The sequence below is a fragment of the Xiphophorus maculatus genome, chromosome 15 (genome assembly GCF_002775205.1).
Source record: "Xiphophorus maculatus strain JP 163 A chromosome 15, X_maculatus-5.0-male, whole genome shotgun sequence".
NCBI classification, from domain to species: Eukaryota; Metazoa; Chordata; class Actinopteri; order Cyprinodontiformes; family Poeciliidae; genus Xiphophorus; species Xiphophorus maculatus.
This window is the reverse complement of record NC_036457.1, coordinates 21,457,767-21,529,855: the sequence shown is the minus strand read 5'-3', so window position 1 is coordinate 21,529,855 and position 72,089 is coordinate 21,457,767. Positions and strand designations below refer to the sequence as shown.

General features: G+C 40.5%; 1 protein-coding gene across 1 annotated transcript; it reads left to right on the top strand.

Annotated features, from left to right (window-relative positions):
- Positions 1 to 27,292: 27,292 nt before the first annotated feature.
- LOC102229787 (patched domain-containing protein 1) lies at positions 27,293 to 66,187 on the top strand. Its single transcript, XM_005809781.3, has 3 exons — positions 27,293 to 28,351; positions 36,570 to 37,065; positions 63,178 to 66,187. The coding sequence occupies exons 1-3, from the start codon at positions 27,752 to 27,754 to the stop codon at positions 64,845 to 64,847; spliced, it is 2,766 nt and encodes a 921-aa protein (XP_005809838.2). The 5' UTR covers positions 27,293 to 27,751; the 3' UTR covers positions 64,848 to 66,187.
- The last annotated feature ends 5,902 nt before the right edge of the window (positions 66,188 to 72,089 follow it).

Below are 72,089 nucleotides of genomic sequence, written 5' to 3'. Positions count from 1 at the left end.
TATTATTTTCAACAACTGCCCTTTTACTTTATAGGGGTTCTTTTCACCTATTCCTCAACGAGATCAAAGGCAACATACATGACATGATGTGGACATCAACATCTGTAACTGTGTTTCCATTACAAATGTACGCAAATGTTGTCATTATTCCACTAATGTTGAAAAAACACAGTTGCGGTTTTTCCATGAAACAGGAAACTCAATCATAATCACACGTATATAAGTTTTACACCATTAGTCACTAAAAAACATGTCATACCATCATCCTCCAATTGACCAGTTACATGGTCAATGGAAATGTAGCTACTGCTGTTGGTTTCCTGCAAATAGTTCACTTCTCCATGCAGACCGGTGGGTCGAGTAATCCCTGGTGAAAGGACACACTCCAGTCTTCATCAGGCACAACCATAAGGATTCAAGTTTGTTGAAGTTCGAGTCTCCAATGAAAACTTCTAGGAAACCAGAAGTAAGCAACCATTGCCTGATTATGCAAGACTTCCAGTTACTCAAAAGGAGAGGACGGTCTGTAAAAACAGACAATCTAGGATGAGTTTCTCTCTCTATCTTCTCTAACCGTTTGCTTGGCATTTCCAGATTGTGAGCAGTGTTCAAAATTTCAGTTAACCACCTCTAGAAAACACATAATGTTAGATTAGTTACCTCAATGGAAAGGCCATAAAAAATGCCACGGAATTTTGAATCCTACTTTACAATATACACAATAAAAAAGACAAACAAGTAAGTGACAGATGTGCAAAGCAGATAAAAAAATCGTTTGCAACCCAGTTTGTTCACTCTCTCCATCAGTCATCTTTCTTCATCGTCTCCTTTCCTCGTCTTGATTTCAATCACACTTCACATACAACAATTTGGTGCAGTACCGCCACCAATCAGTAGGGAGCGACCACCGTCTCGGACCATGAATGTTGCTTTTTTACGCGTGTGCAGGATGACGCTTGTAAATTTGTGATTTGTACTTGCATTGTTGCTGAGATGTAACTCAGGAGTGGTTTTCACTGAGATGTGGTGAAGACAACCTGCTGAAGTTCAAAGCCAACACCGACGTTTAAGGGAGTCAGAATGCTGCCTGGTTGTTGGCGTCAGTCTCACCGTATCATGAGAACGGTACGAAAAGAGAAACAATCCAGTGAGTGGTAATTGTGTTCCTTGTTCATTTCGACGGTCAACTACCCATTACAGCCGAGGTACGCTGAAGACTGAGCTTTCTTTGCCTCAAATTTGGTTATGGGCAAAACGACGATAAAGGGGGAGAATATTATGATCTACTGTTAGATATGTTCAAAGATCGATCGGAAGGAAATGGCCTAACTGTGGAACCTTTCTCCTTGCAGAATGAATGAAATGAAACAAGCAGAGAAAGCAAACCAAGTGAAGAACAAAAGGATGAGGAAAAATGAGACGTGTGGGTAATTCCAAGGCTTAATGGCTATTCCCACAGCTCATTGGTCAGAAAGAACACCTCAGCAACCTTGACAAAACCCATGAGATATCCATACATCATCCATATACCAGGTACTTTACAACCCGCCTCCACAGAGATCATCAGCTTACAGCCATTGGATCTTTTTCCTGAAGGCCTTTTTTTATGGTTTGGTCATTGTGCCAGTCAGACAAAGCTGAGGTCATAACATCTAGCCACATAGCAGGCGTACTGTAAACGTTAAAAGATCGGCAACATTACATCCAAACAGCATGTAGCAACAGTGACCCACAGTTATGATCTGCAACTTTGTTTTTAGCCAAACTGACATGCATCGTGAAGCTAATATTCAGGTATAATAATCTGCAAATCCTTTTTTGTTTTGGCTGCATAGGTATTGGATATAAAATGTTTAATATCCACACATGGTTTACTGCCGTGCCACCCCCAGTCTGACCTTGATATGATGAGAATTTCCTTCATGGGACGCAGAGCTCGCCCATCAGTCATGGTTTGCTTAGCCAGGCTGTCTGGTGCTATCAGGTTGTAGAGCAGAGCAGATGCTGCTCTCTCCGAGCGGGGATGGGTTTTTACAGACGCTGTTTCCTCAAGTCTTCCCTCTGTACGTCTGACTGCAGGACAAACACCAACTGCTGTTTGTTTGGATTATATATTCATAAAGGGCAGCGTGGTTTATGATGGGTTTTACCTAGAACAGCTAAGGCCATGTATGATTAAATGAATGATAACATGTCCTCTATCAGCCAACCCAAGATACAAAAATCTTCTTCAGAATGCAAGTTCAAATGATATGTTTGGATTATTATTATTTTCAATATTGGTCAATATTTGCTTGTGTAGATACATTTTGAAGGCATCAAAGAAAATTCCCTGTTTTCTGCATTGGTTTGAGGTCAACCGGTTAGGTACAATCGATCGGTTAGGTATCGATTGTACCTAACCGATGCAGGATAGGTACAATCTAAGGCAGAGTATTAGGGTTATTGCGAATAGAAAAGAAAAGAAGAGTCAATTTCTGCCAACTACTTGGACATTTCTGAGTTTGAAAATTCAAGAAATGGCTAGAAAAACCCAGAAGGTTTGAGATTAGTCTCAAAAATCCTTTGGAGGAAGCTTGGAAACTTCTGAGTTTCAAAAAGTTAAAAAGTTCCAACCTTTGAAACTGATAACAATCAAAAATAAAAAAGTCAACTTTTGAAACTCCGACATTTCAGTTTTTCTCCAAATTTGATTTTTCTTTTCTGCCGTATTTTTGACTTTTAAAAATCAAAAACTTCCAATGTTTTTCTAGAAGATTCCATAGATTAGTCTCAGTATTTCTGAGTTTTTTGGTGGAAATTTACTCTTCTATTTTTTTATATATATCTACAATGGCCATCACTTTGTCCTTTGTGACAAAGAGCTCACAAACAGGCCATGTACTGTAGATGAGTTTGTAAATTAGATTAATAATCTTATTCCAGTTTCTTTAAGGTTTTGTTTGTTTTGACCCGTTTTATTTTGGTACGATCTAATGAAGTGCAGTGCGGTGAAAACCAGTCAGATTTTTGTTGCTCAAGATGGTTCTGAGAAACTAAAGATGCTGAACAATAAAAATCACCAAAAGATTTTTTCTAACCCTTTGTGAGCATTGACTACAGTAGGTAACACTTTTCATTACAAAAAACAGACAAACAAAACAAAGCTAGATACAAAACTTATGTTTTCTCATTTTCTAATCAGATTTCTACATTCATTTGAATTTTGGAGTAAACAGAACCTACAACCATCCAGCAACTTTTCAATTAAATCTTAGACGTTTAGTTTGATAATAATTAGATACAAATAAGACACATTATATATATATATATATATATATATATATATATATATATATATATATATATATATATATATATATATATATAAAGACACTGGGGCTGAAATGTTTGAATGCAAAATTTCTCATGATGAAGCGTAATTTCATGGCTGACAACAAAGAGACAATCTGACAGTTTGTGGAATATTTTAAACAATAATTTAAAAAAAAAAAACGATTAAAAAAACATGTTTTTGAAATTCAGTGGTAGTTATTCTCTCTTCTGTATTTTGGATTCAAGACATTTTTACATATTATAAGAGAAGAGGAGAACTCTACCAGTGATGCTATCACTTCTCTTGAATCAATACTAATGAATTATTGAGTGAAAACAGGCTCATGGCGATATTTTAGTTTTGTCTTATTTCAACTTGACGGAGACATTTGCACTACAAAATCGACAAAAAAAAAAAAAAATACCTGGTAAGATCTTGTGTTTCTGCAGTGAATGTGGATTGATCTTTTTTTAATTTAAGTTCTACTTCTAACCATCTGCATATGAAATACTTTCTTTGGAAACAGTCACAGGCTTAATATTATGAAGTCAAAAATACCCACTGGGGGAAAAATTGATCTTCTGCTTGAAAATGGATCACTTAACTGATAGGAAAAGAAAATGAACAAGAAACACACACACACACACACACACCCTGTGCTCACCATCAAAGTATCGCACAATAAACACACATTGAACATAACCACATTAGCCGCTGCTTTGTAGTGGGAAACTATCGTACATTACACAGAGTGGAAGAAGCATTTTAAACACAGCTTAGACAATTTATTTAATTAGAAGGAAAGCAGAAAACGTCTCCCTAACATAAATACTTTTCATGTGGTTTTCTCAAGATGATGAGAAAAAATATCTCATTATCACAAAGAAACCCATGTTGTTGTTTCTTTCTTACATTATTTGCTCTGGAAGAAAACGTTTGCCACCACTAGATTATATGCATATGAGATATAACATAAACAGCACCATTCAGAGATGCAATGAGTTTATAGCAGATGTTCCACCATGTCTGTAGTTCTGACGTTCTGCCATCACTGTGGTTCTAAAGAGCAGCTCAGAGAGGCAGACTAAATCCTATGTCTATTTTGAGTCTGTTTGTATCAGTTAGACTTTTGTTTTGAGTTAAATTTGGCTCGTTTTTTGTTAATTATGTCGCCACAGTTACTCGAAATGCCAGCAAAAGTAATATCTCCCCCCACAGGATTGAGCCGCACGTTTTGATATACGTATATATTGTGAGGGGGCCACGCAGCGGTACGAGCCGCATTAACGGTAGTATCGGGCAGGCCCCAATAAAAAAAAACTACAGAAAGAGCCAAGAAATTAAGGAAATCGAAGATTGTGATAATAGTGTGTTGGCAAATACATAGATGACTAAATGAAAAACTAACTAAATAAATAAATAGATAAATAAATACATGAATAATTAGATAAATATAATAAATAAAAAATTATCTAAAAATTGGAACAAAAGTCATAAAGGAAAATTCTGAAGAAATTTAAACAAGGCCTGCCAAAGTGTGCCAGTCGGTTGGCACACTTCGTGGGCATTCTGATGCTACAAATTAGCATCAATGCTAAAGTAAGCTACAATGTACTCAATAGCATGTGGAGATTGACAAACATGTTGAGTAACATGGACTTATACCATTCAGTATGTTGAAATTAGTGTACAAGTTAAAATGAGCCAAATTGCTAACATTAGCCAAAATGCTGTCAGTAGCATGTGGAGCATCACTCCATTCAGTGTATTAAGCATGGCTAATAAATAAGAAAAATAGCTAAAAGCTTCTTTTAGGGAAAAGGCTAATGCTAATGGGGGCAGTGAAATGCAAAGGTTTGTGCTGAAGTTAATTTACTGTCTTGCGCAGCAGGGCAGTGCAATAACCTGAGAGAAAAAAGATAGTAAAGGCTAATACTAGTTAGCACTACCCTGAGAGGAATATTTAGGCTTTTATTTTGAAATTCCGTTACAAAACTTAACGCGGTGTCACTGTTGCTCCCCGTGATTAAGCTCATAATTACAATCCTCTGTACTGAATAGCTCTCTGATAGCAGACGGTGTCCATAAACAAGTTTACTAAATATTGTACAATAATTGAAAACAGAGATGTAACTTCTATCATGAATATAGATTAGCCAAAAACCCTCCAAATTACAATGAAATACTTCTACTTCTGGTGGGCGACGGAAGTAACACCCTTAATCGTTTCCCTAGTAAGCCTCCCAGGAATAAGGTTGATAGAATGTTCAATTCCAATGGTATCAATGACATCAGCGGTTATGACGACACTCTATGATACCACAAAGGAATCTCTCTCTTGAATGTAGCTCGCAGGCAGCGTTTTCTCAGACCTGTTCCACAGTTCTATCGCGACAGATCACTCTTCAGAGCACGTTCGAAATTAATTGAAACAAGCGGGATATCGATTCCAGATATTACACGCCTTTCAGAGAAGCAAGAATTTACCACAATATAGACATGAAGCAACAACAGATTGTTTGTGAACATGAAGCTTTTCCAGCTGAGCTTTCATGGGTCGACATTATGGACCTGAACATCCAAGTCGACTACGACGCAGTCATTTCTTTTGAAGATGACAGCGACAGCCCCATTAAGCCGGAAGATGAATCAGCAGAGATCCAGGGGGAATCAGGTCCTTCTAGCAACTTTGAGAGTCCAACATCATTGGAAGTCAAGCAGGAAACAACTCCCTCTGCTGGCTTCGAGATTACCCCCTCAGTGGAAGTCGTGGAGGAAACTAGCCAACACATCATTGATCTGACAAAGCAGGTAGACGATCTTAAAAAAGAGTTGCAGAGTAAGATTTTTGATCTCCATGAGGAAAGAGACCGAAGGATTGCATATCAGGCTGAAGTCAAATCACAGCAGGAGGAGATTGAGAAACTGCAAAAAATGGTAGTAAAAGAACATCACCTGCGAGTCAAATGTGAACATGAAAGAAACGTGCCAGAGATTAAAGCTGTATCAAAGGTTTCTTGCTCTTCCAAAGTTACAGCCGACAAGAGCATTCTTCAACAGTTGGACTACTTCAAGAGGGAGGCTGAAAAATACGCCTCCCGCAATAAAGGTCTGATAGAAGTCATGGTAGAAGAATACAGAGTGAGACTTAAATATGAGGACCAGCTCAAAAGTCACACAGAGCAAGCTTCAAAATTCAAAGAACAGGAGGAAACGGTGAAATCTCTGCAGGGTCAGGTTGTAGACCTGAAGGTGAAGTTAAAACTTGCTCTGGAAAACAACCGTCCTAGAGTCTCCACCCAACCAGAGGTCCCCCTGCAAATAGAAGGCTCCCTACGACCAGAGGAGTCCAAGGAAAGACAGACCTCCCATCAATCAGTGAGGTACGAGGAAAGACAGACCTCCAATCAATCAGGGAGGTCTAACGAAATACAGACCTCCAATCAACCAGGGGTCTCCATGCATAGCGTGGCTCGGCCTTTGCACCGACCCACACCCAGGTTGCAATCAGAGGAGTCCACGCAAAGCCAAACCTCCACACAAACATGGAGGTCTGAGGAAAGACAGACATCCATGCGACCAACCTCCACTGGTTGCATGAAGGGGCTTCATGTTGGCGTTGGCGTGAAGGCCAATCTATGCCCGGCGCGGCCTTTACGCCGACCCACACCCAGGTGGCACTAACCTAGGTCACTATCCAAACCCAGGTTTTGCTAACACTCGGCATTATTACTTGATTAATTGATCTCTCTAAATTGTCCTAAGGTGTGAATGTGTGTGTGCAAGGATAAGTGTGTTAGATGATGGATGAATATTTGTTAAAAGTGTCTGACAGTAGAATATGAAACAGAGAATCTGCGAAAATGCATCTAGCTCTGCTACTGTCCAGAAACAACCAATCAGAACCAAAAGGCAAACCTTTGGTTCTGATTGGTTTCTAATGCGTTGAATGTGTCTCAGCACATTCAACGCATTAGACTACTAGTACACTGCAGCTACACAATTGGCAGAAAAACACCCTAATATTATATCATCATTGTTTATACTGATTTAGAAAACAAAATGCTGTACAGGTTTGTCAAAACTATTTCGACCCATATTAGAACTTTGCATTGATTTCCTTCAGTTTAGTAGCTGTGATTTTGCCTAATCCACACATTTTCCCTAACCCCAAACAATATTAGTCTATTCCTAACCCTAACCCTATCTAAAACTTAATTAGCATCTTACCTCTAAATGTTACCCCTGACCCAAAACAATGAGTCCATCATATTAGGACCAGGTTTTGGTCCTAATATGATAGAACTAATGCAGTGTTTCTCAATTCTGGTCCTCAGGCCCCCTGCCCTTCATGTTTTAGGTGTTCCCCTTCTGCCACACACCTGGATTGAATCTGTGGGTGATTAACATGCTACTGCAGTACTTGATGACTGCAGAAGAGGTCATGCTGTTCTGGAACAGCTGTTCTGAAACAGAGACACATCTTAAATATGCAGAGCAGAGGGGCTTGAGGACTGGAATTGAGGAGCACTAACCTAATATGACACTGGACATATAATGGTGCGTTCACACCAAATGCGTTTTGAGCATCAGGCGCAGCTGGTTTGCATTCAAAGTCTATGTGGAGGCGCGTCGAGGGCCGTTGCATCGCGCTTCAAGCCTCTAGCGCGGCACGATTTGAACCGTTTGGAGCGTTTGACAAATCAAGCGCATCCAACGCTTCACATAGACTTTGAATATAAACCAGACTCACCTGACGCTCAAAACGTGTTTGATGTTAATGCATCAGTAGAATGTTCAGTTCCACTGGTAACAATGACATCAGCAGTGATGACATCACTCTTTGATGCATCAAATGAATCTCTCTCTTGAGTGTAGCACACAGGCTGTTTTTCAGACCTGTTCCTGTTTCAGAGTTATAAGTTATAAGTTATGAATCTTCTCCAGGAGTATTGTTAAAATGATTTGAAGGCTCAGAATCAGCCCAGTACAGGTTCACATTCTCAGGTTAGAGAGACTCACCTGGTATAAAGTTAATTTTTTGGTACTGGAATCACACCGAAGATAAATTAGTTTAATCAAAGTATGTCATGAATATGTGTTCATGTACTCCATCTTAAGTCCAGAGCACACTAGATTTTTGTTGCTTTTGCCACCACTTGATGATATGCATACAAGATATAACATAAACAGCACCATTCAGAGATGCAATGAGTTTATAGTAGCTGTTCCACCATGTCTGTAGTTCTGACGTTCTGCCATCACTGTGGTTCTAAAGAGCAGCTCAGAGATGCAGACTAAATTCTGTCTATTTTGAGTCTAACTGACTGTTTTGTGTCAGTTAGACTTTTGTTTTGAGTTAAATTTAGCTCGTTTTTTGTTAATTATGTCGCCACAGTTACTCGAAATGCCAACAAAAGTAATAGCTCCCCTCATGGGATTGAGCCGCACGTTTTGATATATATATATATTGTGAGGGGGCCACGCAGCGGTACGAGCCGCATTAACGGTAGTAGGAAGCGGCAGTTATTTTGAGGTGTAGAACAATAGGGGCCTGCCATGCAATGCATAGGGATTATATCCCTATGCATTGCTATGGGCAGGCCCCAACAAGTAACAGACAGGAATGTGAAACACAAAAAAGGGGAATATGAAAGTTTTTTTTAAGAAGGAAAAGGATGAGGAAACTTTAAACAGTTAAAGTTTCATGGAAAGAAAAATAATGATGAAAGGAGATAATGAAAACTGCTAGCTCATAGTTTGCAGGATAATAAACTGAGTAGTAGGTTTGGTAAGTAGGCATGTGTGGTGATTTAGAAATAAGGAGAAAGGCAAGGAGTAAGTGAGTCAAAGTAAGAGAATGGAAAAATGATTTGAAAAAATATAAAATGAAAATGATCGCTGTGTCTCGGCGGGGAGAAATCCCCTCTGTGGGCCGGCCTTTCTGCCGGCCATCACTTGGCTCGGGTGCATTATCATTTCAGACACACTTGCATTAGAGTTGTGACTCCTCATTAGCAGCAGTAATATCCAGCTGGCCCTCTTGATGCCTACCAATGAGCCTCTGGACAAACAAAAAGGTGCTGCAGCTTTCAGCAGTGGAGGACGGACAGCAAGGGGTCACACCAGGGGCAAAAAGAAAAACAACAAAACGAGGCAATAATTAGAATAAGCAATGGTCACATGAAAATGTTTATGACTTTTATAATGAGTAATTATGGCTGGGATTTTTTTCACTCATTAGATCTTAATAAGATTAGCTTGTATTTAAGTGGCTGAATTGCCTGACAGTCAAACAGAAGGAAATCACGCAGGACAGGCGGTCACTGCTGATGCTACAGTCACTGCAGGTGCAGCATAAAAAAAAAAAAAAAAGTGGACAGAAATACATCCAAAGTGAAACATTCCTCCTCTGGGATTCATTTTGCCTCGTTTATGTTCTGCATTAGTAAAAAGGGCTAAACTTCAGAACCAGACTGGTTTTGTTCCTAACCTGAGACACCATGTGCGATTCACCAAAAGTGTCTTCAGCCTCGTCCACTTTGTGGACGTAATGAGATTAGGGCTCCGGCATCAGTGTTGAGTCATCCTCATGAATATTCCGGCTTCATGGTTGTCTGTGTGTTTGTGCTGATAGAGGCAGTTATAGTCCACTTCCCTGCCAATGTCAAGGTTGTCAGTTCTGGACCAGCCTGATGTACAAACTGACACGGTAACTAAGGAGAGGGGGGCAGATTTCATGTGGGTGCAACAATATTATGTTTTATTGTACAACACTATTATTCAGCACATCCAGAGGTTCTGACTAGGGATGCAAGTTATTGATTGGAGTCAATCTAAATACTGATTTATCTTATCGACTTATTGACTTATGATTAATTGGTAAGCGTCCATTTTCTTAAAAACCTGAGCTTCCTCTTCTGCCAGGGGTGTCAACCATTGTTTCATAACATAAAGGGCTACATTTTTCATAATACACTGAATAAAAATAAAGACATTTATTTTTGTACGATACAAAACACTTGGGTTTTGGATAGAAAAATAAAAGATGAAAAGAACAAAATGTGTGGAATGTAAAATACACAAAGTGTATTTTACAACCCACACTGAACTCCTTTATTTTTGTATGAGTTTATATTCCAGGTCAGTTTTGGGGGAAAATTGTTTATAAAACTGATGTTAAAGCAACTCCTGTAGAATCGATGTGTGTCGTGTTGTGACAAAGATAGTGAACACATGAAACCAAAAGGACTTAAATGTCAGAGATGAACTGTGTTTTATGTTCGGGGTTCTCATCGCAGGACTTTATGTTTCACTAAAATTGCCTAATTTCTTTCTTCTTTTTTGAAATTATTGACCTTGGTTTTATTTTCCAGACAGATTACCAGTTGCACAACAAAAAATAGGCACAAAACTGAATTTCTTGCTTGTTATTATTTCTTTATGTTTAGACCCATATAAAACACCTTCTAAATGCCAACATACAGGGCAAGTGACTTAAAGGCTAGCTTACCAAAACCTAATGCTAGATGGATAAATGTGAAATAAAGCTTAATATTCATATGTTCCCAGCAAACTGTTGGATTTAATGTGCAAATGAAGATTAAGAACTTCAGATAAGTTGAAGTGAACCATTGCAGAGTTATAAAGCTGTCTTGAAATGAGGCGATCAGGCAGATGTCGCGTGTTCAGCCATGTTAGAATTTTGTCAAAACATGATCCTGGAATACTGAAGTGAAACTGAAATCACAACATTTTCTCATTTTATTCGTCCCACTAGTTTCCATCTGCAGTTTATATGTACATGTGAGACTGGGGATCATAATGTTTATTTAGAATTGGTTTGTTTATTGTTGGCCTGATTAAATACATTTGCAGTAAAACGACTCGCATATCTGCAGACCCCACACATTCTGGACACAATTCTCTGGTTGGTGCTACTTATTGTTAGAAGCTGTCCCCACAGAGACAGTTTGCCCCCCAGGCTGTCTCTCTGATGGACATAATGAACATTTTACAGCCAGAGGGCACTAAGATACTCTACTGGGGAAAATAAAACATCCAGCAAAAGTAACCAGAGACATCTGGACATTTTAGAAACCACAAAACCCCCAAAGCTTTTAGGAAAGCCAGAGACTGGCAGCATCACATCCAAGTCTGTGTTCAATCGATGGATGTGTCTTCTCCTCTTTTTCCTCAAGAGGATCAGGATGGCAGCAGAGAGTCAATAATATCAGAAACACGTCAATGACAGCAGCAGCACGGCCTGAGTGACCATGATGGATAGGAATTCCAACCAATCAATTTATCCTGAGAGATTTCCGATAAGCTTGGCCCCGACCAAACCACAGGGTCCACAAGCTAATGTGAACAGACAGACAGATACTGTATTGATCCTTTGAGGGAAAATGTTCAGCCAGTTAGGCCAATTTAGACTCAGTCAAATGACTCTAAAGTTGCTGTTACGTTTCTGTTTTTGATAAACTGGTTGGCATAAACACTGTGGGTTTTAGTGTCAAAAAAAGGGAAAACAGTCAAACATCCAAGTCCCATTGTAGCCCTAAAGTGTGTGTGGGCGTGTGGACGTGTGCCCAGGTGTGATTGTTAAAGTAAATTCATGATAAAAGTAGTTTCTAATCTCTCACTATGTCATCAAGGGACTTGATATAAAACAACTAAAATAAATAGAAGTAACTACTAGAGATAGCAGGGCTCCTGCTGCCTTTCCTCAACTAAAATAGTTTTGTGCGAAGTATCACCTTTGATTCCAGTGTTAAACAAAGTTAAAGTTAGATGTTAGAAGCCAGTAGGTGAAAGAGTGCAACATTGTATTGTTTGCTGCAGGAACGTTACTGTTAGCCGTTGATGACTGAGCCCCTCTCAGGTGGGAAGCCCTGAGAAAAAATAGCCAACTCTTTCGGCTGCTGGCCGATTGGATAATGATTGCTTTCCTATTGCCGTTTGATCTGCCTCAGATTAGGTGGAGCGCACCATTAATGCTGTGGACTCAATCTGATTTATTTCCCAGCAGCCAGTGTCCTTGCAAACATCTGTCAGCCCTGCCAGGGACGGATTGGCTGCCAGAGAAAACGCATCACAGGATGATGAGGTCCTCGGAGAATCGTGGCGAAATGACACCGGCTGAACAGCGTGGAGAAGGGGCGACTTGGAACTGGAAGGTGCCAAGTTTAATCCCGTCTGAAATAAGCGAAAATGAATGAGGGCTCCTTTCTTCTGCTGTTTACACTGCAGCATGAAATTCATCTCCAGCTGCTTCGGTAGCCCTAATTCTTGGCACAAGGACCGAGATATTTCAAGGATGCCACAGATGCGGAGCTTTAGAACCTGTTTCTGACACCAAATCCTTTTTAGAGGCTTAATTTAGTTTAATTTTTTTTTTAAACATTATGGATGATGAAGTCGACTGTAACACTAGAGAAGCTGCCAAAAACACTTGAAGCATAATTTTGAAGTGATTTTAAATTAGCAAAAGCGTTTTGTTGAGAGAAAACTACCAGTAGATAGATTAACCTGGGTGACAGTCTGCTCAGGAGTTAGCTCTGGACATCTACTGTAGCTCAATATAGCAAACTGGGATTTTCAGCTACTTCCATTCACTTCTGCTAAGCTACCTGTCTGGCTCTATAATATAATAACACATAATATTACTAATATATTCTTGTGACACTGAGATGAAAGTCGCATTGCAAGTAGATTAGAATATCCAGAATGCTTCTAAGTCCCTGTGTATGATGCCTGTTTGTTAGGTCTCCATGGTACTGCTCTCAGTAAAGCATGATCTCCTCACTTCCTTCAAGGACAAATCAGCATGTAAAGCTACACCTCACACTCAAGCTGGAGTCTGGGCAACCAAAATCAGTTTGACCAAAAGAGTTTTTACGTAGAGATACTTTATGGTTCTTACGAGACTCACCTTAAGTTACGAAACCTCCAGATCTGAGATGCCAGTGAGCGACCTTTCACACATTTAAAAATGAATGGTATATTACAATATTTAATAAAGTTGTCAAAGTTTAAAGACAAACAGTTCCACAAATTAAATATAACTTAGCATTAGCATAACTAGTGATTTTTAAAACGGCCAAAAACTACCTTCCTCATTCACACATGACTAAGGCCGGCTCTGCAGCATGCCCAAAGGCACGGATCAGAAAGGAAGATCTGAATATATATAAGAAAAAAAGTTTGTATTTTAGTAACTTGGAAAAACAAATTATCTCTGTATCATGCTGCAATCCAGGCACCTCTGTAGTGAAACTCATGTTGACACCATATGTTGTCTTCTGTGCAGCTGCTTGGAAGCGAGCGAACACCCACCAACCGTCAAAGCAGCAATTTTTGGATATTTTCCCAGCTACAGTGTCACGATCGATTAGCGGAGATGTGAATGCTTGTCGCACCCTGTCAAAGTGCTGCTGACATGTTGACAGCTTCGCTAGCAGCACCAAAAACAATATCATCACATCCCCGTTCCACCCGATCACTAATTCCCCGGATTGGCTCTTTCTGTAATCACAGCATGGTTGGAAGGTGAATTGTCATTTAAGCACTTATTGAATTTCCCTGGTTCCTGCTTATCTGTGCCTGACACTCTCCATCTTCCCCTAATCTAACATAGCCCCTGGTGTTTAGTTATTATTGAACAGGTGCGACATCTAATGTCTCAACATTTCGACCCTTAATTCAATTCAACACAGGTTTATCTCTGAATACACATACAACTTCTGCACATTTATTACATTAAGAGCCAGTTGTACCAACATGAATGAATGAAAAAAAAAATCATCAAATATAAGGCAAATGGTGAAGTTGCGGAGAGGCTGAAAGTGGAGTTAGATTATAGAGCAGGATCCCAAACTCTGAACATCTAACAGAGGAAACAGACCTAGAAATGGTCCACCGACAGCAACCGGCCATGGAAGGAGAGAATTCATCAGAGGAGAAGACAAGAAGTTCATCGTAACTTTGGAGGAGAAAATCTGTTGACTGAGCAGCTGTGAGATTTAATTCCAGCACATTTTAGCAACAAGGCGAGTACTTTACATCATAAAAACATGTTTGAAAATGTTTTTATAAAAACATCATACAATTGGGAAACCAGTAACCAACATTACATTTTGTCAAGTGCCACCATCAAAATAGTTGTCCTCCCCACAGAGGATTTTCATTTTCCAACATGATGATGACCCCTAGAATGCCCCCAGAGCCTCTATGGCATGATTTAATTTGAAGCATATTCATATTTTAGAATGACCCAGTCAAAGTTAAGACCCATATCTAATTAAAATATTTACAAATTCCATCCAATTCTGTTCTCTTCACAATTATTCTCTACTTGTTGCTGGCCTATGCTGAAAACTAGGGCCGGGACTTTAAGCATTGATTTCAATTAATTAATTACACGCAATGTATGTGATAAGACGCAATTACTTAATTATGTAAAAAATTTACATAATATTTTTTTTTTATATAAAAGTCCTGAGTCAGAACCTTTGTATTTGCTTGTTTCCCGTACGCCCGTAAATGTGACGCACAGGGGGCGGGGGGATGGGGGGAGGGGGATTTCTGCTTCAAAAAACGATCTAATTGGTTGCTGGAAAAGACAGCTGTTTTGTTCAAGTTGTGCTAAATGGAGTTAGCCTATCAGTGAAGCTATTCAAGCCCAAAATAGCACCTGAATGCTAAAGATGTTGCAGCAGCGCCGACGTCGCCAATGCTAACATTATCATCCACATCTTTAAGAATCATTTTTTTCAAATAAGTTCCAGGAATAATCTGGAGTTAGAGAAATGTTTACAACAGTACTTTAAACCAATTTGAGGGAGTAATAAACTGAAAAAACAGATTAAAAACAATATATAGGTCTTTGTTTTGAGCACATATTGCTTTTTATTCAACAATTTAGCAGTGAAAAGGGTATTTGAATTGAAGTGTTGATCAGCATGTGGTTTTGCTGTAAAAAACCTAACATCAGACCAAAAATAACTGAGAAGCATCCAAGGCAATGTGTGTGGAGACTCTCTGCAGTCTGCTGTAGAGGAGTTCAGTGGTGCTAATCAGTCGCTGCCCACACTGTTCTCTGGTTCTCGCTCAGAGCTGACCTCCTGGCTGCTTGGCAGCAACCAAACACCACCATGAAAACACTTTCTGCCCCCTAAACCAAGCCATTTGTTGTACTTGCTGTCGGTTGACATGTGTTAAGAACTGTTCCACCGTGTTTTAGGATTTGTCTGACTTTTTTTTAAACCTTCAGTTCATTCCTTAGCTTTCAGCTTTCAGATTCCTTGTAGAGCTAGTATTTGAGACATATTTTTATTCAGGGTTTAGTTATGTTTCTCTACATATCTCAGTTCATGTCGATTCTGGAAAGCATTTTTTTGTGTGTTAATTTCTTTTCCTTGTTGCTTCTGTGTTCTAACCTTTCGGTCATTTCTCCTGTTGGGTTGTCTCCGGTTTGTTTTCATTTCTGTTTCCTTGTTTCCCACGTTGCCTGTATGTTCTATCAGATATTACTCCGATTTCCTCCATTTTTTTCTTTGTTAATTTTTAACGTTCGTCAGTGTGGCACTCTTCATTTTTTTAACCTGAACAGCCATGAACCATTGGCTTCCATGGAGGTGTTTTTGTGGTGGCAGTTGAAGCCCAACACGTTTACTTTCACAACGGCTTTTGCTATAACACTTCTGTGTAATTATGTGTAAGTATAGATACTTAAAAAGAAAAACTACTAGAAATTGCATCAGCTTCATTTTGAATGCAATGGACACAAAGATGGAAACGACGGAGAGAATTGGCAGGGAAAAACTTGAAAGTAAAGAAAGATGGAGAGAATACATGACAACACGCTAGCAGTCTGCTAATACACCTGCAGAAAGAGAGGAAAAAAACAGAATCAAGAAGCTAAACAACATAAATATTGGATGTAACGACTGAAAACTATACAAGTTAATAATACAAGACCTAGTCCAACTGAAAAACACCTGAATCCAAACACCTGTGTGTGTGTGTGTGTGTGTGGGTGTGTGTGTGTGTGTGTGTGTGGGCGTGTGTGTGTGTGTGTGTGTGTGTTTTAGTGTTAGCTTGTCCAGGATGCTGCTGCTCTGGATTAAGATGGTTCAGAATTGACTGATGGCTGTAACTATAAAAAACAAGTTTTTTTGCAGAGACAAAATGTCCGAGAGAAAACAGCAACACAGTCATCTTCAAAGCAACGCTCTCGTTTCCATTTTATGGAAAAGGAAGGCCTAAAACGGAAAAGGTTTTGTTGGATTTAACGTTGGACAGTAAAAAATAAGCTTGCTTTTTTTTCCTCCTTACAGGGTCTGGAAACCTCTGATTTAATTTCTGCCAGTGACTGCTGCCAAAGCTGACTCGACCCAAATGAAGAGGCCAGAATGTCAGGAACACGGCACTGTTTCAGTGGAACAGGGAGGAAGTCATAGTGGAACTGCAACTACAAAACTACAAGTCAGGGATAACTAACTTAAAGGTGACCTCATTCCAGAGCTTTACCTCCGATTCCTTATTTTTCCTCTTCATTCCCAGATGCCGCCCGCCCCACTTTGAACTGATGAAGAGCATCATTAGTGAAATAAGACATGATTAGTTCCCCATCCAGTTCTTTCATCAAAGCTGCCTTCACCCACTTTGCTTCAGTTTCATGTTCACTCTAATAAAAAATAAAGCTTCTGACTATTTCAACAGCTGTGCCTCGGCGCCGCCTCGCAATTAAGACGGCGTCGGCTGAGCATGCGGAGCAGGAAGACGTCAGAAAAACTCAGCCAAAGACCCGAAACCACGCAAAGGCTGAAGGAGACGCTGCGCTAACGTGGCGGCTGGTTTACGGGAGAGTTATTGATCTCGCAGCTGGCGGCAAACGGAAGAGCAAAGTCACTCTGATACAATGCCGACAAAAACTTTAAACTGCTTCTATTTATAGCTGAGCCTCATCTCAAACAAATGTGTTTGACGAAACAAAAATGTTTTCTTTTTTCCAGGCGTTTGAGGAGTTTCCTGCATGTTCAGCCTGTTTGAAACTCCAGAAGTTTGATGATGAGCCTGAAGCATGAAGCGGTCCTGAGGACTGCAGCAGTCGTTCAGACATATACAAGTTTTCTTTTCATTGTCAAGATGTTTAGCACGTTTCACCAGATGTTGTATCTTTCATGGAATAGGTGGAAATGCAGCTTTGAATGAAGAAAAGCTGCCCCTTCAAATGGATGTAGAAATTAGCACTGATCACATTTAGTTGGCGAGGTTAACCTTATCTGTGGAAGAGGATTAGGGCCACAATGAAAAAAGAATTCTGACTTTAATCTTCTGGGATTAAAAGTCAGTATTTTTACTGTGAAAGCAGTAAAAATTAAAAAAAATTAAGAATAAAAAACAATCACAGTTGATCCATGAGTTATTAAGGGGAAAATACATTTTGAACATTGGACTAGATTGGTTTGAAAACTCTTGTTCCTAGAATGCAGCAGAAAATACATGAAGAGAATATAATGGGACACGTTTTACGTGTTTACACTTGGAAAGCTTTAAGTTTTCCTTCCAATGTTTCCATCATCTGCATTACGTTTCATCAAAGACAAACTACTGAAATACCTCCAGATCTCCCGTATAGTTTTTTGTGCTTTGTAGTTTCCATAAGACACTTTTGAACTAAATATTAACTAAATAATGAACAGTATGGCTGCATTTTAGTCAAAGCCACCCAGCTCTATGACCCAGACTGATGAAAACCATGAAAAGTGTGCAGCTGTGGAAGATTAGAGGGAGCGTTCCTAAAGTCATTTATTTAGACAGCCATAATTTGTTTCAGTCATTTTTAGCATAATGTGTTGAGCAATTAGGGGAAGGACTTTTGATTTTAGCTTTTCATTAGCTTTTTAATTGTGCATGTGTTTGATAGGTGAGTGCGTGCGCATGCGTAGGCGTGTAAATGTGTGTGTGCTGGGCTCAGGTAAGTTGTTAAAGAGGAACAATAACCTCCAAAAAAAGGTTCTTACCGTCTTCTGATTTGAAACCAAGAGGCGTTACAGAAGGACATAGATTGTTTCTCACTGTTAAGCTAAGTTCTTCTTGTTTTTAGCTCATTAAAGTATTATTTTTTTTATATCAGAATAATCAAAAATTTTGAAGTCTACCTCAGTTTCTTAGCTAGTATAATTGCTATAACTTGGGTTAAAAACTACAGTAGTTTGTTGGATGTTTGGCCCGTTTCTCCTGATAGAACTGAGTCCAGTTTGAAGGTCACATGGTTCACAGACACATTTTCCGGAAACACAGCAATTAAAAAAAAGATTTTTTGCTAAAAAAAGTTTTGCACTAGGATAGGTGTTTTTTCGATTGTATGTAAATAGATGTTTCTCTAACCTGCAATGGGAACATTTGCTCTTTCTCAATGCACCAATATCACTGTTCTGTTAATGTCAATAAAACACAAGTTTGCAATTGAGCTGTTCCAACTAGGTAAGAAATGAATATAAAATCACACAAATAATCTTATTTATGCGATAAGTCATTAAAAATTACGGCAGCGGATGAAAACAGTTACATGAGAACCACCTCGTTCTATTTGAACAACTTTTTATCGAAAATGCGAGGGTTTTTTTATGTTGACGTATTTCCATTAAGCAAATTTCTTTTCTTAATTTCAATTTGCACAATTTTCTGATTAACGGAAACGCAGTTACTGACAACATAGAGCACCACTAGGACACCACAAGGCAATACTGTCCATCAAAGGACAGAATAAATAAAAGCAAATGATCAGATGGAGAAAACCTGTAGAAGACCGATGGGAGGCATGAGGAAGATGGAGGACGGTTGCGCTGAAAAATCCCCTTCAGCTTGGAGGGCCATATATATCCAGAAACGCTGCGTTTGCATGGTGGTGAGACAGCCTTGACGAGCGCCCGGTGATTAATGAGGCTCAGACAGAACTGGCCCCCCGTCGTTTAACGAGAGACGATATATTTCTGAGGAAAGTGCTTTCCTGTATTTTCCAACTCTAGCTCACTTTCCACGCTGTGTTCTGGTCAGCGATTGAAAGGAATCCCAAAGGTTCAGACATAGAAAGCCAAACGGCTCAAACAACTGGAGCTGTATTTCTTCTTCTGCCCTCCCAGCCTGTCCACTCACCGTCCTCTTGATGGGGATTCACGCATGGCAGCTCAAACCTTACAAGGCCAGACACATATACTCATGTTTGCATGACTATCTTTGTGGGGACTTTCCATTGACTTCCATACGTTTCTACAACCTAAACCTTACATACCTAACCCTAACCTGTAACGTTAAAAGCAAAATCATCCAGAGCCCAAAATGCAGACAAAACAAGAGGACGGTTCACCAAAAGTTTTATTACAAAAATAATGATGTAGAAGGGTGTGGTCACACTGGTGGGTCAGGGATGGGGGATCCACAGGGGTCAAGAGTCCAGCCAGGGGAGGGTTGGGTGAGTGGACAATGGGAGATCCGGGGGGCGGAGGGGGGAGAGCTCAGGGGACAAACAGAAGACAGGGACAAAATTCACCAATCAGAGGCTGAGTCGTGAAACAGTCCGGGGTCACGCATGGGAGGGTCTCAGGCAATGAAAATCCAGTAACCAGAAGGCAGGAAGCAGGGTCAGAAACAGGCAGGGTTCATCAACAGGACTTCCAACAGCAGAAGGATTAGGCAAAGATCTGTGGTCAAAAAACAGGCAGGATCAGAAAACGCTTTGGAACATGAGACAAGACGTGACAGCTGTGACAGCGGCAACAGACGATCTCTCACTGAGCTGGTGAGGGTAATGAGTAATCAGCACAGTTAAGGTAGAGATGAAGGGCTGGAATCATGACATAACCCTATCTGAAACTCAATTCACACCTCAGTCCTAAATGTAACCCCAGAACCAAAAACAGTGTTTCCCTTTGTGGGGACCAGGCGTCGGTCCCCACAAAAAGCAGTGGGTCCCCACAACATAGTATGTGTCAGGAAAATGGTACCCACAAGGTATTACAAACAAACGCATGCGAACACACCCCTGCACACGCACACACACTGCAGGAAAATGGGACAAGAATAGGAGAGAGTTTTATATCAGATCTTTAGCATCTTGTTAAACATACACAGAGAAATAAGAGAGTTTAATTAAAACACTAGTTTGTTTCGAGCTTTCTCCATCTCTTGTCAATAACTGCGTTTTGACATTTTGAAAATAAATTCACTTAATTGAAACACGGCAATTAGCGCAAGGATGAGATGGGTTTTTTTTGTCCATATCAAAATCACAGAAATAGGAAACACGTTTTTGCATCAGAGAAGTCATGTGATCAACAGCTGGATGTTGCCACTGCCAGAAAATTCAAAGAAGAAGATGACAGGAAGTGGCAGGAAGTTGACAGCGCCTCATGTTTTAAAATAACTTATCATATGAACTAACTTATTCACTTGTGACTTTAATTTCTTTTGTTATTTAATGGAAGCATCAGAATTGCGAATTTGTGTTTTTTATTTATTAGTGGAATGTTGACAAAGTGTTTTGCACATTTGCAATGGAAACACAGCTATAGTGGTGTTAGCGAAACACTGAATCCCAATTTGTTCAATAATTAAAAAATTGGTGTGTGAATGAGTGTGCGTTCTTTGCTTCAATATGAAGTCAGTGTTAGTCAAATTTACACAAGTTCAGTCCATTTCCTTTTTAAACCGCTTGTGCCACTGCTGAAGCTGAGCTGCTGTTTCAGGACTGTAAACATTTAAAAACAGCTTTTTAAAGCATTTAGAAGATTCAGAAAAGCAAAAACAGACGGAAAATTTCAAAGGGGAAACGTCGTAATTTGCTGTAAATGTTTAGAAATCCAAAACATGGCCGTTACGGAAGATACCACTTCTGGTGTGGACGACGTTTGAAATATGTAATCACCGCTAATAACGCAAAAGCAGCAGAGCTAAACTTGTGGCAATGCAGTTGCCTGGAGGATAAAGCTGCTGAATTATGGCTGTAGTTTAACTCCCTGCCCTGACTAGGGAACTGGGGGTTAATGAGGTATGGGGGTATAATTCTCCCTGCACCACTTACCAGGCTTTGAGGAAGCCACTGAACCTTAAACTGCTGCGGCGTGGTTGCCCGGTAGCCAGGGACAGTAAACCTGCGGGGTAGTGAAACCAGGAAGTGAATGACGAGAAAATGAGTCCACAAACCCGCCTTCTCGATGTACCCTGGCTGAATGGAGACCATGTAAAAAAGGACAATTAAAAAAGATGCTGTGTCAGATTAGAGTGTGCCATGTAACGGGCAGAGACCCCGGCAGGTAGTGGGAGGTTTTTATGGCCTGTGTTTGCAGGTTTACCAGCATGAGTGTGTGAAAAAAAGCAGCCACAGGCCTTTCATTTCAGGACTGACAGAGCGACTGTTAGGAACCAGTAATGAACTGGTGGAAAATGAACCTGTAGCTTAATGCTGCTTAGGTGGCGAGACACAGATGATGTATGTTCTATGAAGCTGAAAACCCTCAACGTACGAAACGATTAATAGAGGCTAGTTCCACTGTGAGAAGAATTTTATGTTCTTCCTAAAGGAAGAACTGCTCATCACAGAGCAGTGATGAAACTGGGACAACAATACTTATGAAATCAGTTAGAGACAGAAGTCATTTTGCTTTTATTCCTTCTTTGGTTTGCTTCTTCATTCTGGTACAATTCTGGCTAATCAGATCGAGGTAATTTGATCTCAAGCTGAGTTGGGCGGATCTATCCAAAATATTGATAATATCGATGCCAAGTCCGTATCAATTTCGGATCAATAATTTTGTTTCACATTCCTGAAAGTTTGGCTTGTTTTGCAGTTTCTTAAGTCTACCGTAAACATGTCTGCGGTATATTTACCTCAAGTGAAGCCCATTAATCATAAAGATTAACAGAGCAGAAAAGAAAGAAGGTGCTTGTAGTGCTCCATGACGCTTTCAGGACAATCAGGGATGATTTCAACAGAGCGCTACGACTGCCACTTAATCACCCCCAATTTGGGTGAAGTGGGCTTACCATGACCAGTAGAGGATCCATTAGAGTCCGGTCTGGAGGGAGCAGTGGAGGACAAGTAGGTTCAATCAGAGCTGTCCTCATTAGGCAAAGCCTGTAGACTTAATTCTTTTAAGCAAAGTCACGCTACAAGGCAAGATGAAATAGTTTTGTCTTATTCAGATTTCTGGAGAGAGAATCATCCTGGAGGCAGCTATTTTTAGCTCCAACCAGATGAAACTTACTCAAGATGAATAGTTAATGAGAACAGAAGGTGAAGGGAGCAGAAGGAAAGAATTCGGTGACAAAACATCTGAGTTTCTGTTCTTGACATAATTGGGTGGACCTTGCATGGCGGCACGCGTTGCAGTGCAGATCGACTGAGTCTTTCTTGTGTCAAACCAAATGACAACACCTGATATGTGCAGCAGGAGGTCTCGCATTGTGCGGACTCAGCGGTTTTAGATGTGCTGCCATGAAGAGCGGAGAAGGCATTCATTAGCTGTCACTTCTTGCCTGCGTTGCTGATGGAGCGCAGACAGGAATAGAATCATAAAGCCTCGTTATTTAGAGGTATTTTGGGAATCGGGATGGATGACACTTCTGTGATGCTCTTTGTGCCGGCTGCCAGCTATTTTCAGGAAACCAGCACATGTGTTCTCTTTGATTCTGGAATCACAAGGATATAATTATTCCACAGCTTAAAGTGGCAGGAAGCAACTTTAGGGAGCTGTGAGGCAGCAAGGAGTTGCAATGCGTAATTGTTGGCCGCTTTAAATGGGGATCCTGGAATCTTGAGAAGTCTCTATTTGTTTCCTCCAGGTGGAAGAAGCAAATAGAGGAAAATTATTTTGGTTTTTGGATTTTATTTCCCGTGTCATTGTTAAAGAAATCCAACCATTCATTTCGAGAATATGTACCCCTCTCTATGCTATTTTTTAAAAGTATGACCGGGTTGCCCAGCTCAGCAGTGTGGCCACACAATGCATGAGATTATAGCCAAGTGGCTTTTTTCCATCTCTAGTTCCATTGGCAGGTTATTGTATATGATGTTTAATATTAATAAGGAAAAACAAACTCAAATTACTGCACAAAAATAACTTCATGAATGAGAAATGGGGAAAATTAGCTCAATACTTTTAACTGTAATTTGATACGTTCAATTAGCATGACAACACTAAAAACAGAGTTGTGTGCTGCTAAGCTGAGCTAGGTGAAACAGGATAATCGTGTGACTAGTTATTTAGAGATATTTTGGGAATACCTCAATTCCGAAAACAGAGGTATTCACATGCTAAACAGATCCATGTTTTGTTTTGCTAAATAGTTTTGGCCAACTATTCATTGTAATCTCAGACTGCAGTACATGTAGATGACATTGCAATTTTTGTGTGTCATCCATCTACAGTCTGTGCTCCTGCTTGGCCCCCACAAGGAAAAAAAATCTAGACATGCCCCTGGGTGAGTGATCATAATTTGGGGGATATCTAACTACACTTGTCCATGCTCCCCAGCAAAGTTGATTCAACATATCAATTTTGTTGACAAAATGTTAAATGTTGCCAAAAATATTACATCCCACTATCAGTTGCTGTTGTGAAGAGATTTCCATTAGCGTTTCCATTACAAATTTGCGCAAAATTTGTTCAATATTCTGCTAATGTTGAAAGGAAACCCCCTACAATTTCCCAACTGTTGTGTTTCCATTAAATAAAAAGTGTAAATATAATTGTTCACGAGATAAATCATTAAAAAGTTGCGTCATCATCCTCCTACCACTACCTGTTGTCTTCTTCATCTTTTCCACTAGTTGTAAAATCTGGTTGTTGATCACATGACTGAATCTCCATTGCAGTTTTATGAAGTACATTAATTTAGATAGTCAAAAAAACACCTTATCATAGCTCAAAATGGCCGTTTTGTTCAAAATTGTTGCGTTTCCATTAAGCAAATTTATTTTTCTGATTCCAGTTTGTGCAATTTTATGGTGAATGGAAACACAGCTACTATTATTCACCTTCCCTGAATTTCTTATCACATTTTTAGGAACGCTGGCCCAATACGTTGTTAATAACAGCAAATCAGCCAGCATTTGGCATGCTGAGGTGAGCGACAGTTCATCAGTTTAGTATCGTCATAATATGCCTTCAGTGTAAGTAATGTTATCAGAACATTTCACTGTTAGATGAACTCTCACAATGAAAACGTTTGTTGAGCCAAGGAGTGAAAAACAGATTTGATGATGTGTTCAGCAAATGGGGCATGTTTTAGTGTGTCTGCTAGCTAGTGTATAAAACTGCATTTAAAAATCACAGTGTAGAGTCTGTCTTGTGAGCAGTGTGTGTGTGCGTGTGTGTGTGTGTTTACGAAGGTGCTGATGCATGGCTCTGATTAGCAACGAGGATGTGACACCTTTGGAGGACCCTGCAGGATTACAGGACAACACCAGCATTTGGGAAACAAGCACTCAAGCGGAAAATCACTTTTATAAAGTGACACAGACCCAAGACAAAACATAGGCACACACACACACACACACGCACACACACATGCAGAGGGATAAATCCTGTTAATTCCTTACAGAAAACTACACAATAGACCCACATTTCCACAAATTTCATAGATTGTGAAGAAACATCTGAATGCAGATGTGATGTCTATGGCTTATTATGGCAGTATGGGCAGAAACAGTGAAAAACTTAATTGGCAATTAGCAAGAGTGCAGTAGGACCCTGATTGCCTACAATATTCGTTGTAGGTGCTGTTGCTTTGGGCAGCCAGGGTCTCCAGTAGCGGTCAGTCTTACAAAGAATATAAAGAGCCCTCTGATGGAAGACTATTGTTGTCCTTCTCTCTGCGTCCAGAAAGCCTGCTGTTCAACTTGGGTTCAAAGTTCAGGCATTACTTGCGCTTTAGAGATGATATTCAGCAGCTCCCAGTGGGAAAAATAACATCTTGTTGCTACGGTTCTTGTTACACAGCAACCAAAGCCAGAGGGCGTAGTTGTCCAAACATGCAACACCTCAGCCAAAAAAGAATAATTATGAACAAAAGTCGACAAAAACAACAATAACATAACGGAGCTGCTTCAATACAGCGACATATAAAGCCTCGTTAATATATAAAGCCACTGAATATAGAAAAATGATTTGCCTCATATGAAGACTGCAATTTCAGAAAGGTACTTGAAAATGTTATTTGCACTAAAAAATCTAATTTATTTGTTAGGAAGGTTATGTGCCGCCAAAAGAGAACCATTAGTAAGATCAAGTTATGGATAAAGTGAAGGCTAAATTTTTTTTGCAACTTTGACTGCAAAATTGTTGAAAAAGGATGCCACAAAATCAGCAATTTTACTCCACAACAATCAGAGGTGTGCGATCCGATACCAGTTAAATGTCGGGCCAGTATCACCAATATTGATACGGATGCCGATGCTTTTTATTTATATTTGATATAGCATCAAACATCTGACCTTTAGGTGTTTTGTTTGAATTATTTTTTGTTAAAAACCAAGGATAGAATTTAGACAAAGGTTTTTATAAATACTTTACAGTAGAAAAATAAAACTTTTTTGTGCTTTTTTCCTAAATATAGTACAGAAAAAATCCATTTGTAAACAAATAAAAACAAAAATAATTTTTGAGGTATTGGGTTGAAATTTCAAGAGGGAATCTGAAACTAAAGCATTGATCTTTCCGTGCTAGTATTGATCTGTTACTGATACCAACGTGGTATTGATATTACCTCTATTACCTCAACCTTCAGCAAGAATCACAAAAATCATTGCAACATCATGGAGGAACTGCATAGCCTCAAAAAGAGTTGAAAAGGGCGAGATGATTTATAAATTTGAACTCCATATCATAAGCATTACATGCAACATCTCTTAAATGTTCTGAACTGGATTGTCAAATATTCTGCTATGTAACAGTGAGTTCCTATTTTTGTTCTAAACAGTTGAATTTTATAGAGATGTTTTTTTTTTAAAGTGGGATAAAATTTAATCTTGGATTGATCTAGGACACTAACTCCAAAAAGTTTAGGGGTGGAAGTTCATATGAGTTGGGACAGACTTCAGGAAGAACTTAAAGGGGCAGTAGCCCAGGGCTCAAGTTTTGGATTTACTAACATTGCAACTCATATTAAGCTCATGGGCTCATTCCACATGTGGCAATTTTCTTAAATGTTGTTGGATTTTTTTTAATTAATTTAAATAAACAGCACTTAAATATTTATAAACTGTGAAGTTTTTGGGAACAACATGGGGCAATCTATGTAGATATGCCTATAAGTAGCTGCGTTTTCATGACAAATGTGTGAAAAATGGTGAAAAAACACAATTTTGCAACTGCGGTGTTCCCATGAAATGAGAAAAAAAAATTGAAATCACGCATGAAAACGTTTGTTTGTTGTTGATCACTTGACTGTGATGCGGGAAAAAAAACCTGTTTCCATTGCAGTTTTTGTGTAACACGTCTATTTCCGCAGGGCTGAAAAACCATGCTAGCGCAAAAACATTTTCCTGAAAAACGTGATTTTTCTTTTTTTCGTAATTGACGTGTTTATTCATTTCAATTTGCGCAGTTCTATGCTTCATGGGAACGCAGATGGGTTCTGAACCCAGGGGTTCTTATTCTCCTGAATGTAATCAGGTGGGTCTTGCTTCCTTGAACCCCCCCCCCCCCCCAGTCCTCCTCTGGCGTGCAGAGGCAGCACAAGCTGGGTTTCCCCCATTCATGAAGGCAACACTGACTCATTCCTGCCAGCGCTGGTGGTCAGTCAGCCACCTGCAGGAGCGTTTACAACTCTCATGTTGCCTCCTATGTTCCTAAAATAACCAGGCAACATCGCTGCACCCTCTCCTGCCCCCCTCCCCCAAATCCCCCAGTTCCCACCTCCCTCCACCCAAACACCCCTTCCCCTAACTCCTCCCCACCCTCAGCCACATGCTTCCCCGTTATGTACATAAATCAGGCGCCCGCCGCCGCCGCCGCTGTGAGGGTCTGTGCAGGCAGACAGGAGAGGCGCACATGCACACCGCACCGCCGCGGCTCGTCGCTGCCACTGCAGCCGGAGTGCAGCGGAGCAGACCGGGAGGCGGAATGGCCTGAGCTCGGCTCGACTCGGATCGCCTTGACGCGGCGAGATGCTGCTCCTCTAACTGGCCGCCTGTCCGTAGCGCGTCCGCCCGTCTGGCCGGCCGCATTGCTGCAGTGCTGCTTTTTTTTTTTGCCTTTTTTTTTTTCTTCCAGGTGTTGTGTGTGCGCGTGAGCGTGCTCGCGCGCGCGAACGTCCGTCGTATAGCCTGGTGGTAATTCTTGTACCACCAGGCACAAGAGTCGGAGTCGGAGGAGTGGGTGGAGGGGGGCTTGGGGGGAGCAGAAGAAAACAGGAGTCTGATGTCACATGTGCTTCATCGGAGGAGACGGGGCATCTGCGAGCCGGATTCTGTGGAGGATGCTGCGGCAAGTGATACACAGAGGGCTCAGGGCTTCCTTCTACTGGCTCGGCTTGTTCGTCAGCAGGCACCCCGTCTTCTTCCTCACCGTCCCCGCGGTGCTCACCATCATCTTCGGCTCCACAGTGCTCAGCCGCTTCAAGCCCGAGCGGGACCTGGAGGTGCTGGTCGCCCCGACTCACAGCCTGGCCAAGATCGAGCGCAGCCTCGCCAACAGCCTGTTCTCCATCGACCAGTCCAAGCACAAGCTGTACTCGGATCTGCACACGCCCGGCAGATACGGCCGGCTCATCCTGCTGGCCAGGTCCGGCGGCAACATCCTGGAGCTGGCCGACCAGGTCCTGCAGGTCCACCGGCAGGTGCTGGAGCTGCGCGTCGCCTACAAGGGCTTCAACTACACGTTCGCGCACCTGTGCGTGCTGAGCCACGGGGACCGGCGCTGCCTCCTGGATGACATCGTCACCGTGTTCCAGGACATCCAGCAGGCTGTGCTGTCCAACAGCAGCTTCCACAAGGTGCCGCTCAGCTACCCCAACACCACTCTAAAGGTGAGCGCTTGCTGCCGGCCGGGGCCGCGCGTGCACGCCGCCGTGTTGCAGCTTGGCCAGCTCTGTCTGAGCACGCGCGCGCGCGCTCTAATTTCTGAATGAAACGGAATGCGGCGCGCGTGGGGCGCCTTCTGCAGATTGCTGCATTTGTCATCGGCGAGGGAAGCCTCTGTGCAGCGCAGAGCAGAGCAGAGCAGCCGGCTGGTCGCAGGCTCTGCAGGTGAATTGATCGGCTGCATGTCTCTCCTCACACACACGCACACGCACACGCACACACACACACACACACACACACACACACACACACACACACACACACACACACACACGCACACACACGCACGCACGCACACACGCATAGGGATATCCTCGTTTCCCTCCCCCCGCCCCTCTCCCTCTTTTTGATGCAGTGTCTCCCTCCTGCTTTTTTCCCTCCCAGCTCTGCTGCTGGGTTTGCGCTGCACACACGCAGCTGCATCGCTCCACGCCGGGCTTACAGGTGAACATCCAGAGCGGGCAGGCCGGCGCGTGCCTCCGGTGCCTGATGACCAGATTTGAGGCTTTTCGCCCTGAAAGTCCTGCACAATGTGCAGCTCATTCAGGAGTCGGCAGTGCAGCGCGAACCCCGCATTGTTTTTTTTTTTGGGGGGGGGGGTTTCTTTAAATAATGTAGAATAATTCAGATTATTTTTCAGAAACAAAACAAAACGAAATGCTTTTTTTTTTCATGATCCAGTAATTTATCAGAAAAGGAACAATCTGCACACATGGCGTACATGGTTACACAATTCATATACATGTACATAACAGTATAAGCTTTTATAATGTGTCGTTTTAAGGCTCACCCAAAAAAAAAGCTCATAGTTCCATAGTTTCACACTGATTACTAAAACACATCTAGTTTTTTCTTTACTTTTCTTTCTAGCAGGTTAAAATGTTAACAAACCTCATAAGTTATATTTAGTGAGCTTAAATAATTACTGATTTGTTCAATGATTTATACATTATGCACAGTGTTTTATACGTCTTTCCATTTCGAAGCGTTACTTTGAGTGAAAGGTTGGTCAGTTAGTTCAGGACTTTATTAATAATTCTAATAGGTTTTGGACTAACTTTAGTATGTCAATAGTTGTTTTATTTGCATGAGCAATATGGCAAATAGTGCATAACCAAGTAGGAGTATATAACATACAAGGCTTCATTTAATAAATATTTCATTTTAAACAGTACTCCAGTAGTTTTTGCTATTTAATTTCTAATATATTCAATGTGAGGCTTTCAACTAAGTCTGTTGTCCAGAATTGTACATAAAATTTATTTTTATGAACATTGTCAGTTTAAACTCCATTTATATGTAGCTTCATATTATTATAGAAAATATAAATTCAGGAAATGTATCTGTATTTTTAATGTAAGGATAAATTATTATAATCAAACCACTTTTAAACCCAGCAGGTTCATTTTTCTCTTATCTGTATTAGTTCATCCATATTCTTTGCAGAGATCAGCAAACATACATTTCCAAATGCTTGATGCTATAAAAATATTTAAATTGAGAGTAAACATTTTAGGTTTTAGGACTGAGCCTTGAGGAACACCATGTTTTACAGTTTCAGTTTGTGACTGTATGTTATTCATTTGTACATATTGTAACCTATTACTAAAGTAACTCATTAACCACTGATGTGTTTATCCCACCATATTGTTCACATTTTTCCATAAAAACATAAAACATTGGCCTAGCGACCTTCACACACGGGACAGACATTTTTGCCTTTGGTCCAGCTGAACAAAATTTGTTTAGCTAAACAAAACAAATTCACATATTTAGCTCAGATTACTAAAAATTGAGTTTTAATTTTGTTTTTAGGTTTCCAAATAGTGAAAATCAAACTTTCACACCAAAGGAAATGAACACAAATTTTCAATGGAGCGTAAAATGTTTTGTAGAAAATGACTTAAAAGAAGCTCTTAGTTTGCTACCAAAAGGCAAAAATAGTTACTTTTATTAAAAAAAGAATTGTTCTTACACTTTTTAGTGTTATTCTTTATGAAAATGCTTATATTACATGTAAACAGCTGGTATTTTGTACTATGTATGTAAATAATCACTGAGGCTTTATCTTAGTATTTACAGTCCCATCAAAATGGAGGGACAGCTTATCAACAGTAATAATAATCTTTCTTACAATTTACAAGCATCTCAACGAAACAGCATGGAACCTACAGTAGCAGTTTTATAGCTTTTTTTTCCTCCAATATTTGGGGGTAAAATAAGCTGGAAATATTCCCATGTTCCAGAACAGACACATTAATTATTCCAAGCTCTCCCCACACTGAGGTGATGGAGATACTTTTAATTGAGTTATTTTTCATCTAATTCAACTGCACACGCATGACAAGAGTAATTGGATTACTGTAATTAGATGAATTAGATTAAGATAGTACAGTTGTTCATGGTGTGTAGTCTTATAATGTGTCTTATGCTTTTTGTTTTTGTTTTACATTTAACCCAGATTTGAATCCAGATTGGTCAGATTACATAACATCAGTTCAGTCATGGTAAACAAAAAAAAAATAAGCTGTCATTCGATAATATTGGCATATGATTCTATTGCATTAATTTAACTTGGGATGCATCTGTTACAGTTTTCTGGCCGATCACTGATCTTTAAAAAGTCTGACCTGCCGATTCCGATTTTAGCCAACACAAATGTTTCTTTTTTGTCTAAAAAGTTACTAAATGAGGTAACAAAGTTTGTCAGTAATGTATTTCATGCACCAATGCAACACTGTGAAGCTTACTGGGAATGACCTGCTCTGAAAACAACCGTCAGACTGAGAGAGAGAAGAATCCAGCCGAACAAGATGGCTGTCAGTGTTAATTCAGTATATGGAGGCACTGAACGGCTTCCTTCACTTCCTCTGCTGTCATCGCTAAAACTACTGACAGACTACAATTCTAAAGCAAATCAAAGTCATCGTTTACAACTTCTCCTTCTGTGCACTGATTGACCCGGTTGAAATTCTACCAGAGAAATCTGGTACAATGGGAGAAATCCCAGACGGAGAACTGAAGGGAGATGAGAATTGAACGGAATTGTGCAGAAAGGTGACGGCCAGGCTAGCAGTCTACCACTCTTGGACATTTGGGTTGTGATAGCTCAATGAGCATCCGTCCGTCCGTCCGTCCATCCTAGGACTTTTGCTGACATTCTCTCGCCTGGTTCACATGGCAAGATTTAAAAATTTGTCTGCCGGTTTTCAAAACCCCAGAGACCACACGACACACAAAAAAAAGGAAATCGTAGGTTTGGTCATACACTGTGTAATGCTGAGCCACATGACAGGAACAACACACCACACACACACACTCAAACATTCAGATGTCAGACGGGAAATCTCATGAAACCTCTCGATCAAACGACAGTTCACAATGGCCGACTGGGAAGAAGCAACGGCAATAGAGTGCAGAATATTTGTTACAGAGAAAAAAACAATAGAAAGATGTTTCACCAGACATTCTGGTGCGCCATGGCAGTTTGTTTTGTCTCTTGTATTTTAGATTCGCCTTCGTGTTTCCGCCACCTCGCGTTCTGATCGACTCAACGTCACATTCGACAGGCTGCGCTCTCGTTTGACTTCGTGGAACACTACAAAACAATCCAACACGTTGAATAACCTCGATAACACAAATCACACGGAAGGAAAACCTGTTAAGGTTCTCTTTAGAGCCATCTTGATAATCGGGGCGTCATTAAGATTGTCAGAAGAGGGAAATGGGGACAAAAGTCGACATAAAAATGTTGCCATGCAAACTAGGCATTTTTTTGTTCAAATGCTAGAGATAATTTACTTTGGATCTTCATTAGCCTGTTTAATTTCATGTATCCTTTCAGTTCAGCTTATTTCTTTAGCATCAATTCACAACATATAATTTCTAGGCACTTTACAGAAAAGTCAGTTTAATTCAATCATATGTCCATTCCACATAGCTGACATCCAGAACAGTGTTGGGTACCTCGTCACTCCTGCTTGCTGCTGTTATTAAATCCGCTCCCTTTGAAGCCTGACGTTTTTTTTGTGTTTCCACTGAAAAAAGAGGCGCCGACCGGCACGTCTTCATTTGCCGTTCTGTAAATCCTGTTTGTCTCTCTGTCCTCTTGCGCTAATGGAAAACTCAGAGCAACTCAGATCACAACACGCTATTATCTCTAAAATGTCTCAGCCCAAGTGGTGTTTTGCCATTTCGGAACATTCGCGAGCGAGAGAGTCCGAGTACAGTGGGAATTTGATCTTGGTGCCGAGTGTGTGAGATGACAGAAAGTGTTCTCCATTGAAAATTGTTCACACACCGAGCCGTGTGATTTAGTCGGTGTGACTGGGCATTTTCACACAGTGTGTGTGATGGCAGAGGTTGTGAAGTCACTGCGACTGCCGAGCGTCATGTTCAGCTTTGAGCTGAAATGTTTGCACAGAAGTTCATATGGCTGCCATGGTATACTTTAACTTTAAAAAAAAAAAGATCATTAAATCAGTGTCAACAGTTAACTCAGAATCATACTCAAAACTATAAAAAAATACCAAACAAATTAATTATAGTTTAACTCTTAACCAAACAAACAAACTCCCCCACCCCCAAAAACCATTCTGCATTCTGTGGCTCTATGGTAGAGTAGTCGCCTTGCGATCGGAAGGTTGTAGGTTCAATTCCAGCTTCCTCCTGGCACTTAACCCCAAATTGCCTACTGATCAGTGTATGTTTGTGAATGTGACTCTAGTGGAAAGTGCTTTGAGTGGTCAAAATGACTGGAAAAACGCTATATAAGTTCAGTCCGTTTACTAAGACTAAACGTTTGAGAATTGACTAATGACAGCAGCTGAAAGAGCTAAAACAAACTGGTATAATATAGCTTAAAATTATTATTTTTTTAACAATTATTGTTAAAAAAAAATTCAAAAGTTCTCACCCAGGTTCTGCTGAAACCACAGTATAGAGAGAATAGGTGAATGAATCCATGAAATGCTGAACCGTGACTAGGCGGGTATAATGTGTTCACCTTAGAAAGAGAACAGTTTGGGTGAGGATGAGGTGATATTTCAGCCGTAGTGAATTTGATTTATTTTACAAAACTGCAATGAAATCACTTTTTTTGCATCACGAGTCACATGATGAACAACCAAATGTCACTACTGGTGAAAACGATAAACAATATAACAGGAAGTGGTAGGACGCTGGTGGTTTGTTTTTGTGCTGCTGGCTCCACCTGAGCTCTTATCAAATTCATTAAAAGTTGCATCATTCTAACGTGTTGAATCCATAGACCTTGTGCAAAATTTCTGCCTACAATTTCCTCCAAACGCTGCATACATAGTCGCTCTAAAGTAGGCGGGGCTTGTCGCTCCAGCCGCTGATTAAGACGCCGACGTCTTATCTGATTGGCTGTTGGATGAGCGCTAGAGCCATGACTGAACATGGGAGAGGGAGTAACTAAGGTGAGAGCGGCGGGGGTTTACTACTGAAACTAAACGGGGGGGACGTAACTGACGGCACAATACCGGATATTAACGGGAAAATAATAGTAATGGAGGACGGCGGGAAAGGGGGGTAAAAAATGTAGTTTCCTGGTCGAAACGGGAGACTTGACAGGTACGTGACTGAATTATGAATACATATCATGTATCTGTTTACATGATTTTTAATGACACATGGCGTCGACAAACATATTCACGTGTGATTTTAATTTAATTTGCTATTTAATGGAAATTGTCTTTTTGTTGTTGTTTTTTACATTGGCAGAATATAGACAATAGAAAGACAGGTGTTTTATTTTTTTTTAAACTCAGGTAATTGTCTGATTTTAATCTGTGACATACTTTGTCACACCACTGCCGTGAAGCAGAAGTGTTTGTCTCCCTCTGTCTCTCTCTCCCTGGCTGACCCCCATCTTGGCCTCCAGACGCTGAATCAGTCACTCCACACTTCATCGTGTTCCTGAATCCCGCTTCTCTCCGCCTGCCCGGCTGACAGGCTGTCTGGACTAATTCGTTTGCCTGACTTCTTATGCCTCGTCCCGCTCTTTGATGTCACGACTGGGATTTATTTCTGCACTTGTAATGGAGACACTTTGTATTAAAAAAATGGGGGGGGTTCTTTTTGCTGAGCTCAACTCTAGCTCTGCTCCTGGGAGAAAGCGCTTCAGATATACACCGTTGTTTTTGCTGTCTGCTGTACTTTCATTTTGTTTGATCTTTAGTAGCTGGCAGGTAAATTAAAAATACATTAGAGCAGAGCAACAAAGCCATGCTAACGGAGAAATCCTATGGAATTGGTCAAACAATGCACAGTGAAGCTGGTATTATGGGCTGTTATTTAGAATGAAGTCAACTTATTGGGAATGATTTGAATTGTTTACAAGTGAAGTAGAAACTGCTTCGACTATAACTAGGTTTTAATATTAAGTATGAAGTGTCTTGAACAAACCAAAAATAATATTGTTTAGTTGATAACACACTTAGCATGTAAAAATAGGCTTAGATTATATATTGATTTAATAGGATTTATTTAAGTTTTATTTGTACAATAATTTATTTAAATGAATTTGAACTAATGGGCCTTGATTGGACACTAACTTTGTTGGTTTAGCTAAACTCAACTGGACTATAAAAAAACCTACATTGTTTACATAATGTACAGTTTTTTAAAAACCAACGTTTTACTACATTACAAGGTTAACTTTAAGAGGAAATTATTTTAATTCACAGTTAGAAGGCATCCCTCATAATAAGGCTGAATGACCCTGGTTGGGATTTTTCCTCATGGAGTTTGCATGTTTTCTCCTCCGGCTTCCTCAAACCATCCAAAAACAAATTTGTCCTTTGGTATAAGTTTGTGACCTGCCTCTTGTACCCCAGGCTTCCAAGCATATGACAGTATATGTAAAAATACATATCAAGGATTACTTGTTGTAGTATTTTAAAACAGTCGCAGTGACAGACAAAAACCTTCCCCATTCTCCTCTTTATGTCCATTTCCATGAACAAGAACAGAGAAGGAGGCAGAACTGAAGAAACATTTCTAGCTGATTATTCTGTCCTATTATTCACCGTATCAAAGCTTAATGAAATGTTCAATATTCATCCAAAATTGTTATTTTATTGCTGAGATTTATTTGAGTAAGTATTGTTGGAAAATCATTGACAGGCTAATTGAGCATTGTACAATTACACAGATAAAAGTGAAACCCAAGCTTGCACAGTGTTGCTAATCGTAAGTGTATATAGTTTTAAGTGGACAATAATCCACCAGTCTGACAAAACCAGTCCAACTTGTCCCACCCTGATGATTCTGAGTGATCCCAAACCAAACGTACTGTTGCCATGGCAGTTGTACAGTAAACAAGACGGCTCGGTAAAATGTCGGAGGTTCCGTTAATTGTAATATTCCACTAATGGGATTAAAGATGCGAAGTGGACAACAACAATATGAGAATAACACTTAGAAGCATTTCAGTTCAACATTCCATAGTGTTGCAGGCACAAAGTTTAACCATTTGCTTGCCAGGCCGCCAGATTTTACTTGCCCCTCTCCCCACAGGTTGAGCATCCATCCATTTTCTGTACACCCTTGTCCCTAGTGGGGTCGGGAGGTGCTGGTGTCTATCTCCAGCTAACGTTCTGGGCGAGCATTTGAGCATTATTTGTTTATTTACATATGGTTTTTTACAGGGCTGCAATAGTGAAACTAAATAAGGATTAAGCTGTAGGTTTAGGATGCATTGAACTTGAAGTGCAGGGTTCGCACCAACAGCACCATCTCTGCCTGTTGGCCTCACACACTATTGTTTCCAAATGATAATGCTTAGCTGGCGGTAGGGTGCTTTGGCAGTTCAGCAGCGGCTCAATGTGTTTTTGTGTTAAAATGTTAAAAGTAATAAAACATTTTGTGTAAGAGCAGGCATCATAATTTGGAAATGATAGCTTGAGTCTAACAGGTGAGTGGTACACATCTCCTCATGCCCTGTTCAACGCGTCCACTATCTAACTACTAGCTTAATCCGTCTTCACCGTCACTATTACTGATGTACAAAAACCATTTAAATAAACAAACAATACTCAGCCTGGTGGGCCACCAGGCTTATGCTACACTGAGTGATGTCTAAGTATCACATCCAAAGTTGTGATTTCAACTAATTTGAAATGTCTGAACTCTCTGCAGGATGGACGTGTGTCCTTCATCGGCCACCAGCTTGGAGGGGTATCCTTCTCACCCAACAGTCGGGACCAGCAGGTCAAGTTTGCCCGGGCCGTCCAGATCACATACTACCTCCGTAGCATCGGCCCTGTGGTGCAGGACGTCATCGCAGAGCGCTGGGAGAATGAGTTCTGCTCTCTGGTCACCAGACTGTCCACGGCCGAGGCGCCGCACCCGACCGACCAGCTTCACATCCAGTCGCTCACTTCCTTCAGCCTTTGGCGGGACTTCCACCAGACCGGCATGCTGTCCAAAGGGGAGGTGCTGGTCAGTCTGGTTCTGGTGCTCCTGGCTGCCACCATCTCCAGCTCCATGCGGGACTGCCTGAGGGGGAAGCCTTTCCTCGGCCTCCTGGGCGTGCTGACCATTTGCATCGCCAACGTGACAGCTGCAGGGATCTTCTTCATATCGGATGGGAAGTTCAACTCCACACTGCTGGGAATCCCGTTTTTTGCCATGGGTGAGTGGAAACCTCGGTCTTCCTGAGACTGGGTTTGGTGTGGCCTTATTCTAGAGGGATCTATGAAGAACAGAGACATAAAGCTGGCAGATTGTGGTTTTAGAAAAATTATAAAATTGTCATGGATGCCAAAGGTTTCTTGCTAGTAGCAGAACTTTCTCAGTAGCTGCGTTTCCATTGACGATATAACTGCACGATTTGACATGTCGAAAATAAATTTGTGATGCAATTAGCAGAGTTTCGCCCAGAAAACTTGCTAAGCCTGGTATTAGGGGCACTAGGGCGGTCCACCAGCGCCCCCCATGTTTTTGTGTTAAAAAATGTTAAAAGTTACAAAACTTCAGAGCTGCACGACCAGGCATCACAATTTGGAAATAGTGGTGTGTGATGGCAATGGACAGCTATTTTGTTGCGCATTCCCTTGCGCCCAGTTCAGTGCGTCAACTATAAACTTATATTAAACCATTTTTAATGTTACTGGTGTATAAAAACCCTGTTTTAAATAAACAAAAAGTGCTTAGTCTGGTAGGCTTTTGACCCGCCAGGCTTATAATACACTGGTGGAAACCCTAACTATACAGTTTCTGAGACAAACTTCACTTTGACAAGAAACATTGTCGTGTTTTTCATATCACAAGATATATATAAAAAAAACACATTAAATGGAAAATCAAGAAAGTCTTCATGTATGGCAATTATTATTTGTTGCTTTTCCCCTCTGCTTCCCCTTATTATCCTTTCTCATCGACTCCGTTCTTTAGCCGTACCATGCTTGCTTGTCTAACTTGCGTTTCTAAGGTCACGGGATCCCAGGGGTTTTGCTACAGCTCTGCTGCAGGCGGGCTGACACAGCTCAAGTTTAAGTAAGATTCAGGAACAGGAGGCTGGATCAGCTCTCCGTGACCTACAGGCACAGGAGGAGGAGGAAGGAGGGTGTGAGAGGTGTGATAAGGTGATGAGAGGCGCTAAAAGGGAATGTCAAGGAGAAAAGAACAGAGAAAGAAATGTGTGTGTGACAATGAGAGGGAGCGATGCTTTGGTACGAGGAGGGGGAGAGAGGAGGATGTAGGATAAGATACACAGTGGGGGGGCAGGATGGGAGGGGAGAGATGGAGAGGACATGATTACAGAGCTGTGAACAAGCATATGCCCCCTTACCGATTTTCTTCGGTTCTTGCTTAAATGTTTTTATTTTAATATCAGTAAAAAGAAAAAAAACAAGTGAAGAATACATAACAATAAGGTTTTCACATTTTAGGGAAAATTTCCCCAAACCAACCTGAGCTCTGCTTGAACTGTAAATTACAATAACCTAACAACCAGGGGTGGAACAAGATCTTGTATGACAAGATCACATGATACCCTAATATTTCTCGTTGAGGTAAATCTCGTGCGGTAGCTGCGGCTTTGCCTGAAGAAGCTGGAACAGTAGATGTCCCAACTGCACTTGGATCATTTGTTTGGCAGACTTTGAAGTTTCCAGGTGGAATTATAAATGCGACAGACAAGACATGAAAAATGTGTAAGTACTCCAAGTTGTATAGATGCAAAAAGAGGAGGAAAGCGTTGCCATAACAACCGCTAGATGGATGTGTAAGGGTACGGTAAGCTACACAACAGTCACAGCCTACTCTGTCAATAGCAACTGGGAAATGTCATACAGCAGACCATGCACAGTGAGTGAACTGTCTGAAGAGATGAAAACCAATCAGAAAACGAAAGATTGGTTGGTGGCAAAATCTATAAAAATGAAGAATAAAGGCCTTTTTGTAGCATCATTTTATATTTGAAGTTTTCTTGAAAGTAATATTAAAATCTTGTTTCTTCTTGTGAGTTTTAGGCATCGTTGCACCCCAACTAACAGCAAGTGCCGTCTACAATGACTACAGTCAAAGTGTTTGTGAAAACTGAAAACTTTGGCATGTTCTTCAGGTCTCGCCATAGCATCTATAGCAGGTTTGGTGCTAGAGTTGGATGAGGTTACTCTAAAACCTTCATTTAGACCTTCTTTTTACTCCATCCACAGATAGAACTACTGTTGTAGAAAAAGAAAAAAAAAATTAACAGACACAATCTGCAACAGGTGAAAGGCTTTTTCACAACGATGTGAGTCTGTCACAAAAACATCAACCAGTAGTGTTCACTTGGGCTGTAGACCACATCTGGCCTGCGAATAGTGGGCAAATATTTAATACCATGCTAAAAACGCTCATTGTTACCTGTCTTAATTATCCAAACAAATATCCCTTATCCCATTCATACGAACAGTGGGAACTGTTTCTGCACTACAACAGGAGCTAGTGTCCGCCATGTTCCTGGTCTTCACTCTGGGGGTGTTCAGCCAATCAATGAAAGTCAACGAAGCAAAACAAATGCTGCTCCTGGATTGGCTGCTTGCAAATGTTTCAGATATGCTGCATTTTCTTTCGAATATTTCAGATGCACGCTTTGAAAAAAAAACAACCTTACAAACAGGCAAATTTTCCGCGAATAATTCAAAGTTGCATTCCAAAGAAAAATGCACAAATACTTTATTCTTTCCCATGGTTTCTTCATCCTTTTCTTCCTTATATCCTTCCTTCTTGTATCTTACCTTTCATTTTTCTCTCAATCCTTCCTCTCTGCCACAGACTCAATCAAATCAAAACCTTGATGTTGTCCTTTTGACACCGACCACTACTGCAGCCTCCCCACTACACAGCTGAATGCACAATGTTTTTGCTGCTGGATACTCTTCGTGACTCAACCCCCCTGGTTACTCACATTTTGGTCAATTTGAATTTGAAAAATTATTATATATTTTTTTCCCTCAGAATCCTACAATTGTTTGAGCAAACACTACATTCTAAATCTTTAATCTGGTTTAACATTAGCATTAGATATCTATTAACAGAAAATGTATTATTCCCACGGTAGTAATGTGGTGGTAGGTCACAGTCTGAAACAATGACTGTCACATTTGAAATGCCCACTGCAAAATGAGGAGTGTTATTTAGACCTGGACAAACTGTCTTTGGGTAAACTATTACAGTGTACACAACAATACAACAAATTAAGTTTAAATGCTTTTATTTTATGTTAGCAAACAGTGTTGGGCATTGTTAACTAAAAAGTTAGTTACGCTAACCATAAATATTAGTTCTTCTAGCACTAAAACACGACATAAACAGTATTTAGCAGAAGCTAATGCTAAAGCAATAACTTCAATTCAGATTATATCTTCTCATGAGACTACAGCTCATGAACAGAGCACCAACCGAATGAAAACTTTCCAGTATTTGTTCGGATTGTGGGAATTGACAGTGTTTGCCACGACAAGTAATCGCTATGCTTGACTATAAAATCTCAACTGTTCGCACGGTGTGTGTATTCTGCACTGTGTGTACCCAAGTAAATTCTATTTTGCAGAATTTATCCGGAAAAATTATTTAGGGTAAGCTAAGTGCTCTAATTGTTTTCAAAGTTATTAAACATGCTAACCCAAAAATTAGCTTTGCTATTTGTGCATTAGCAGATTAGCAGAAGTGTCCCCAGACCTGTTAGTAACAGCAAAAGTGTTCCAGGTGTTTGAAGTGGAATGATAGTTTTCTGGACATTTCACCCACTTCCTTCTACCTAGCAAGACGCTTGGATGTAAAAACCGTCTAATGTAAATGTGGCAGAAGTTTAAGGGGTTTTAAATATTGCCATGATATAACATTTTCATTAGAGATTAACTTTATTTTGTATCTTTGCCAGGACCTTCTGTCAACACTAGAATGAATGTGTGCTTCAGTCTTTCAGCCTAACATTTTCCTGATCAGTTTGCAAGGATCCCTGAGGTCCCTCTGTAGTTAGCTGTGTGTTTTTCTTTCAGATAGACTAAAGTGCAATAAGGGGACATTCCTCTAAGGGGAACACAGTGTAACAGCCAACCCCAAAACCATATGAATATTTGAGATAGTTGGCAATAGCTCAATGTCTTTGCCGGCAGTGGCACAAAAACTAGATTACAGGCTTACATCAAGAGAACCTCTGCAGTTTTGTTTTCTTCATGCAGTCTCCCTGTACACCTTTACTGTCTCACCTTGTTTCACCTTAGAATCCTTCTGCTGAGTAGCGTCATTGCAGATTCCTCATGCTGAACTACTCTGAGGCAGCAGATGCTGGGAGTTAGCCTGAAGCTACAGGTATCTGGTGATTAAATCCTAACAAGTTACTTTGCTAAAGCAGGGCTGCACAACACACACATGCACCTCTTCCTGCACATCTCTGTGATTCATCTGTGTTGCTGATATACACCATAGACCTAATTATCTTATCCTAATGTAATCTCTTGGCCTCTCACTCTATCCAGGTATGCATGATTCCTGTGTTTTGACAAAACTAAAGCAAAAATCATATTTACAAACTTTGAAAGACTCTAGGTTTATTTGTTAAATTATTAGTGGTGTGATTCAGATCATTGTCATTCTGCCTGGCTTCATTAACCAGGAGCTTGTTTCTGAAAATTAGAATATTACATGAGATCAATACTTTTCAGACCTCTGAAAAGTATCTTCCTTCCTATGCACACCATACTTGGTTGGGAATCTTTTTGCGTGAATTGCTGCATCAGTGCTCCGTGGCATGGAGGAGGTCAGTGTGTGGTTCTGGTGAGGGCTAATCTAAGCCCAGGCTGATGGTTGTCTTCAGGTCATCTACAATACAATGTGTTACAAGAAAGCGATTTGATTGACTGCGAACCGCATTCGTAGACTGGACCATAATTTATGTCATTGCATGAACGAAGGCCAGACCTTGAAACTCCTCAAACCAAACATCTGAACCACTACAATGGACCGGTGGACATGGCGACTACAATCACAGAACTGCTTGGAGTAGAGGAGTATAATCATAAGCAGAGCCAGGAACATACTGTATGTTTCACCCTTTGGAGTGGAAAAGTCTTTCCCCCTTTAGAAAACACAGGGGACCAGATCCAGTAGATGACTACTACTCTACTGGTCCATCATTGACTGGACTACAAGTCTCTTATTCTACTTCTCTTTTCTCCTAGAAATGACACATGCAACCCATGTCTGGGATTTGTCTGATCATAGTTGCTCTTGAACGCGGCCACTCCTCAGTCCTCAGTCCTTGTGAAGCTCCCTCGTATCCTTCAATGGATGTTACTTGGCAGTCCTCTGAAACTGTCCCAAGGATGCCATTTATGCCCACTCCCTTTTTCTCAAGGCTGAATCATGAACCTTAACCTGAACTGAAGCAGGTGAGGCATGCAGTGCTCTAGATGTTCCTGGTTGTTCTCTGAGCTCCTTGATAAGTTGTTGGTCAGATGTTGAGAATTGTTTTATCAGGGGAGGATCCTGGGGAGGATCACCGCTGCTCCAAGGTTTTCTCCTTTTTGTTTCTCACTTTTTCTTGATCATGAGGGCAGGGTTTGGTATGTCGTGAGCTTATTTTGACCTACTTCATGCTGAACGCAACTTCTGTTAAACTGATTACTACCAGAAGTTCCTGGGAAAAGTTAGAAGATGACCATAGAAGTGCTCAGGTTGAAGCAAAAGAAGAAAACGTCGTATTATTATTATTATTATATTATTATTATTATTATTGCATCCTAATATCCACAGGAAGCTTCTCACACTGATTGACATTGGTTGTAGTTTGTTTTTTAGCTTTGGAGAACTAAAATTGTGGTTGTTTTTATCAGTCAGGTTGAACAACCACATAAAGATTCGATTAATTTTAGCATAAATTGATCAATTGGCTTATTACAAATTCTGTCCTAAACTTTGTTTTTTAACCTGTAGTAGTATTTCTTGATGTGTATACACGTTTCTTTGATTAAATCAATTAGTTTAATCTGTTTAGTTCTTATTCACACAAATGACCATTTTTGCTATTATTTCCTGTTATCATTAGTTAAAAGGTAATTAGAATCACATTACCGTTGATTAAATTAGTCATAATTAGATTAGATAAAAATCTGTTTTTATTGTATTTATTTTCTTTCACAGATCATATTTCTATCTGATCCTATGTGTCTTGACTGTTTATAAAAGCTCTAAGCAGAGCTGTACTATTAATCTCATTGTACTGCTTACTGTGCAATCACAATGAATTTAATCTAATCTAATTTTACCTAATTAAATTAGGTAAATTTATTCTTTGTTTACATATTCTAAACCTAATCTTGTACAAATAAATATCCTCAAACTGTCTACAAATGGAAATCATTAACATTTTTTTTTTCGAGATATTAATTAGAAATGTTCCTAGGCAGTAAAAAATAAATAAATCTGAGGTTACATATATGGACCATGTAAAGAACAAAGCAAGTGGTTTTTGCTGCAGTTCTAGATGACAGAGCCAGACTGATGAGCCAAGTAGTAAAAGTGAGCCGTCTGCCTCCTGCAGCTCTGTGCAGCTCATTAAACATACAGCTGTGTCATGTGTTCATCAAAGCCTACTTACATCCCAGTCAAACTAATCCATTATTCCCTCTCAACAATCCAACTAATGACATGTGTGGCCTCTGAATTGTCGGGGAAGCCGAGCGGCTCTGTCCGGCGACGGCACCGCCGCAGTTTTCTGGACCTCTGTTTCATAAAGAGTTCCTTTTTATTCCTCCCTGGTGCCTGTCCGCTGTGTTGCCTGCCAGTTGGCCAATTACTGCTGAGCTGAGCTTGTCACTTCCTTCTCTCTCTGGATATGTGACGGCTGTTAGAAGTGTAAAAACAGTCGGGGACCAGAGTACAGGAAAGACAGCAGAGCAGGTTCTTCAAACGAGTTCACTGCATACACAGCGTTGACTTGTTTTGAATGTAGGAGCAACTAAATCCCTGATTTTACTCAAAGCCCTGGAGATCCATTTTTCCACACGGAGTTGTTTGTGGGTTAGTCAGTCATCGGAAAGTCAGTAGAACTTGTTAAAATGCTTGAAATGCTAAAATATAGCGATTAAAAGTTTTCCATGCCTCATTAAAATACAGTAAATGCAACAATTTCCCCATTTTTATGAGTGTATTAGTCTTTGTGTTCATCAAAGAAACTGAATGTCCATTTTGCACAATAAACATTTAATTGAAGCTGAGATAATTTTTATAAAAATATGTTTTTTACATATATTTCTTAAAACTGTCAACAGTAGGAGAAATAGCTTGTTGTCTTTTGCAAAAGATGAGAGAGAAATCCTACAAAGGCTAAAATCTGACGCCACTGCATTTTTCTTTACAGGGAGGAAGTTGCGCTCAGTGTCTTCTTCCGAGGTTTTTGTGTCATTTCCTTCAGTAATTCTTGGTACAGCGCCACCACAGGCAAGAGCCAAGCACAGGTTTTTTTTAAAGGGTTTGGCTCGAGTGAAATCAAACTGCACCGGCTGAAAACACTTTGGATCCCAATCCCAACCGAGTCTATGGGACGATGATGTATGAAAACATCCTCAGTTTATGCAAAGTACTGAATTTGGAAAAAAGTAAAAACATGTCAGATTAAAGGAGGGGGAAAAATAGGAACATATCATTTGATATGTGTTTTTTGGTTCCAGGCAGGGATGTTTTCATAAATTCTCCTCTTGTTTCCTCTCAGCCACATCACATGTTACCCTGTGATGTGGCTGTCAGTGGTGCTGTGTGATATACAAGCTTCCTCATGTTTTCCCACTCTCAGCTGTGATGTTGGAACTGACTGAAATTCCTTCATACTGTGACAGTCAAGAACAGCGGCCGTCTTTGCTGGCGCCGACGAGCCCGTTGGGGATTCTGGCCGGTTGCTATAGGTTACGTTGGGTGGCTGGTGATCGATCGGTGGATGTTGTGGCCGTTAGTGGCCACCTGTTGATGACAACTTCTGGGTCATTGTCATCCCCTACACAGAGGAATCATCAAGCGGTCTTCACTGCATTGAGCTGTGCTCTTTGATGATGTGGACCTAAAAGGACAAATTGACTATTTCTTGAAGAGCAAGACATTTGGAGCCTTTACTAAATACTGCCTTTAGATCATGTTGCTATGTGCAACAAAAGGTTGTATTTTGTCATGTGTGCTAGATTTGTCCATCTCATTTTCTGTTAAGCTTGGTTCTGAATGCCTCATAGAACCAGTGTTAAATGCTCATGTCTGCTTCTCTAATTGTTGTTGGGAGAATGTGAACGTTATTGTATGTGGAGTATAAAAAACGGTTCCAATGTAATTGCACTGACAGCAAGAGAAAGTCGCAGGTAAATGCAAATAAGGAAAGTGTCTCAGATTATAATTGGAACATCTCTTTAAGTTTGTAATGTAAAAGGGCTCAAAGGTAAATCCAGGAGAACACAATATTTTCTTAGATCGTTTTTCAAAAGCAGTCAGGATTTATTTCAACTTCATTTTGAAGTCTGATATTACAATTTTGATCCTAGGTTCTAACTTTGAGGATAAAAGTGCTTTTTTGAAGTTACATGCTACTTATAAAGTGTTAGAATTTGACATTTAGTTGGGTTGCATGTAGTTGAGGGCTGGTTTCCAGGATCAATGCATTCCAAACTTTTAAGAGGTTACATTTACCAAACCAATAAACTGTGCCTTATGTCGTTCTTACGGTTTTTGGTTCTTTTCACAGCATTCCAGATGAAATGCCAGAGTGATCAGAGTTTCTGTTACCGTAGAACTGAAGGTGCATTCACACCAGCCCTGTTTCGTCTGCTTTAACTGAACTGTAGTTGTTCTAGTCCAGTTCGTTTGGGGAAGGTGTGAATGAGCAATCAAACTCTGACTGAGACCAAACAAGCAAACTCTGGTCCTCCTAAAGACCTCGGTCGGATTCGGTTGAAGTGAACTCTGGTGTGGTTCGAATGCACATATGAACACCAGGCAGATCACAGACTGCTCCAAAAGCAGAAAGCAGACTATATGGCAGGGCATTCTGGGTAAATACTACCAAAACAAACACACAAGTTGTGGTTCTTTTACCAAAGACAAAATAGAGATCCTACAACTGTTCAAATCTGACGACACTCCATTCATTTACATTTCATAAGTAAGGAAATTGTCTTCAGAGATATTGTATGTTTCCCTCAGTAGTTCTTGTTGCAGTGCCACCACAGGCAAGAAAGTGAACAAGATTTTTAAAGGGTTTGAATTGTATTTGGTTGATATTACCGTTTAAAACCTGACTATTGTTGGAATATCTGCCGTAAATTCACAAGCTCATCTTTTTACACAAGACAGAACGACAAAGCTCCAAAGAACTGAGTCTGGGAAAGCCTCAAAATTTGACAAAAACAACGCAGAGTCCTTCGTTGGTGCAATTTGCACGGCCTCTTCGTCAGCCGGTCAGACAAACGTTTGAAGTATTTTGTTGCAAGCACTGAGGAAGTTTGAGTGGAACCTGGGCTGACCACGTGTCAGCAAGGTCTTATCATTGAAACAAACGAAACGTCTATAACAAGTAAAACATGATAAACGCGCGCGTGTGTGTGTGTGTGTGTGTGTGTGCAGCTTTCCACACAGAGACGCGTTCCGGAGCGCCACTGCACCTCCTCCTCATTATGTAAAAGCTATTGATGTTCACATTACTGTCAGAGCACCGAGGTTTAGAAGATGGCTGACCCAGATGCACTCTCATAAATATAATCAGTTGTAGTCAATGTGTCTTGTCATGACCAAACAGGCAGGTGGCTGATGGATTTACGTAAACGTGAACATAAACGCGTCACACGTAGCAGAAAAATAATGTGAGAAGACCGCCTGATTGGATGAAACAGATCAGGTCTTCCCTAAGCTAACGCTGTGAATGCTAACGGCTTCAGATTGAGAGAATGACATTAGTCGTGACTTAGCAGAAAAACAGATTTCCCAACGTAAAGAAAACATGACTGGATTTTAATTCAATTCAATTCAGTTTATTTATATAGCGCTAGTTCACAGTAAATTTCCTCTTGAGGACTCCAGGAAGCTTTTCCAGAAACCAGGAGCCATTATTAGCTCAATACTTTTCCACTGCCTGTACAAGGACTGAAAGTACTTCAACTATGTTTGATTTTAAAGGGAAGTCGATTTATGTAAAATCAACTTTCTTAAGTTTTACGTCAAATGATAAAGATATCAATCAAAATCGTACCTGGAGTGTTCTCTTGATTCTTCCCTGCATGTTTGAGAAATCTTTGAGTCTCCCGTGGCAACCAGCTGTGCTTTGCTGCATTGCACTTTTGGTCCAGAAAAATTCAGTGAAAATGTGATTATCTGAGAGCGTTTTGGGTTTTTGACCCCAAAAAACTGTGTGGCTGAAAGATTTTCATCACATAACACTGTGTGTACGTTTTCTATCCAATTTAAATATTTCTCTGTAAGGATCGTGAATGCAAATAACGATAATTAATAATAGGAGGTTGAATTATCTGCTCTCGTCCCGTTGGAGGAGAACAGCTATTTGTGCGAGTGTTTTGATTATTGACCTGGATGAGAGCCACTTCGGCTGATGAGTCAACGAGCAGATGTGTCGGTGGGGTGTGTGTTGGGGGGGAAGGTAATTTATTTTTAATGGAGGATTCAGCAGGAAGCAGGCTCTCCAAAGGGCCCCTCTAAATATAGCATCAACAAGATGTTAGAATTTGGATTTTTAATGCTGTGGTAGAAAAAACACAAAGGTCTGTCTTTCCACTGGTTCTGTTTGTGTCGAGTATCTTTACACGGTGAATCATCTGTCACTGTTTGGTTCTGTTCTCTCTGTCCTCTACGCTCGTCATGCTCTCTTTCACCACATCCATAATTCTACTTTATTGGTCTTCCCATCAGCTTCCTGCCTATTGACGACAAAACTAAATTTCGCAATTGCGGCGTTTCCATTAAATACTAATTCCAATATGAATCCCACATGAAAACGTCTATTTATGCAATAAATCATTAAAAATCATGGCAGAGACAGATGTAAACAGCTACCTTAGATATATTTATAATTCAGCCAATCAGAGGAGACGTATGTGTCAAGCATTAGAGCGACAAGCCCCGCCTACTTCGGAGTGGCTACATATGCTGCGTTTTGGGGAAATTGTAGTTGGTGATTTTACAGAAGAGCTATGGATTGAAAATGTTCAAATTACCTACGAATTTTTATGAACTGTGTGATGCTGTGAGCGCTCTAAAGCCAGCTGCACATTGTCCAAGGAGGCCAGTGCTAACGGCACATTGTTGCTGTATGCAAACAAGCATGACTCATATGATTTGAAAAGTATTTTTGATGAAGAACTGCGACACGCACACATTTCAATACAGTTGATACATCACATTATCCTCAAACTCATACAAAAACATCTTTTTGAAATTAGCGCATTTCCATTTAGCAAGTTGATCTGGATTTGTGCAATTTTATGGTTAATGGAAACACAGCTACTGTCTCTAAACCAAACAGTATAGGTCTTACTATTATCTTGTATAGCTTTCCTTCCATGCTTGGTGATACCTGATGCTATTCTCCACCCATTCCACCCTGCTTGGACTGTCCTGCTGCTATTACTCTTCATCCCTCTCTTTTCCAGTACATACCTCCACCTCTGTAGTTTGTCCTCTACGTGATCCCTGCTCTCACTGCAGAGAACCATGTCATCTGCAAACACTGTAGCTCATGAAGACTATTGTCTCCATGAACAGACTTAATCTGTCATCCTGTCCATCAACAAAGCAAACAAGAAAGGGGCTCAGAGCGACCCTTGATCCAGTCCCATTTCCACCTTCAACTCCTCTGTCACTCCTACAGCACACCTCACTGCCGTCTCACAGATCTCACACATTTCCTGATCCACTCCAACATTGTCCTCATCCAGCACCACATCTCCTGTGGCAACCATCAAGCTGTGTGAAACACCTGAGTAAACCTAGCTCCACCTTCGAGGACGCAACTCCTCCTCTGAGCTGCAGTTTCCACATTTCTGAGCTTCCGCCTCACACAGCAGCCCTCTCCTCTGACTTCCCCTCTCAATTCCTTCAGTCTAGCCAGCAGCAATTAGCAAACACCTGGTGGAACTGAACATCTGCTAATTATAGGAGCTACTTCTCAGTGCAACTCTGCTAAAAATCTTGTTAAAGGGTTAATAGAGGAGCCATGTTGTAGTGACTTCCTGAAGGCGGAGTTTTATAACGAGCAGGAGTTTTTAAAGAGACAGAGGCCCAAATTCAAGATGTTAAATTACAAAGTCATATTTATAGCAACTGAAGGTAACATAGTTACTTGATTACAGTGACCATACTGCCCCTTAAAGGAAGATTTGAATCAGGTGATTCCTATTCAGTGAATTTATTAGAGGAAATCTGGGCGGGGCAGGTACATGCTCAGAAAAGTCTCTGTTAATGTGTCAGTAAGATTACAACCGTGGGTCAGTCCATAGCACGACATAATTGTCGTCTTGTCCTAAATAGATACATCACTGATGCATTATATATAATCCATAATGTGATAATAGTAATTGGTCTGTCTTCTGAATAGATACTCTAAGGATGCACTTCATTATCAATTAAGATTATCCAGACACTGCTTCTAAAATATATCCACCGTTAGAACCGTGCTCTCTGTGTACATGCCTGCATGTGTGAGTAAGAACAGATAAGTCGGCAGGAGTGCCTTATCTACTGAATGTCCCAAACCATCAGGTCTGACCCAACTGGCTGGTTTTATCTAATATAAGGAGAAAGAAAAACAGAGGTTCTGGTAAAAAAAACAAAAAAAAACATGACCCATAAATGATATTATAAGTCCAGCAGTTAAAAAATCAGATACAAAGTTAGTATTAATAGTTCAGATGTAATTCCATACATCTTGGAATTAAATTTATAACTAGGTTTTACATTAATTACAAATTAACTTGTTCAATAATTCAATAACTATATGTTGCGCAACAAGACATCAAGTCATTCCTTAAACATACATTCAATACGCATAAACCAAAGATGACCTCAGCTATCATGGGCACTTCAATAACAGTGCTGCAAGCATTAGCATTTCAAAAGATGTCCAAAACACCATAAAAATAAATAAGCGGATAAATGTGAGTTAAGCCGAATTGAAACATTAAGATCCTGAAACATTAAGATATTACAGGATCTTAATGTTTTTATTCACAACCTTATCAAAAAACTGCCAAATTTCACAATGGATTTCTGTTCCCCGATCATGGAAGTGTTAAAGTAGACAACACGGCAACTAAAAACAGATTTTTAGTGGTAAAATTTACAACCACTGACAAAAAGGATACAAATAACATGAATTTTAAGCAACTTACCGCTGAATTTGATAACTCCACATCAAGTTTCCATCAGGTTTTGGGATGTGGAAGGCTTAGCCAGCAGCGAGGGTCCAGAAGCCACATCAAGCAGTGGCTTTGAGAGCGATTCATTTTTACAACAGCGCCACCGGTGGCTGGATGACTGAACGGGTTAGACATAGTTTTGGTGAAGTTGGCTGCCGCAGTATTTCTGGTTTATTTAGCCGTACAATACACATAAACACTTGTTTGACGCTGGATTTTTACTGTTATCAAAATGTGGGAAACAGTAATTGATGTCAACTGCGTCATTATTGATGATGATTTTCGATATTGTTGAAAGCGATTAACATACATGCAATATAAAACCCACTTAAAAAAACAGTACAGAAAATTTAAAAAAGTGAACAACCGGGTTAGAATAAAAGACACTGAAGAATGGAAGGAAAGATGTGTGCTTATGAAAGATTTAAATGAACACATTGCATCAGAAATTCTCTTAGCGGTGGGATGGAGGACAGAGGAGAGCTTGAAAATGCAAATAACCCTAAATTTGCTGCTTCATACCTCAGGGCAGTTCCAGAAGATGTGTTTCAAGCCCTGCCAGACTCCTACTCAAAATCTGGTATAATGTTGCCGCCGTGTTGCAGGGATGCAGTTTTTAAATCACTCAGCATTCATTCCAGGTTTATTTTCGAGTTTCACTAAAAAGAAAAGCACTCAAATATCGCTGGTTTCTCCAAAAACAAGAAAAGGTTTACTGTTACTGCAGATTTACATAGTTTCAATCGTTACACTTAAAATTGAAATGCTGCATTATAGAAAGAAATAATAAAAAAATAAATACAGGGTGTATAAACCTCCCCCACATCTCCCAAAAAAATAAAATCAGCAAAATGACTCATTTGTTTTAATCAGGATGAAATCATTCATGTGGTCCAAGTTATAGGTGCAATTACAGTTTTAGCTGAGCGAAGAATGTAACCACAAGTTGCCAATAGATCCATTATGTGTGGGTGTGCGTGTGACTGGATGTATGTAGCTTTAGAGGCAGGTATCATTAGGAAGGTGCTAAACAGTTTAACTTCAGTCGTGTCATCATCTGGTTATTTTCCATTAAATTTATCATCACCATCCAAAAATAATGACCTACGTCACTTTTTGCCAAAAGTGATTTTTCTTTTCAAATATAACATCATGAAAGGAAAAGAATTACAGGCTTTTCTATGGTAAAACATTCATAGCCTGTGCATCACAAACTTAAGCATGTGGACTTAAGACTAAACTCCCTTTCAGATCATCGACTCTACAGGTGATTATTACATCTGACAACAAACGGAAAGGTCAACCCACTGCATTCATTAATGACCTTTGTCTTTGTTTGACTTTGTAATTTAACGCCTTCAAAATTGGGCCTTTGTCTCTTTAAAAACTCCTGCTCTTTCTGAAACTCAGTCTTCAAGAAGTCATCACAACATGGCTCTACTATTAACCCTTTAACAATGTTTTTACCAGTGTTGTGCTTGTATGATGAGCTCAGCTGATGAGCAGTTCCACCAGGTGTTTGCTAATTGCTGCTGGCTAGTGTGAAGGAGCTGAGTGGGGGGAGTTGTGAGGAAGGGCTGCTCTGTGAGGCAGAAACTCAGAGGAGGGGCTTTGTCCCCAAACGCTATGTGCATCCAGGCGTTTTGTATAGCTGAATGGTTGCCATGGGAGATGAAAGGATTTCTCAAACCTGCATGAAATAACCAAGTCAACACTCCGGGTATGCTTTTGATGAAGAAATAAAATTATAAGTACAACATGATGTAAACTCAAAAATGTCGATTTTACATAATACTGCCCCTTTAAACACAAACCCCCGTGTTGGTTTGCTGTGGGAAACACCCATTGTTAAGTACAGCAGTGGATCTGTGATGCTGGAGACGTTTAAGAGTCCGGGGAACCATGTTAGACTGAACGGCTTTATCATATTGTCACTAAATACAGTACAAGATTCATACGTTGCTTTTAGCATATTTTTACCAGGGATGCCAGAAACCATTATTTCTTTTCTTTGACACCACAGAGACAACTTCATCAAACCTACAAGGTGTCTTCCTGTTTTGAGTGTAACAGAGACAAGCGTCCGTTTCTCTGTTATCGCTCAGTTCTAAATGATCTGGATCTTTATCCTACTGTGAGTCTTAACACTTTGCTGATCCTGGAGCTTTTCCTCCAGAGCCACAATGTTATTGGAACATCTTTGCAAGTGTTGGACAGACTTCCATGAGATTTGCTGCACAGGTTTTGGGTTCCCAGGAGGATGTTTTGTAATCAGCTTGATTGCTTGGCTTTTCATCTAACTCCACTTTCATTTACTCCTTCAGTGGATTCTGCCAGAAAACACGAAATGACACGCTGCTCGGTTTAAGCACACGCACCACAACCCAAGGTTTAAAGCTTTAGGTTATCCATGTCATGATGACGCCTGTGTCTTCATGGCCACCAGGGGACGCTAGGAGGGCCTCAGAAAGTGGGAGAGTAGAAATGAAAAAACAAAATTTAAAAATCAAGAAGCTAGCACAGCAAGAGCAAAATGGACAAGTTTTTAAGAAGAAGAAGAAGAGAAAAACAATTGCCCTGCTAATAGCTCCTGGCTGAGTAAAAATCTGAAAGTTTGAGGCAGAATTTATGCTAAACAAATGTAATAAAAGTGATGAAAAACATTCTAAAAATTTATATTTATGTAATATCATTGTCTGTGGGTTCGCAAAAGGTTCCCACAGCAAGAAGCTAAAGGTTTTCAGGGGCCATGGCACCGAAAAGTTTGGGAACCAGTGGCCCATCAGATCCCAACTATGTTTTATTTGTAAAAGCAGCAATTGTGTTTCATAGTTTACCAGTGTTTTTTCCATCATGTTTACCATTCTGCTAATAAATGCTACTAAATATTGTGACAAATTTGTTAATGCCATATGGCCTGTGTCTAATATCCTCTAAAAAATGCAAAGAAAGATCAATCCTACAATCATTTCTCCTGCAAATACCCTGATGTCTTTGACCTTTATATGAGACTTCACACTGAAGTCTTTTGCCGTTTGTTGCTAAATTGGAAAAATCGGGTCTTGAGTGCCTTTGAGATGATTTAGCTGTTTGAACTTATGGCTATTTGTGATTGCAGTCTGACGTTTTTTCCCAGAGCAGCTTCTGATTCTTCCCTCTGCTTTCCCCGGATAAAGAAACTAACCGTCTGCAGACTAGTTCTGAGTGATACCTCCCCGCTCGGTTAAGATCTTCTCCAGCTAAAACTAATATGCGTGCTAACAGCTGCAACTAGAAAAACAAAATTTCTGAAGAAATTTAGCCGGGGCCTGCCAAGGCGCGCCCGTCGGGCTTGGGCCCGGCGTCGTCACGCCACAAATTGGCGTCGACGCTAAAGAACGCCGCAACGTAATCAGTGGCACGCGGAGAACCACAAGAACGTTAAGCGAGGCGGACGTGCACCATTCAGTACGATTTAAAATGTTGTCAAGGCTTTTATTTTGGAAGTTTTGTTAAACTTCATTTCAAAGGGCCAAACTAATCCCATGCGTAATAGTCCTTGGGTTAAAATAGTTATATAATGCTCAAAACACAAGTAGCTGATGTAAAAATATTCAAGGCTTTTATTTTGAAATTTTCAGTATGCTCCATTTTAAAGTTCCGAACTAATCCCATCTGTAACAGTGCTTTGGATGAAAAAGTCATATACGGCCAAAAAAAGCAATTACGTCATGTAAAATATTCAAGGCTTTTATTTTGAAATTTTCAGTATGCTTAATTTTAAAGTTCCAAACTAATCCCATGTGTAACAGTGCTTTGGATGAAAAAGTCACATAAAGCCAAAAACAGCAATTACCTGATGTAAAAATATTCAAGGCTTTTATTTTGAAATTATTATTATGCTCCATTTTAAAGTTCCGAACTAATCCCATGTGTAACATTGCTTTGGATGAAAAAGTCATATACGGCCAAAAAGAGCAATTACGTCATGTAAAATATTCAAGGCTTTTATTTTGAAATTTTCAGTATGCTTAATTTTAAAGTTCCAAAATAATCCCATGTGTAACAGTTACTGAGTTAAATCAGTTATATACAGCCCATAGCAGCGGGTAGTTCTAAAGGCCAGTTCTCAGTCCTGATCTGTTTCAACTGAGGATAGATAGAACTACAGCGATGCGTATTTGTAGTCCAAATCAGCAGCCAACAGCCTCTTGAGTTCCGTTGCCATGGTAAATAATGGTCTCAGCAGGTGTGAGCTGTGAGTCATACATGCTCAAACACACAATTGTGTGTTTGAGCCAACACGGTTTACTGAAAAAAAGCATTGGAAACAAATCCTTCTTGTTCGGGAACCGTAATACATATTCGAAAAGCGTTTCGAGCGTATGAGAGGCCTATGTGTCTTCTGCGATAGTCCCGAGATTCATATCTGTACCTCACTCAGAGCATTTACAGTGATGAGAGAAAGAAATGTTGTGCCCAGATCTGAAATTCTATTCAAATACATGGGAGAGAGCCTCAGACAGCCTCAGAAAATCATGTCGCATGACTTTGCTCTGAAGCACCGTGACAGAAAACCGTACGGTCTAGATAAATTTCGAAAACATTTTACCGGAGCAGACAGGCGTATCAATGTCAGGACCGATTGTGATACTAATCGTGCGATATTTGTGGGCGTGATGGCGATTTCAAAAATGATTTGGGCTGAAAAAGTTGTCTTCATCTCTCACTCTAAGCAGCCAGAGACGCACTCTAACTTTAGGAAAAATGAGAAACTTTGGGTCGCTTAGAGGCAAATTGTGGACAAACCGTAACTGGTATCGACGAGCCGTCTTCACTTTCGAAGAGATCACAGACGTATCTACAAAATGAAATTTGAATGGCATTTCTAGGTGAATTTGTGACGACACAGAAAATCCTCAAAAATAGGGTATTTGTAAGATTTTTCCCATTGACTTATAATGGGTTTTTTTTCGTAGTTTTTTGCGAATTATGTCGCCACGTTAAGCCCAAATCCCACCAGAAGTAATAGCTGGAATGGCGTGAATTTTCTGCAGGTTTTGATACCTCATTTGTAGGTGTGCACCAAGCGGTATGAGCCGCATTAACGGTTACGGAAGAAAAATAAAGAATAAAGAAACACTTTCTCCGACAATAGCAATAGGTTCCTGCCATTGCTTTGCATGGCAGGCCCCAATTAGCCAGAAAAGGACATTTAGGTAAAATGGTGGCGATAAAGATTTCCTTGGGAAAAATGTCCTTTCCTTGTTGCAGAAAAGCTCACTGGGCTTCTAATGGAACAAAATCACCCAGGTATTGATTGCTATGTGAAGATTGCATTTGGGTCCCCCCGGTGTTCGTCCTCAATATCTCTTACCCCATCTGTTTTTATTGAGTTCAGTTCGGTCTTCTGCAACAAGACCTCCTCCGTGCGATATTGCCTCCTCTGTCATCATCACCTTTGTGACAGGCCGGCGCTGTTAACGGCAGCCGGTATCGAGGGAATCCACAGCAAACGGGACCCCTTCACACGCTCTCTTGCCATGTGATGGATATGTTGAGGGGGACATGCCGGCCGCAGAAGTTTTAGGGCAGTAATTCTGCTTAACGACCTGGTAGAATTCTGTTGTAGGCTGGGGAGGGAGATGAGGGCAAAGAGGGCAAGGACCGCCATTACAGAAGACCCGTGGTCACTGTGCGATACTGTAAGGCTGACTTCTTTTATCCCCCTGACTTCCTTTGCGGCAGAAAATAGCCAGCAAGACAGATGGAGACAAACGGCCCTGTTACAATCCGTTCAGCGCTGTACCTGCACCGGGGAGAATGCTGGGATTGCAGCACCTCCTGCCTCTTTGTCCGTTAATTATCATCTCCAGTTTCCATTTGTTCTCCCTGCTGTCTGCACACATCCTGTTGCGTAACAGGGTCACCAACCTTAACCCTTCACCTTCATTAGTCCTTAATCAAGCTTTTCCTCGATTAGATAAGAGGTGAACAGGTGAGTCGGAAGAACGGATGGGAACTTTGAAGCTCTGTTTTTGCGAAAGTTTGTCAGAGTTGTCGGCAAAGATTAGCAAAGTTAAATTGATGCTTGAGTCTCATTATCAGAGTGTGACCCGGAAGGGACAGACAGTTGTACTCTGGGAAACTTTCTTAAACCAGTGACCAGCGATGATGATCTCACAGTTAAACAGGATCTTTTGATACAGTGCTAGGCAGAACTTTACATACACTCGTCATTGGCCTGATTGTGGTCATTTCCTTCCTACACCGTACCATTCTCATCTCCCTTCAGTGTCTGGGGTTTTTTTCATTGAGGTTGATTTCTTCATTGTAATTTCAACTGGACCAATCACTGAGCAGAAGGAAGAGTTGTCAAGGATTGATGCAGATTTTCTGCACTGCTTTAGAATTGTATTCTGCCTCTACGTACATAGAGGGGTAGTTTGGCATTAGAAGCAGAGGAAATTAACAAAGCCATTCAGTCCATGTTAGCCACACTCACAAATACGGATCAATTAAATTCGGAGCAAGAGGAATATCAAAGACATTTTATTGCTGTCAAAGATGCTGAGATGAACTGTAAAGGACTCCCCACAGGGTTACTTGCAGTTCACTTCATCGAACTGGCGCATTTCGTACATCATTCGCGATTGTATAAAATGTAAAACTTCAACAGAGTCCACACCTTCAGCATCTCACTATTTAGTAGAAGCTCTAGGATGTCAATGTTACAAATACAGGAGCTGTACTGGCCTTTGTAAATTGCTCTCAAATGTCAGAGTCACACTGTTGGCTTTTTGCATTGGCTTGTAGCATTAGCACAGCTAACAAGTGGCATCATTTTGCATTTCCTTTTGTTAGTCTGTCTCATAGAGAAAGTACTTCTGAACAATAACCTTGTTAGCCTGGTCAGCTGTTTTTTTCTAGATGTACTCACCATGCTAGCAGAGTATAAGGCTGCATTTCCTCCAGCGCTGTTTAGTCCACTTTGTATGGTTAGTTCATTTGACTAGAAAGTCCAGGTCACATACGGAGGTGTGAATAATATAACTCTGATGAGAACCAAAAAAGCAAACTCTGGTCGACCTACAAACCTTGGTCTCGATGTGGATGCAGTGAACTTTGGTTTGATTTGGATGCATATGTGCAGTGCCAAGCGGACTGGAGACCACTCTAAAAACAGGTAGTTGACTAATGCGCAGGGCATTCTGGGTAAATACAACCAAAACAAACCTGCGAGTGTTGTGCTAGCGGTAGAAATGGCTTGTGCTCTTTTACCAAAGACAAAAGAGAAATCCTACAACAGATAAAATCAGATTTTCTATTTACACTTTGTGAAGAAGTAAGTTGCGCTCAGGTTTTTGTGTCTTTTCCTTCCGTGCTTCTTGTTGTAGCGCCACCCCAGGCTAGGAGGTGAACAGGTTTTTCAAATGGTTTGGTTCATTTGACAGAGTGCAGTGTGAAAGCGAACCACAGCAGCTGAAAATGGAACAGATGTCACCGTTTTGGTCCCTTAAACTTCCAGCACCAGGTTGTTGTTTTGGTCTGGTGAGGTTGAGAGTCTCTGCTGTAGCAGCAGCTGGATGAAATGCAACAATTTGGGCAAATAAGAATGGGTCCATTTTTACTGATTTTCATGGAAATGTTTGTCTTTTAATAATTTTTTTTAGTGTCAGTTGTATAAAAGCATCAATTACTTTGACCACTTTGATTCCAATCAGTCCTATTCCTCAGATTGTTTTTCTCAAAACACGCGTCATGATCAGAGTGAAACTGCACCATTCTGATAGTAAGAAGCATGCTTTAAGCTGACTGAAGTAAATATCTGTGCACAAATAAAACATTTCTATTTACGGTGCATTAATACACTGCATCCCCAGTTGCCATAGCAACTCAGATTCACTCCAACACACAGATTCCCTGAAGTACAAAGGAACTGAGGATATTTTATTCACTCGGCAGCCTTGAAGGTACCACTAAAGGAAAACAAAGTTAGCCAGGGTTCCTGACATCTGAATGTGTTAATGTCGTCATCAGAGATGCAGTGTGTTCATTGTTACATGGTAATTCCTGGCTTTTAAAAAAAATCAACCTCGTCTTTATGCAGCATAAACAAGTGTGTTGTGTGCAGAAGTGATTTCGAGTCAGACTGGTGAAGTTTTTCACTGCAGCTGCCAAAAACAAGATGACATCACTGGGAGAGTACAGTCGGGCTGCTCTCTTTGCTGACTGTGTACTCGGCGTTGCTCTGCGGAGTGTGTGTGCGTGGATCAGAGAACAAGATCAAAGGAGAGTATGGGTTTCCACTGCGGAGTTGGAGTCTTGTTCGGTCATAAAATCGCAGAAAAATTGCATGGCTTTGTGTAGGGAACATCATGGTGCCTGGGTTTAGTTTTGTTAACGCAGTAATTATAAACGGCAGAAAACAACATCTGTTGCCGTGTGTCACATCCACTTTCCCCATCGTCCAAATCAAATGTGATGTTTATGTTAGTACGTCGGAGTTCACCGTATGATTGTTCAGTTCCTTCCGATTTCACGCTTGACTTTTTGCAGACGTTTTTGGTTTATGTCTTTTAGCATCTACTAAATATTAGCAGGTCAAAGTTTAGGTAGGAATTTGGCGGCATCATGGTCGGGCTCCCATGATGGCTGCAGCCTCAGGCGCCTGTCTACCCATGCCTTATGCTGTTTATTTGTATTTTATTTGGACGGGCCATACTAAAATGAAACTTTCTTGTGCTTCTGCACAATAACAGTAAAGGTTTTCTGATTCATTCATTCTGACGTTGTTCCCAGCAAGAGTAAACACCAAGCGCATGCGCAGAGACTTCCTGGATGAAAACCTGTTGCAGAGCATCTTGACCTGAGACTGGGACTTTGAGTCGCTATGACTCAAAGCACATAGCGAAGATCTCTAAAGCTTCAGAAACAATCTGTGAATGTCAGGCAGAGTCCAGACTAGAAACTGATTAAACGTCTCTGGAGAGATCTGAACATGGTTGACAGACGTCTCCATCCAACCCGATGGAGCTGAAGAAGAACAGCAAAGAGGAATGAACCAAACATTCAGAAAGGCTTGAGGTTGTAAAAGCTCAACAAGGTATTAAGCAAAGGTTATGAATACTTTCCAGATGCACTGGAAGTGACACAGCCTGATTTGTTGAATGTTCAGCAGCGACGGCAGAAATCCTTGTTGGTAATGACTCTAACAAGGGATTCATCTCCAGATGGGCTGCTTATTGTTATCCGCCTCCACCTGCCTGAAATCAATCACCATAATAAATTATAGATCCTTTTCAATCATGTCTACAAAATGACATGCTTCTTTACATCCTGTTGGATAATCTGAGTAAGGAGACGCATGCGGAGGCCTCTGGTGTTCTTCCCTCTCTTCCTTCTCTCTAAACCAAGTGACACTAACTAATTGACTTGCAGGACAGCTTAATAAAACTAAAAGCAGGAAGCGTCATCTAGCTGACTCATTACATAGGCTTAATCCTTTATAGTTAATTAACTCTTTTCCCCCTCTGTGTCAAACAAGGGGAAATGTAGAACGCCCTCAAGGGTAGTGAATCCGTCCGCCTGCGAGCATCACGCAGGCACATCCTTAGACCGATGACTGGGGTGTTCCAAATGCGGCGGCGTTCACCGCTCTGAAACATTCATGCGACCCGGGAACATGGAGTTGATCGTGCATTCGCTGTTTCCTGCTGAAGCACATTTACTCCCAGCCATGCGGCTCGTGCATTTTTCAAACGCCGGCACGGCGTGTGGGTGAATGGGTGTTCCAGCGTGGGTGGTTTTGCACTATGCCTTTGTACGCCGTGTTTTTCTGTCTGTATTTTTGACTCGTGAAAAGGCCCACAGATTGGATTCCAGTGAATGGACCTGAAGAAGACAGATTTGGATCCCGTTGCGTAATCACCCCCAAGTACAATTACGGCTCACGTATAAGGAGAGGAGAGAAGGCGGTGGAAAGGAATGGTGTTAAGATGCTTACAAAGCGTATAAAACAAATGTATGATTTATTTAAAGGTGCAGCAAAGGTTTTCTGCTGATTTGCATACTATAAAGGTCTACAGGAAATAGTTATCACTGACAGCAAGTCGGGGAGTTGGAGGGAAATAGATGGAGGAGAAGAGATTAGCTAAAAACACAAAAAACACACACCCCTACACACACCTTGGGCAATGTAGATAGTGGACTGTGGGAGGATCTAGAGTACCCAGAGAAATCCCACGCTTGCACAGAGAGAACATCCAAATTCACGCAAATCTTGGAGACATAGTTTCTAAGATCCATGTGAGAAAGATGCAGAATTCTGTCGGAAAATATTTGATCCACTTAGCAATTTGCCAAAAGCAATATTTGTCATCCAAATTGCACTGGCTGTTCTTAATTAAATATATGTTTTCTTTTTAGTTATTTTTAATGAAATACCAACTTTATTTCTTTGAGAAGCTGTTGGCTGTTTATAGAAAAGTGGAACTCATTTTGACTCAATATTTATTACGGTGCGCGGTACTGGGAATTTTTATATTGATCTAATACTAAGTATATACTGTAGTGCGAAAGTGAGCCACACCAACTGAAAGTGTTTGAGTTTTGGCCTCCAGTGGAACCGAGTCTACCGGACAATCAGGTGTGAAAACAACCTTAAACTTCCTTCACCAGGTTGTTGTTTTGGTCTGGTGAGGTCGAGAGTCTCTGCTGTCGCAGCAGCTTGAAGAAATGCAACAATTTGGGAAATAAGAATGGGTCCGTATTCATTGATTTTCATGCAAATGTGTGTCTTTTAATAATTATTTTTTGTGTCAGTTGTGTAACAAAATAAATTATTTTGAGCATTTTAGTTCCATTAGTGTCTGGTCAATCAGTCCTATCCCTGAGATTGTTTTTCTCAAAACACGTGCATCACGATCAGTGTGAAACTGGACCAGCCTGATGGTAAGATAAAAGATTTAAGCTGACTGAAGTAAATATCTGTGCACAAATAAAATATTTCCATTCATAAAAGTGTTCAATGACATCCATATAAATACGGACTGTGGCAGAACCACAGTGCTGGTTCTGTTGGATCTCAGTGCAGCTTTTGACACTGTTGACCATGACATATTACTGAATCGACTGGAGAGTTGGGTCGGACTCTCCGGTCCAGTGCTTAACTGGTTTGAATCTTACATAAAGAACAGGGATTTCTTTGTTTCAATTGAAAACTTTTCATCAAAGAGGTCAAAGGTCACATGTGGGGTACCCCAAGGTTCAATCCTAGGACCCCTTTTATTCAATATTTATATGCTCCCACTAGCTCAGGTTATAACAGGAAATAATATTAGCTACCACAACTATGCAGATGACACACAGCTCTACATTACGATGTCACCAGGTGACTCAGAGCCCATCCAATCACTGAACAGATGCTAAGAACAGATAAATGTGTGGATGTGCCAAAAATTTCTCCAGCTGAACAGAAACAAAACTAAAGTTATTATTTTTGGACCTAAAGAGGAACGATCTAGAGTTATAGATCTAGAGTTATAGATCTAGAGTCAATCCACAGCTTCAGTTATTACAACTGAAAACCAGCGATCAGCCTGAAAACTGGGAGTAGTGATGGACTCTGACCTGAACCTCCAGAGCCACATAAAGACAGTTACAAAGTTGGCCTTCTATCACCTGAAGAACATTTCCAGGATTAAAGGACTAATGTCTCAGCCAGATCTAGAGAAACTCATCCATGCGTTCATCTTCAGTCGTATTGATTATTGCAACAGCGTCTTCACAGGTCTGTCCAACAAATTAATCAAACAGCTGCAGCTGATCCAGAATGCTGCTGCTCGCGTTCTCACTAAAACCAGGAAGATAGAGCACATAACACCAGTTTTAAAGTCCCTCCACTGGCTCCCTGTAGCTCAAAGAATAGACTTTAAAATACTGTTGTTAGTTTATAAATCACTGAACGGCTTAGCACCACAATACATTAAAGATCTGCTGTTGTTGTATCAACCTTCCAGACCTCTCAGGTCTTCCGGTTCTGGTCTGCTCTGCATCCCCAGAACCAGAACCAAACAAGGAGAAGCAGCTTTCAGCATCTATGCACCACGAATTTGGAACAAACTTCCAGAAAACTGTAAAACAGCTGAAACACTGACTTCTTTTAAATCTCAACTGAAAACCCACCTGTTTAGAATTGTATTTGAAATGTAATCAATTACAAATTTATTGATGTAACTTGACTTAATGATTGATTCTATATTGCATTGTGATTCTGTGTTTGTTATGATGTGAAGCACTTTGAAATGCCTTGCTGCTGAAATGTGCTATACAAATAAAATTTGATTGATTGATTGATTGATTGATTGATTCACAGTTCACCAACACACAGCATCCGCAGTTGCCATAACAAACTGCTCCTGGGCAGCCGTGGCTACTGTGTAGTAGCTTCCCACCAATCCATGTGGGCGTGTGCGTGAATGTGGTGCCTTTGGCTTCTATGGATTTGATTAATTGCTGTTAAAGTACACTCCTTTTTAGTTTTACATGGATATATTACAATCTGAGTTTTTTAAAAGTTGTCCTTTTGGAATGGGTTTTTAAAATTCCCGGTCTTTGTGTCCACAAGAGCTGCAAACAAAGCAGGGAATCTCAGTTTTGCAAATTATCCATGTTACCATGGAAAGGATGGAAAAATGTACAATGTTATTATCATCATCCATCCAATACCCGTGTAGAAATTAAGCAATGTGGATTGGTGGGTCAGAGAGGTGACCATGTTTCTGAGTGGTTTGACTCATATGACCACATCAAATACTGTAACTCTCCTACTTCTATGTTCATATCCTGACATTCCTCTTTCATTTCCTCTGCAGGTCATGGAACCAAAGGGGTCTTTGAACTTCTGGCAGGCTGGAGGAGAACAAGGGAAAACCTTCCCTTCAAGGAGCGCGTGGCCGATGCCTTCGCCGACGTGATGGTGTGCTACACCATGACCAGCTCGCTCTACATCATCACCTTCGGCATGGGAGCCAGCCCTTTCACCAACATCGAGTCGGTGAAAATCTTCTGCCAGAGCATGTGCGTGGCCATCCTGGTCAACTACTTCTACGTTTTCTCTTTTTATGGCTCCTGCCTGGTGTTCGCCGGACAGCTCGAGCAGAACCGCTACCACAGCGTTTTCTGTTGCAAGATCCCCTCAGTGGAATACTTGGACCGTCAGCCGACATGGTTTAAAACCATGATGAGCGACGGCCACGACCTGTCCACCCACCACGACAGCGTGCCGTACCAAAATCACTTCATCCAGCACTTCCTGCGTGAGCATTACACCGAGTGGATTACTAACACCTATGTCAAGCCTTTCGTGGTCATCCTTTATCTTATCTATGCTTCTTTTTCATTCATGGGATGTTTACAAATTAGCGATGGATCGAACATAGTGAACCTGCTGGCCAGTAACTCGCCAAGCGTCTCGTACGCCGTGACCCAGCAGAAGTACTTCAGTAACTACAGTCCTGTGATTGGGTTTTACATCTACGAGCCCATCGAGTACTGGAACTCCACTGTGCAGGAGCACCTGAAGACTCTCAGTCATGGCTTCAACAAGATCTCTTGGATGGACAACTTTTTCCACTACCTCCGGGTGGTGAACATCAGCACGTCGACCAAGAGTGACTTCATCAATATTCTGAAGGGTTCTTTCCTGCGCAGCCCGGAGTACCAGCACTTTACAGAGGACATCATCTTCTCGAAAAACCGCAACACAGACGAGTACGACATTATCGCCTCGCGCATGTACTTAGTAGCGCGGACGACGGAGAAGAAGAGAGAGGAGGTGGTGGAGCTCTTGGAGAAGCTTCGCCCCTTGATGCTGATCAACAGCATCAAGTTCATTGCCTTCAATCCCACGTTTGTTTTCATGGACCGCTACAGTTCCTCCGTCATCTCGCCCATCCTGACCTCAGGCTTCAGCGTGCTCACCATCCTCATCCTCACGTTCTTCCTGGTTATCAACCCTTTGGGAAACTTCTGGCTCATTCTCACGGTTACGTCCGTGGAGCTGGGCGTCTTGGGTTTGATGACCCTCTGGAACGTCGGCATGGACAGCATCTCAATCCTGTGCCTTATTTATACTCTAAACTTCGCTATGGATCACTGTGCACCACACCTGTACACTTTTGTGTTGGCCACTGAGCACACGAGGACGCAGTGCATCAAGTTGGCACTGGAGGAGCATGGGGCGGCCATCCTGCAGAACACGTCCTGCTTCGTGATCGGGATCATGCCTCTAGTGTTTGTGCCTTCCAATTTGACCTACACGCTGTTCAAGTGCTCCCTGCTCACGGCGGGCTGCACCTTGCTGCACTGTTTTGTCATCCTGCCCGTCTTCCTGACTTTCTTTCCGCCATCCAAAAAGAGGCACAAGAAGAAAAAGCGGGCGAAGCGGAAAGAGCGGGAGAGGGAACGCGAGCGGGAGAGAGAACGGGAGGAGATAGAGTGCATCGAAGTCAGGGAAAATCCTGATCACGTGACAAACGTTTGAGCAGTTACTAACGTCAGTGATCTGTAACCGTGGCTTACTGGTAGACTCTCAGATGGTGAGGCATCTCTTACGGTCCAGGGGAGCGTACGGTGTCCGCCACGGAGTGGTTGCTCCCTAACAACAGCAGCTAAGCTGACCGGGTTCTAGCGCAGCCCCAACTGGTCGATCATTCAGTCCCTCTGTCCAGACAATGTGTCTCATTAGCACAAACTGGTTACTTAAGCTTTCCCCAACTCCTAGAAATGCAAAACAATTTAGTTACCAAAACTTGCCTGCTAAATTTCTAAAGAAAACTGCAGAACTACAGTAATATCTGGGTTTTGATGTTACCAGTTGTGTGTTCATCTCCTGCAGTCGTCTCTCAATAAACAGATGAGGGTCATAGAAGTTCCTTAAGGGGCGGACACTGAGACGCTTCAGTAAGAGTGATATGTGAGCTGATAAAACAGACAAAGACGACTCTGCACACACCTTACATTAACCCCTCAATATCAGCGAAAGGAGACAAAACCAAATCACGTGCAGAGAGAAAAATACAGTAGGCTGAAAGCCCACTGCATGCTTTTCTGTAGCATCAAAATTAGCTCAACAGCTGAACCTGGCAGATAGCTTACACTGTGTCCTTTACGAAGAACTATCTTCCACATTAAATTGCGAGGATAGAATTGTCAAGGTTCAGTCAAAGCAGAGGGAGAAAATTTTGTTTGTTCCGGAGTTTGTAGAAATTCTTAGGCAGGGGCCAGAAAATGCTGCAGTGAGCTGCAGAGGGCGAGAGCCGGTGGGAAGGGACTGTTGTGCAGCAGCAGCATTTCAAAGGCAATAAGCCTAACGGCAGAACTCCAGTGTTGTGCATTGAAAACATTAAAACCAAAATGTCGGCTTATTATGTTGAGCTCTTCAGTGGATCAATCGCAGCAGAAACTCTCAGTTATGTTGCGGTTGGTGATTGTCTCTGTGTCAGGCTCGAACACGGTTCAGTTCCTATTAACGGTGCCAAATAGTGTACAGAGGCTTTTGTTCTCTAGTTTGTTTGTTTTTTAATTAAAAATAAAATATCAGTACATTTAAATATTCATGAGAAAAGAAATGACCATGAATTGAAACCCTGTCATCCCAAAACTGACTGCTGTTGATTGAAAATGATGATGCAGGTTTTACAATAAAAAATGAGGCTAGTAAATAACTATGACTTGTAGTGTGAGGGGAAAAAATTACCTTGGAGAAAAATCCCTACAAAATACACATTGTAATTTCTAATTATTTAGCATTTTGTTTCTTCCAAATGAAGTCGTTTTTTTTTCTGAAAGCTGTGGATTTCTATTGATACAAATTTCATTTCTTGGATGTTTTTTTTTTTTTTACTTTTACATCTAAACCCCTTTAGCCATTTACACTGACAAAACAAATAGAGCCAAAGTTACAAATTGTTGAGTTACTTTTATGCTTTTGACCAGGTAATATTGATGCACGGCGTCATTAAAATTCTAAACAGAAAAACAGAGAGAAAAGCAGGAAAGCTGTCTAGTAAGAACGACAAAGCGTTATATAGCTAAATAAAACATTTATATACTGTGTGGTACTTGGCATGGGCCAGTATTGGTATGATAACATCAAGTAAATGTAGTAGGGATTCAGGTTATAACGATGCTAATACGCAAATTTTAAACAAAAACCAATTAACATAAACGGATTGAATTAATTTAAAATAATAAATACTTGAAATATTCCTACTTCTGCTAATACAGCATAGTGAATATTACACCCATGATAATACAATTATTATTTTGGGCAGTAACATAGAATATGCTCCTGCTGAACTTATTAGTAGTGTAGATTTATTGTGTAGACTATGAGTGATGTCTGGTGCTTCTGTCTGTTTTTCACTACTGAAAAGGTTTAAAAACAAGTTTTCGTGAGCAAAATGAAGGCCTGGATTTGTAAGGAAGAAACAGTAACAGCTGATGGTCCAGTTACATCAGACAAAAGCACCAGAGTTCAGATTCTACTATCAATGTAAGAAAAATAATTGAAAACATCCAAAAAAAGCTGGGGGATATAGACTGACTTTTTTTTTTTTTTCCGAATGGACATCACAGAAAATAATTACTTTACTTTTGGGGGATTTGTTTTACTTCATAGATGCTAACAAAACGTAGCCTGTTGCTAACGTTTGTTTCAAAATTATTCCAAGGGTTTTCGAAACCCTCGGAACCCCCCACCCAAAAAAACAAAACAGCGATTGTTGATCCCTTCTTTTGAAAACAATGTGCCTGATCTGTTTCAGAAGCAGTCGGCTTAACCTTGTCTCTAAACATTATGAGGATTTTGGTTCTTCTTCTGGCACGCAGGATGGAGGGGAAGCCCTACTCTAAACCCCAGACGAATAAAAGAAAACTCTTAAGTTCTATGACACTGTAATTAGCTCCTCTTTGAACAAAATTTCAACTGTGGGAACGTGACATTTTAGAACATTTTAGCAGTTTTCTAGCCTGGTAAAAACCAGTCCCAAAAACCAAACCAGAGGGTCTGGACCCTCGGCCATTGAAAAATGATTTCTTGCTGTAAGGGTAGACTCTGTTCAAGTTTTTAATTTTACCCAATCGCCAACGTTTGGCCATGACAACAAAAACAATTTGGGGTTTAGCGATTTGGCTCCATGCTATGGCTCAATTGCCAGGGCTGTAAAATCCATCCACCACTGCCAAGATAGAAGTGCTGAGCCAAACAGGACGGCTATAAATGTTCATTTAAAAATTTGGGAGCATAGCCAAAGCAAATTGAATGACTTCGTTCACTTCCTCTGCTGCCATTGCTAAAACTACAGGCAGATTCCAATTCTAAAACAGCGCAGAATATCGAAGTCAAGACTCCTGCCTGTGTTCGCTGATTGGTTGAAATCCTACCGGAAAAATCCAGCTCAATGGGAGAAACCCCAAACGGAGCACTGAAGGGAGATGAGAATTGCGTAGGAAGGTAAAGGAAAATGATGACCAGGCTGGCAGTTTTTGACTTCGTTTTGACTTTTAACCTTTGGTATATTTGACATAGAACAAATCTCATGCCTAGCAACTACTGAATTCTCTTTGCTGCAAAACATCAAATAAAATTGCATAAGTAATAATTACATTGTCCTCTACACATATTAAAATGAGTACCTTCACCTCCCAGGGTAAACAGCATTATCTTCCTCTACCACAGCAAGTCTTAGCTGGTGGCATGTAATAAATAGAGGGGGCCCCATATGTGCGCAGATATAGCTGATGCCAGTCGATATCTTCCTAGAGGGCTGCTAAAGCTGGTTTAGAGGAAAGAGTTCCTGTTTTGTTTCTTTGTACCAGCACCAACACGGTGAGGTTTCCTTGTACAGCTCCACTAATACCGCATTTGGAATCTTCATGCAGAAGCAAATTTCATTATGGAAAATGCATTGTTTCACGAAGGATAGCAAACATTTTAGTTACTAACTATCCGACTGTTACTGAGCCCACATTTATGTGCACCTTAACTTGATTTCAAAATTTTGGACAGAAGTAAAAAAAAAGAAAAAGAGAGACAGCGAGAGAGAAAAAATGTTCCCAATAGTCTGCTATGAATGAACACTGTTAGCGGGGTTAGAACGTTTGTGTGAATTTCTCACTGAAGTTGCAATTCCATCGATGAGACGTTGCCCCTGCAGAAGAATTAGGCCTTTTTGTAGCCATTTGCCACAGCAGATGCAGTGAATGTCGCATACTGTAAAACCCATGTCATGTATATATAGCGAGATGGCATGAAATGTTTGAATAACGGTACTGAAATGCAAATTTTACTAATTTACTTCCCAAAAATGAACTGTGTTCGCATGGCATTGTGTTGTATGTATGCATGTATTTCCTTTTTTGTTTGTTTTTCTTCTTTTTCTTGTATGAAGTCTCCGTATTTTTAGAAATTCCTTTTTCTCCCCCTGAGCTATGGTGACTTCTGTTGTTGTGATGCATATTCTGTGACACCTTGTGCTGCAAAAGAACAAAACGAGTCACATCTGTTCCAAAACAAAAAGCCAGAGGACATTTGAAGTGTAAGATAACTGTAAATTGCTCTTTTTTAAAAATATTTTCTATAAAAAATATAACACAGAAAGATTTTTAACGACGGAATTTTGTTATAAAAACCAAAAAAAGAGGAAAAAAAAGATGAACAACGTAGGCCAGTAATAAAAAGTGGAATGTTACCAGTATGCTACGTCCAGTTTGTTACACAGCTGTGTCAATGATTTTTTTTGTTGTTGTTGTTTTGTTTTTAATGGATTTTGAGGCCACCATGAATGTCGATATTATGTTTCCTGACACATTTATCATCACGAACTGACAACACAACATTTACGGGAAGCAGATCCCTTTGCAGCTTGTTCAAAAAATCTGAACAGTTGTGCTACGTTACAGCAGAAAAACAGTAGGTTAGACATGTAAAATATAGTCAAAATTATGTAAACCTTTGATGTATTTCACTCTATAGCAGGCAATACCTGGTAGCAAAGCTATGTAGACTCGTTGCTAAATGCTTCTCAAGCGTAATTCCCGAAATGATCTGCTTTAAGATCTTTGCAGTCAACATTTACTTCCTAGTAGGCTACAGTTTTGTCCAAGTGTTTACACGTTATACTGAATTCAGCAAAATTTGCCTATTTGCATAGAAAGTAATTTAAAATGATTAGGAAAAAAATGCTAAATCATTATCATCTCATCATAAGCTGTTAAAATATAATGAGGGGAAGGCATTATTTTAGCATAAAATGTGATTTACAACTCATTATTTATGAAGGGTTAGCCAAACCTTAACTAACCTGTAACTAAGCACTGACTATAACTACAGAAACCCAGACAGTTTTTCAAAGATAATTTTTGACTAAAAAAAAAAAAAGACACGTTGTGGTAATGAAAAATGCTTAAACAGCCGTTAGCAGGTGGGACAGCGTCAACATGAATAGCTTTAAAAGTCAAACATTTATACTATTATTTTGAGCACTGCTGGCGTAATGCTAGGCTAGGCTAAGGACGTCAAAACAATCGCAGCTTGCGTTTTCTCCAACACTATTTTCTGTCAGTAGTAACATTTGGTTCAAAGTCAGACTAAAATGAGACAGATGTTCAAAACGGACACCTTTCCATGAAAGAATTATGCAGTTTTACAAATTTTATACCCAATTCTTTTCTTGCTGTGGGACATTTAAATCTGCCTTGGAATCACTTCGCAGCCTCTTTGACAAACAATGATTTCTAGTAAATTTCTATATTCTGTTTATGGTTTTCTGTGAGGAAATATGCTTACTCTATGTTACTGATAAATATTGCAGATACTCCGAACAGTTATCTTGGTGTAATCAGGGATTATAATGGCCAATATTTTAAGAGAGTCAGCTGGTCTAGGAACAGGGTGTAATATTAAATCTTAAACATTTTTTATGATTCCTTATCTCCATGGTGCATATTCAAAGGCACAAATACCAAAAAAAAAAAGAAATATATATATATAGGCATTTGTTTAAATACAAGGATATGAAACGGTTTGTTTACAGCTATGACACAGAAGTAGGAAGGGAAACGATGGCAACATGTACGTGTAAAATATGGGAATGAATTGCCAGAGATGGTGAAAAACCCAGAGACAACACAGGGTCATTGTTGTATTTGTAGTGCAGAAAGCAAGAGGGAGCATACCAAAGAAACAGCAGCAGCCACAGAATTACAAGGCATAGCAAAGTTACATAATAATTTTATAAAAATCTAAATTAATGGAATCTGCATGGGACACGTGTAGCTAACATTTTATTTTCATAATATAAAGTTTACCATCCTAACTCTCTATTTTGTTATTTTATAGGGTAATTATAAGAAAATGTTAGTGTTAGTGGAGTCACAGTCTTTCCAAGTATTGTCGAGTAGCAAGACATGAGTTTGGTCCTTGTTTAAATAATAATGAAAATAATTAAGTGTTATTCTGTTCCCATTAAAAATGGTGTGTTTTAGCTAAAGAGAATAGGTTTTTCAATAGGTTTTTCGGCTATTGAGAAACAATTGCTTCTTGGAAGTATGGACTCTGTTGACATTTGAAATTTTACTCAGTTAGTACTCTCTGTCTGTGATGCATGTAATAGGTTTATGACGGAGGAAATAGGGATTCTAGCTACGAAGCTTGCAGGAAATTGGCTACACAATATTATTTCAGTATTTGGCTTGGCTAAGGAGCCCGTCTGGTGTCTGGTGCCCATGTGGGCGCGGGAGAAAAAAAATAATCGCCATGATTTAATAACTCTTAGGAATGACTTCATTATAACAAGTTGTGGCCACAACTTAGTATCACCTCAACATGTGTTTTTATGGGGGCGGGGTTTCCCCCATGTCACCAGATGGGGCCAACACGAAGAGAGCGATGTCGTTCACTTCCTCTGCTGCTGTTTCTAAAACTACAAGCAGACTATCATTCTTAAGCAGCACAGAAAATCAAAGTCATTGTTCCCCTGAGGTTTGCTGATTGGCCTGGTAGAAAATCTAACAGAGGAATCCAAGTTAATAGGAGAAAGATCCGTGTCATTTGGACTTCATGACGGTGATTAGTCATCTGGCGCCAACATCACTGCAGCAATATGAATTTATATGAATTCAAAAGTGCAACCTTTATTGTGGTTAGACAAGGCAGATGAAATGAATTCATACTGGTCACAGTACGTTAAACTTGCTTTTGTAGCACCGTCTTTTCGTCTTCTCTCTTGGTAGTAAAAGTTAGCAATTAGTCTTCTATTAAACATGCCAACTCAAAGATGCTCTGGAGGCTGAAGCTTTATTCTATAAATTTTTATGTGCAAACATGCACTAAAACATCTGCCGGAGGGAATAGAGCTGCATCGTTGCTTTATCATCGCCTAGTGTTAGCTGATGGCTAATTCATTCTAAAGGTGCGAGCTTTTCGTTTTGTTGTGTAACTTCGTAGTCAGGCTACATTACAACCTTCATTTAAGAATACATTTGACCACTGACGAAGAAGATAAAGGAGTAGTGTTTTGTTAATATTATTTCTCACGGTGTCATCCACTATCAGCACACGTTCAGTTTGTGCAGCCGAAGGACAGCACAGCATCACCACAGTGCAGGGCAATAAAATTATGCAATCACAATTTGCTCTCGGAGTGATCTACGCGGCAAAGCTGTTTCTACTACAGCCTCAGAGGACAAATCACTGTTTTATTGTAACTCATCTATCTTGTAC

What these genes read in the sequence shown, in the direction of transcription:
- LOC102229787 (XM_005809781.3), top strand. Translation starts at nt 27,752, where the DNA reads ATGTGCTTCATCGGAGGAGACGGGGCATCTGCGAGCCGGATTCTGTGG. An exon ending in ACCCCAACACCACTCTAAAG is followed by an intron (nt 28,352 to 36,569) that starts GTGAGCGCTTGC and finishes AACTCTCTGCAG; the next exon opens with GATGGACGTGTGTCCTTCAT. An exon ending in AATCCCGTTTTTTGCCATGG is followed by an intron (nt 37,066 to 63,177) that starts GTGAGTGGAAAC and finishes TTTCCTCTGCAG; the next exon opens with GTCATGGAACCAAAGGGGTC.